This window comes from Pagrus pagrus (assembly GCF_965226575.1).
Source record: "Pagrus pagrus genome assembly, chromosome: 12".
Classification (NCBI taxonomy): Eukaryota; Metazoa; Chordata; class Actinopteri; order Spariformes; family Sparidae; genus Pagrus; species Pagrus pagrus.
The window spans coordinates 11,380,346-11,449,052 of NC_140196.1; the positions used below are offsets into that span (position 1 = coordinate 11,380,346).

At 40.5% G+C, this 68,707-nt stretch overlaps 8 protein-coding genes across 12 annotated transcripts; 3 read left to right on the forward strand and 5 right to left on the reverse strand.

Annotated features, from left to right (window-relative positions):
- Positions 1-2,014: 2,014 nt before the first annotated feature.
- On the forward strand, positions 2,015-10,246 carry wrnip1 (WRN helicase interacting protein 1). Its single transcript, XM_084368613.1, has 7 exons — positions 2,015-3,012; positions 4,127-4,321; positions 5,147-5,385; positions 6,656-6,876; positions 8,235-8,390; positions 9,284-9,363; positions 9,478-10,246. The coding sequence occupies exons 1-7, from the start codon at positions 2,365-2,367 to the stop codon at positions 9,757-9,759; spliced, it is 1,821 nt and encodes a 606-aa protein (XP_084224739.1). The 5' UTR covers positions 2,015-2,364; the 3' UTR covers positions 9,760-10,246.
- LOC311266316 (chymotrypsin-like elastase family member 3B) lies at positions 10,243-13,714 on the reverse strand. Its single transcript, XM_084368619.1, has 8 exons — positions 13,625-13,714; positions 12,313-12,463; positions 12,011-12,182; positions 11,663-11,788; positions 11,337-11,473; positions 10,635-10,777; positions 10,399-10,551; positions 10,243-10,317 (listed from the first exon to the last, which is right to left on the reverse strand). Exons 2-8 carry the CDS (start codon positions 12,350-12,352, stop codon positions 10,300-10,302), a joined length of 789 nt encoding a protein of 262 aa, XP_084224745.1. The 5' UTR covers positions 12,353-12,463; positions 13,625-13,714; the 3' UTR covers positions 10,243-10,299.
- dhx30 (DEAH (Asp-Glu-Ala-His) box helicase 30) lies at positions 13,286-22,011 on the forward strand. The gene is made up of 19 exons (XM_084368612.1): positions 13,286-13,463; positions 13,661-13,797; positions 13,882-13,992; positions 14,083-14,340; positions 14,430-14,579; positions 14,663-14,815; positions 15,151-15,618; positions 16,640-17,020; positions 17,116-17,194; positions 17,284-17,388; positions 17,484-17,659; positions 17,749-17,955; positions 18,060-18,141; positions 18,243-18,436; positions 18,541-18,700; positions 18,802-18,959; positions 20,089-20,192; positions 20,280-20,419; positions 21,575-22,011. Exons 1-19 carry the CDS (start codon positions 13,292-13,294, stop codon positions 21,832-21,834), a joined length of 3,495 nt encoding a protein of 1,164 aa, XP_084224738.1. The 5' UTR covers positions 13,286-13,291; the 3' UTR covers positions 21,835-22,011.
- An 887-nt stretch (positions 22,012-22,898) lies between these two features.
- On the reverse strand, positions 22,899-28,934 carry LOC311266314 (alanine aminotransferase 1; the record flags this gene model as incomplete). Of its 3 annotated transcripts, XM_084368616.1 has the most annotated exons (12): positions 28,848-28,931; positions 27,483-27,634; positions 27,293-27,382; positions 27,071-27,179; positions 26,331-26,464; positions 26,000-26,243; positions 25,827-25,906; positions 25,585-25,721; positions 23,850-24,024; positions 23,604-23,759; positions 23,398-23,510; positions 22,899-22,989 (listed from the first exon to the last, which is right to left on the reverse strand). In XM_084368616.1, the coding sequence occupies exons 2-12, from the start codon at positions 27,591-27,593 to the stop codon at positions 22,899-22,901; spliced, it is 1,440 nt and encodes a 479-aa protein (XP_084224742.1). In that variant the 5' UTR covers positions 27,594-27,634; positions 28,848-28,931. The 3 variants fall into 3 exon arrangements, with proteins under 3 accessions (XP_084224742.1, XP_084224741.1, XP_084224740.1); XM_084368615.1 differs by lacking the exon at positions 22,899-22,989 and having other exon boundaries at positions 23,018-23,510; positions 27,483-27,660; positions 28,848-28,934; XM_084368614.1 differs by lacking the exon at positions 22,899-22,989 and having other exon boundaries at positions 23,018-23,510.
- sharpin (SHANK-associated RH domain interacting protein) lies at positions 28,871-38,159 on the forward strand. 2 transcript variants are annotated; one of them, XM_084368618.1, is made up of 9 exons: positions 28,871-29,331; positions 33,434-33,608; positions 34,890-34,982; positions 35,093-35,234; positions 35,323-35,413; positions 35,495-35,780; positions 36,546-36,649; positions 37,156-37,254; positions 37,355-38,159. In XM_084368618.1, the coding sequence occupies exons 1-9, from the start codon at positions 29,068-29,070 to the stop codon at positions 37,406-37,408; spliced, it is 1,308 nt and encodes a 435-aa protein (XP_084224744.1). In that variant the 5' UTR covers positions 28,871-29,067; the 3' UTR covers positions 37,409-38,159. The 2 variants fall into 2 exon arrangements, with proteins under 2 accessions (XP_084224744.1, XP_084224743.1); XM_084368617.1 differs by having other exon boundaries at positions 28,872-29,331; positions 37,153-37,254.
- A 361-nt stretch (positions 38,160-38,520) lies between these two features.
- Positions 38,521-43,577, reverse strand: gpaa1 (glycosylphosphatidylinositol anchor attachment 1). Of its 2 annotated transcripts, XR_014623688.1 has the most exons (14): positions 43,487-43,577; positions 43,006-43,116; positions 42,697-42,876; positions 42,437-42,548; positions 42,189-42,336; positions 42,000-42,101; positions 41,689-41,885; positions 41,371-41,567; positions 41,090-41,243; positions 40,844-40,915; positions 40,546-40,742; positions 39,481-39,651; positions 39,088-39,395; positions 38,521-38,698 (listed from the first exon to the last, which is right to left on the reverse strand). XR_014623688.1 is itself a non-coding variant. In XM_084368550.1 (13 exons), exons 2-13 carry the CDS (start codon positions 43,077-43,079, stop codon positions 39,152-39,154), a joined length of 1,848 nt encoding a protein of 615 aa, XP_084224676.1. In that variant the 5' UTR covers positions 43,080-43,116; positions 43,487-43,577; the 3' UTR covers positions 38,521-39,151. The 2 variants fall into 2 exon arrangements, 1 of the variants encoding a protein (XP_084224676.1); XM_084368550.1 differs by having other exon boundaries at positions 38,521-39,395.
- Positions 43,578-43,971: 394 nt separating this feature from the next.
- exosc4 (exosome component 4) lies at positions 43,972-46,366 on the reverse strand. The gene is made up of 3 exons (XM_084368773.1): positions 46,139-46,366; positions 44,597-44,803; positions 43,972-44,508 (listed from the first exon to the last, which is right to left on the reverse strand). Exons 1-3 carry the CDS (start codon positions 46,307-46,309, stop codon positions 44,149-44,151), a joined length of 738 nt encoding a protein of 245 aa, XP_084224899.1. The 5' UTR covers positions 46,310-46,366; the 3' UTR covers positions 43,972-44,148.
- Positions 46,367-47,361: 995 nt separating this feature from the next.
- On the reverse strand, positions 47,362-59,054 carry prkacbb (protein kinase, cAMP-dependent, catalytic, beta b). The gene is made up of 10 exons (XM_084370067.1): positions 58,595-59,054; positions 54,766-54,827; positions 54,561-54,689; positions 53,713-53,811; positions 53,537-53,619; positions 53,322-53,448; positions 53,122-53,217; positions 52,028-52,150; positions 51,708-51,872; positions 47,362-48,869 (listed from the first exon to the last, which is right to left on the reverse strand). The coding sequence occupies exons 1-10, from the start codon at positions 58,638-58,640 to the stop codon at positions 48,744-48,746; spliced, it is 1,056 nt and encodes a 351-aa protein (XP_084226193.1). The 5' UTR covers positions 58,641-59,054; the 3' UTR covers positions 47,362-48,743.
- Between the last annotated feature and the right edge of the window lie 9,653 nt (positions 59,055-68,707).

Genomic DNA, 68,707 nt, shown 5'->3' on the forward strand with positions numbered 1-68,707 from the left:
ACTTCTGGATGGGAGCTGTGGTCTCACTGCTCAAATGAATGTCTTGGCTGCCGTGGAGAAAAAAAAAAGCAAAACTGGACTTTGATTACTCACAATGTCTCAGTTTGCTTTATAGTAGGCTACTTAAGTTACAACTGCAACATAATTGAATCCCAGACTACATGCTGTACACTATTTTTGGCACTACCACTTGGCTGGATACCATAAATATAAAGCTATAAATTGCATTTAACCTTTGACACTAATGTGATGTTCTGAGTGGACGATCAGGTTAATAACATGTTGTTTTGTTTTTGATAGTCAAGGTAAAATCTTGTTACACAATTGCTAAAATAAAACCTGTCTAAGCTGTCTCAAATTATCGTTTTTTACTAAAGAAAGCAGCAGCAGTGTAGTTTCTTCTGAAAGTTAATTGTTACAGCATTCCTGTTATTTAAAAATGTGACTTTTACCACCCTCTGCTGGTGCTCCCACAGACTCAAAAGGCTGATTTAAAAAAACAAAATATAGATTTCATGAGCTGCACACATAGATACCTCTGGTTCAAACTTCATCTCCCAGAAGCAGCGCATGGTTCTCACATTCTCCAAGAAGGGGAATAAGGCCAGCTTGGTCATGTTTCGGCTGTTGGCACACTGATGCACTGACTTCAGCTTGGCCATTCTCCCTGAGGGGGACACTTGGCTGCCAGCCCTTTCCTTCTGGGCGCTATCTCCGTCTTCCTGGCCTTGTTGACCTCTCTGGTGTGTTTCTGTTGACTGGGTCTTTTATCTGAGAGAAAGACAGAGAAAGGCTGTAGTAAAGTAACAAATGGCAGTATAAATTTAGTTTACTTTTGTGTTTAAAAACACTTGAAAGTGCTATAATATTGTATGTTTGTAGCCTCTGTATTATGGAGAACATTGAGGGTCTGGCATGGTCATTAAGTGACGCTAACAGACATTTAGTCATAGACCCTTGGCATTAAAATAAAGCAAGCAAGTCATGTAAATCCTGTTTTGTTCAATTACCTAGGACGAATTTAACCTTCTTGTCTACTACCCTCTTTCCTCTTATTGTCAGTGCAATGTGTACAGTATTTAATGCCATAATTTTACCTTCTTCCAGATTTTTTGTCTGGAAAAATTATTTAAAACATTTAATGTAGGAATTTGCAACATATAAACACATAACTGACACAATTAACGTCTCAAAACTAGATTTTGACACAGGGCCATCCTCAGGAGAGGACTTAAGTAGGTAATAAAGGAGCATCCATAATGAGGATCTTACCATTTCAATCAATAGGCCTATTGCAATACAGAATTAAAAATAGATTAATGTTGGCAAGAATCAGCCGACACAAAGTAAGCCACAAGCCTTGGGGGCTCCTAAAGTTTTGGGGCCCTGGCTGGGACAGTTACCAACTTTGCCCATCATAATCCATCCATGGTAATGAGATAAGATCAGATAAGATAAAATAAGACTTTATTAATGCCTCCCTGGGGAAATTCACTTGTTACAGTGGCTTACAGCAGTGTTTGATTGATAGATAAATAAAGAAATTGAAACAGGACAAAAGCCTTACAGAATAGAAATACATAATAAAATAATGGAGAGACAAAATAAAATACTATTGTTGATTAAAAATAAAATAAAATAAAGACTATACACTTACTATATAATTGACCAAGAGGGACAATTACAGTATGCTACTAAAAAAAGTACATAAGAATAAATATAATTGCCCAGAGACATTAGATTGCACAGGAAGCAAACAGGAATTGCACAGGATAGTTGCACAGTGTAAATATGGGGATGTACTGTATGCATACATATACTTTATGCATATATGTACAATAAAAAAAATATCCATTATCGGATTTTAATGTAGTCTCGTCGTTTCCTCCACACTGCAGAGTTACTGTTTACAGACTTGACGCATTCACGTACTATAAGACAAAACACATGCCCTTTGACTCCCCGTTCAAGTTTGGATAATACTTTTAGAGTCACACTTCATTTGTAAAGTAAGCAAAACTTACCATCCCAACAGTTTGCCCCAAAACAAACCAAATCGTATTTCAGAGTATCCATCCTTATGTAGTCTTGTGTTTGCCCTGAAAACCAGAGCTGGACCACAATGTCCTGATGTCGGACCGTCCCATCAGCACCTGAACGCACACAGACGGTGACATGACAGGAAGTCCACTAAAAAGCTTTAATTAATTTATATAATCTTCGACTAAACGTAATAATCAGCTAGTAAAACGGGAAAGAGGCACCTTGGCGTAACTTTAAGGCGAAAACGATTTTGGTAACGGTTCACCTTAAAGCAATGTTTGGTCACGTGACGAAAGGTCAAACCGTTTCGCGGGAATCAACATGGCGAACGAGATGACATCCACGGCACCGGACTCGGTGCAATGTCCGGTTTGTTTTAAAGACTTTAAGGCCGCCGCAATCAACGGACACCTCGACGTGTGTCTGCTGAAGAGCGTTACCGACAGCAGTCCGTCGGCAACAGACGTAAGCGAACCTCCTTTGAAGAAATCTCGCATTAGTGGGGAGGCTGTAACACCAACTGCCACTGTCAACAACCCCGTGGCCAGCTCCTCCTCCTCCTCCTCCATGGCTGGTACGCCGTCATCTTCGGTACTTTCGTTTTTTCAGCCCAACAAGAGTAAAGTTTCAGCTCAAAGCGAGTGGAGTGGGTCAAGTTCAGGTAAACAGACTGCTGCCGGTAAGGGATTAAAACGTAATGTGCCGAGCAACGCAGAACCGGGACCAGCAGGTTCAGAGAGCCAGCCCCCTGGATCACACCGACCGACTTTGAAGTCATCTAATGATTTATTATCTGCGCGGACACTGCTGACCATAAACAAGCCTCTGGCGGAGATGCTGAGACCAAACACACTGGAGGAGTACTTCGGTCAAAGTAAAGTCGTGGGTCAGCACACACTCCTGCGGTCACTTCTGGACTCCCAGGAAATACCGTCCCTGATCCTGTGGGGACCGCCGGGATGCGGGAAGGTGGGCCGGTGACGTCATCCATAATAATGCAGCATCCTCTTGTCCCTGATTTAACCTGTGTTCTGTTTCATATGTGATTCATGATGTTATGCAGCTTTCTCTCAAAGTTAAGGGGGAAAAAAACAGTTGCCCTTCCCATTTATTCCTTCTCCATCATTAAAAAACTAGACTCTTACATCAGAAGCAGCTTTATTGGCTTGTTTGCTCTCAGTATAGTACACATTAAATCTAAAACAACTAATAATACATTAAAAGGTCATCTAAAATGTATTGCTCAGTGTTTTTCTCTTTTGAATATGCAGTTTTCCACTTTAAAAGTTTAACTGCCACGCACAAGATGTCTCCTTATTCTTTAAGAAGTCAAGTCTCAGTATTTAAAGTTTTTGCAACTAAGAGTATTTTCACTATCAGTTGATCAATGGGTTATTTTTTGATTAACTGACCAACTGGTCTGTGACATTTAGGACTGAAACTTAATAATAATATAGTTATGTATTAGTAGACGAATCAAAAAAGTTTAAAAAACTGAAAAGCGATCTTTCCATAAACAATATCCCACATTAATTAACGTACCTTACTGTTTCCTTATTATTTTTTGTTTTATTCTTTAGAGTAAAAGAAACTGCAGCTTCACTTTGCATCCATTATGATTGCTCCTTTGCACTTGATAAACACTCAAGCTTGAGTTGAAGCTTTTACAGCATGTTGAAACAGTAAGTCATCACTTCTCCGGCTGCCAGGTCGGTGCTGCAACATTTGTTTGTCCAACCTGAATACCGCATGTTAATCACTTCCTAGGTATGGCATGCCATGAGGGCGGATTGTCAGACAGCAGCTCGCCATACTTAGACTTTGTCAACATGCTTTAGGAACACTTGTCCACTTTAACTGCCTCTGTCAGTTGTCTTGCAGCGTTCAGGTTTCTATTTGGAGCTTGTTATCAGGATTTACAATGACGATTAGATTTACGATGCTCTCAAGCAAAGATGCATTGTATGACAGAAAATTAAATGAATGGATCAAAAACTGGAGATTAAAGATGCCATATACCATGTATATACATATACCATATACATACTGTTAAGTAGAGAATGTTTTCCATGTTGTCTTTCAGACCACTCTAGCTCACATAATTGCCAGCGGCAGTAAAAAGAAGGGAACAGCTCGTTTTGTCACTCTGTCTGCCACCAGCGCGTCCGTCAGTGACGTCAGAGAGGTGATCAAGCAGGCGCAGAATGAGCTCCGACTGTGCAAGAGGAAGACCATCATGTTCATTGATGAAATTCATCGCTTCAACAAATCCCAACAGGTGGAGTATTAAGCCAGAAAGATGCTGTGATCAGTGTTTGTACTATAAGCTCTAACTCCAGTATCCAGCCAGGGTTTAATATAATTACTGAGGCCGACTGACGAAACTGCTATTTAATAATGCAGTTTATCAAGTTAGTGTTTGTATTTTTCCTTGGAATTGGTCGCACTTGCCATCCTGGGAAATATGCTCATTTGCTTTTCTGCTGTGATTTAGAGAAGACGATACACACCACACTCATGACTGTCAGTTATATGTGAAGCTACAGACCGGAGATCGTTAGCTTAGCATAAAGACTGTAAGCAAGGCAAAACAGCTAGCCTGACTGTGTCAAAAGTTAAAAAAAGAAAACATGTTTAGAGATTACATGCTGGGCTTTTTATATCATCCCATTTTATTACGCTGTTCCCCTTGACAAACCACAGTTACTATTTCTCTACAAGAACAAGCTTGTATCCCAGTCGGTCCAACAGCCTTTTACGAGACTTTACTCACTCGAAATAAACACTGAGTTTATCCCTTCTCAAAACCCACCAGCTCTTTTGTTTGGTTTTTATTGTTTGGGACTCAGTAGAAGAAGAAATAGACTTTAATTTGCTTTTCACACTGAATACATTGGTGCAGATAAGCCACTATCAAGTAATCAGTTACTTTCTCTTATGATCATAGTAGGCACATAAACCAATGAAGCATTACAGTAGTCAAACAAATACTTACTCTTGATATCTTGTCCTCTCAGAGATGGTCATTATCTCCTCTTCTTTTCCTCCCATGTTCGCTTTGCTCTCTCCTTTTCCTACTGCCAATATGTGTATATAACTGTAGGACACCTTCCTTCCTCACGTGGAGTGCGGGACGATAACTTTGATCGGAGCAACCACAGAAAATCCGTCCTTCCAGGTGAATGCTGCCCTGCTGAGCAGATGCAGGGTGCTGGTTCTGGAGAAGCTCTCGGTGGAGGCAATGGCTTCGATCCTGGACAGGGCTGTGGCCACACTGGGGATCAGAGTCCTGGAACGAGATGCAGCGAATTCCAAAGAGCAAGACCAGTCAGATGAACACGAGTAAGTGCTCCCAAGTGGTCACTCATCATGACCATGTGTCACCCTGTATCTCAGAATCTTCTGGTTTGAGTGGGAGGCCTGGTCTCTTCTTCTGTTCCTGGCTTAAGTGGGTTAGATAATATACAGGATGGGAGGTAGTAGTTCTCGGAGCCACGGCAATCCCCCTCAGCTCTGGCCTGGTCTGATATGTTGACAGAAAGAGTTGGCATATGAGTTGTAGACGGCGAGACAGCTGTTAACTGCTGGCTGCGGACGGTATGTGATGATGAACTCCAGAGATATAATCAAATATTTGTCAGATGTTTGTTTGGGATGCACTGAAACACGTAGCGAGATTAAAGGGTAAGCCGGCTAACTTGGGGTTTAAAACACAATGAAGCTGGCTCACTTTTATCTGGGCTGAATCACTATGGTAACTATGCCACAGAGCTAATTTACTCGGGAGCAGGTTCGTTTCAGAGGAACTGTTAAAGAGTGTGAGCAACTTGCCTTCTAACCAATAAACTCTCTGAGAGAATGAGTCATCATTCCTATATTATCCAGACTAAGGACAAGAGCTGCATTTTCTATAGAAACTTAAAGTAAGAAGTAGAATAATTTTGCTTTACATGATTATTGTACCAGAGTGATATAAGAGACTCTGGTGATGATATAAACTTTGGAGGAGAAATAATGAATACTTCAACAGCACAAACTACAGCCTCCCAGATGACCATAAGGTCTTGTAGGATTTGACTGCATTAGTTTTAACTATAAGTACCTAATACATTTGCAGGGGAAAACAGTTGTCTCCTTCTCCTTTCCTAAAACTAATATTGTGTTTTGTTTGTTTTTTTGCTGTACTTGTAGAAAAAGGTGTTGTTTGTCAGGTATCAGAGCAGTCTTAGCAGGCACCAGGGATATTGAAGATGCTTTTGGTACGCACTTGAAATAGCCGTCATTTTGTCACCATTTGAGCTGCTCGGGTTTTCTGAGGAGCCAAAAACAGTGGCACCCTACAGAGCGCTTGTCAGCAAGGACAGCTGAGAAGAGGTTGATAAAGAAGACTGGCAAGGATTTCAGATATTTTGGATTTCTAGTAATCCTAGTTATCTCAATTTACATCCTTACATTTCTCTTGTGCTGCTCTGAGTTCAAACACTGAACATTAACATTTGTGATGAACTACATGCTATCAATATTTCTTAGGTATTACCTTCTTTAAAAAAACACTGTTTAGTAGTTTTGACACTGATACAGTATATGTGATACATGTTAATGTCTTCCCTAGGCCAAAGATTTTCATTGAACAAAAAGCTCTGGACACCGTTGCCTTCCTGTGTGACGGTGACGCAAGAACAGGCCTCAACAGTCTGCAGCTGGCTGTTCAGGCTCAGGTGAGCTTGGCCCGGCCCAACCAGTTGGGACAAGATGGATCTCAGGAAATTCTGGTGAAGGAGGAGCACATCAAGGAAGGTCTTCAGAGGTCCCACATTCTCTATGATAAAGCTGGTAAGCACAGATGTACTTATTTCTTCAAATGCTGTGATTTTTAATGCTACAGTTAGCAGCAGTTAGTGGCCATGTTTGCAGTTGTTTAGCGAATTATTTTGGCAGGTATCTTACATATAGCACCTTTTAAGCTAGTTTATCTAGTGACTACATCATTGTACATAACATTTCTACCATGTCATGTTTTTGAATATGCTCTTGCCGTCATATAAAATTGCCTGTCAAGGATATCCTAGTGGTCGAGACTTTGAATTTTCACTTTCTGGTGTATCAACAGGATAAAATTCACATCAGGGAAGTCTGTGATGTTCTCAAAATACATTTTTACAATGACTTGCAGTGAGCATTTGAGTCTGTAATTTCGAAAATGTTCAATGTCCAATGTGCTCCATGCAACAGTATGCCTGGAACAAAGATCAACAAAAGAAAGAAGCATGTTTTAGAGTTATTAAAGGGCAATTGCAGACAGTTCACCACAGTAGTCCTGCACATTAACACATTGCTGCATATTCCACAAATCCACATCGTTAGATCCTCTCAGTAGACTCAGTAGAGCACCTGCCATCAATATCTTCTCTTTAAATGAGATCTGGATAACTCAGCAGCCATATCATATTACTTCCCAGAAACAGTGATCACTATCACACTATGTCACGAGGCTCTCATACAGTATGAAATGCATTGAATGATAAGAGGGGGAAAAAACTTGACAATGAATTCATATAACCTGGGGGTGTTTATAGCCGTGCTCACTGTTGCTTAGGAGTGCTATGTGTTTGTTTATGTGTGTGTGTGTGTGTGTGTAACACTGGGGGTATTACATTACACACATTTGAGTAGAGCCCCAGTGTCCTTACAAAATAATATATATAAAACGATGACTCTGCTAAAGATTGGTGTGCTGTACATCCATAAAACTAAAAAAGTACTACAACTTGATATTGTCTTAATGCTATAGCTAACTAATGTATACAAACATTTGTTTACTATTTCCCTAGTTACAGTATCTACATAATGTAGCTTCAGCTAGTGAGATTATTGACACTTTCTGCTCCCCGCTGCTCCCTAAGTATCCATGGATAACTCACTCTTTCATCCTAGACTTCATTAGTCCTCAACTCTGTCCTGTTACATAACCCATCAGCTGTCCCAAAAGATGGAGATTTACTGTTCCCTGCTTGACAGTGTGATGAAACTGTCCCTCAGCTTGACTAATGACCCTAATAGAGACAGTACTCATCTATCATTATGGTTCCTGATCATTTTTGTGTGTGTGTGAAAACGGTTGATGAAATGTCCCCTGAAGATGCCGTGTTCTTTTCTTCATGTGTTGATATATCTGTATGTGTAACTCAAAGGTGAAGAGCATTACAACTGTATCTCAGCCTTGCATAAGTCCATGAGAGGCTCGGATGAGAATGCGTCTCTGTACTGGCTCGGCCGCATGCTGGAGGGCGGCGAGGATCCTCTCTATGTAGCACGCAGAATGGTCCGCTTTGCCAGCGAGGATGTGGGTGAGTGAAATGATTACTAAATTACTACTAAATCCCAGCTCAAGACTAAAGGTGACCGCTGGCTTTTGAAGCTTATTTTAATGCCAAAGTATTTTGTGATTGGTTTCTTAACTCTCATAAACTGCATTTAATTAATTTGCTGTTTTAACATTTAGCTCTTTGGTTCTTTCTGTTGTTTCATCAATTCAATGTTAGTGTTAGACAGTAGTTTCATGTAGATTCATCAAGTGTAAAATAGTTTTGTTACAGGGACATTACATTTCACGGGAACAAATGTTGGGACCAAGAACAGCCTGAGCCTGTACTATTTTATTAAAGAAAATGAAAATATTAATTCAGCTGTAATGGATACATGGAAATGAAAAAGAGAAGATTTTGAGCAAGAAAAAGTTTATTTTACTGAATTAAATCAAATATGGACAGAGTTTCCAGGCCTGAAAAGTAAAGCCAATGCTGAAGTGCCTTGAACCTGCATTCTTTCTAATGGCCAGCAGGGGGCAACTCTACTGGCTGCCAGAAGGAGTCAGATTGAACGTAAGCTGAGGAAGAAACGAGCCTGCTTCTCACTTGATTTATTACCTCAGTAAAAAGTGTCCTGACGTGTTTATGGTCTCAGTTGCTAGTTTCAAATCTTCTTCAATACAGCATGATGTTCACTTTGTACATTATGGCCTCTTTTAGAGCAATATAGACAATAAGTCAGGGCAAGCTTTAGAATAAGGCCACCCATTGACTGACACATTGCTACCATAGCAACCATCAATCAGGATAGAGGTGTGGCTGTACTTCTTGCTCCAAAAAAACAAGACGGCGACAACCTTAATGGGTAAAGTCATGGTGGGTTTACTCTTGAGTTAGACCGGCCTCCATCTCTTGTCTCATGTGTGTCTCAGGTATGGCAGATCCCTCCGCTCTCCCTCAGGCTGTGTCTGCCTTCCAAGCCTGTCACTTTATCGGCATGCCTGAGTGTGAGGTAGGCTCACCCGACCAATCAGTGATGGTTTGGACAACCTAACTTTCAGTCAGTCTTACAAAAGCTGGATCCTCACCTCTGTTGCCCTCTTTTCTTTAACCCGCTGCCTGACAGGTTATCCTGGCTCAGTGTGCGGTCTATCTGGCACGAGCACCCAAGTCTGTGGACATCTACAAGGCCTATGCTAATGTGAAGGCCAGTTTGAGGACCCACAAAGGCCCCCTGCCCTCTGTCCCTCTGCACCTTCGCAACGCCCCCACCCGGCTGATGAAACAACTCGGCTACGCTAAGGGCTACAAGTACAACCCAGCCTTCAACGGCCCTGTTGAGCAGCAATACTTACCAGAGGAGCTGCAGGGAATCGACTTCTTCACCTGGACACCTTCAGACCCATGATGATCTGCGGTAATGACTGTCACTGCTCGCTGAAATTGGTTAAAAACCAAACCGGTTGAATGAAAACAATCATGGTAAATGATGAATTCCTGGGATAAAATGCAGCTACTGATCCAAATTCAAACTTAAACGTAGTCAGTCAGTTACCCATCATGTTATGTTCAAATGTATCTACATATACATATCATACATCTACATTGTTTTTGAGGATACACAAACCATATACGGTTAATTTGCCTTTAGATATGTTCATATTAAAGTCATTAATCCTTTCAAATGAATAACAATAACATACAGTAAAAATACACAGTGTGCCTTTGTATTTCCACAATCGATACTTTAATGTTTACCATGTTCAACACTTATGTTTATCTTTGTCCTGTCCTTGTTACATCTTAAAACGTTGTTTAAACTGATTAAAATGTTTGTTTCTTTATGTTATAATCTGTATATATTTTGATAAAATACAAGACAAATATGAAATGAATGTGTCATTATACAGTTTATTGTTCAGTCACTTCTTGAGTTGTTGAAACTTCTTCAGTTTTGGGCCATCGTCTGAAGGGAAATGACACAGAATTATGTTTGTACATTACACTTTTCCTGTAAAGGGATGGCAGTTCATGTGTCTCTCCTCACCTCACTGATCCAGGGGATGAAAGTGGCCACACGGGTAAAGACTGTTGGCTTCTGAGGGGTGTTACAGCCTCGTCCATCCACAAAACTAGTCACTCCCTGTACGTACCACTTACCATCTCTGCCCTTACAGTTCAGAGGGCCTCCGGAGTCGCCCTGGAAGATAATGGCAGATATTAGAGCAATATAAAATGGTATTTGCTTCGAGCAAAGAATGGCGCTGCGTGGTTGTTCCTCACATGGCATGCTGACTTGCTCTCTCCACCTGCACAGACCATAGTTGTCTTTGCTGAGCTGCCCCACCAGTCACTTTGACTGCAGACACTGTGATCCACCACAGGAAGTAGGGCCTGCTGTAGCATAGTTGCCCGAGGACCACCAGCTATAGAGAAAATTACATAATAACTGAAAAATACTGGATACATTTAAGTATTTTTATTTACACAGCTGTGCACTCAGTGGTGGGAATGGTTGGGTGACGCTGTACCACTAGCAAAAGTTGCGAGGGAACTGTACAAGTATGGGTTAATGATTTAAAGTAGCCTCCTGATTGTTTAGCTATATGTGTGGCTGTGTTCATCAATTCAGTTAAAATATCCAAATAGAGTTGAAAATTAAAAGTATCATTTTGTTACACTATCAGGAAAATATTTAAACTTAAAAAGAAAAAGCTAATATAAAATGTAAAATGATCATTTGAAAATGTAAAGTGATAAATGAAAAAAAGTGACATTTAAAATACAAAAGCTTAAATGGGGGGGGAAAAGTGTTACCTAAAGTGGGGAAAAGAAAAGCTTAAACAGAAAAAACATTTTGTTTTGCATTTGTATTTCAAGTCTGATTAATTAAATCAAGGGGAAATAATCAGTAAATCTTTGTAATTTTATGTAACCTTAGAGACCCCACATGAGACAGCTAGTAAACTAGGCGACAAGTCTTACAGTAGAGACGACCCCAGCCTGTGACGTAGCACGGCTGGTTGTGGGCGAGAGTAGCACCATGCTGTGGCAGGCAAGCCAGCTGGACTTTGTCATTGATAACGGCACTCTTCTCCAGCTTGAGCAGGGCAATGTCATTCCTACATATCAGGGTGAAAACAAATGTATTGATTACAGAAGATGTATGTATTTACACTCACACACCTTCTATTTAATCAGTTGCTGTTCTCTCAGGGTATAGTGACCGTTTTTGAGGACATAATTACTGCGCTTCTCAATAACGCACCACAGATCTGGAGTGGTTATGTTAAGAAGGGACGGTAACCTACCCACAAGACACACAGTTGTCGTTCCATTTGGGATGAATGAACATTTTTGAGACCATAATAAATTGTTCAGGTCCTTCCTCTTTGTTCATGTCATGCTCAGCAAGAACCACCCTGTACGTGTGGAATCTGGATTGGGGGGGAAAAAAGTCAACGTCTTGTTTACTTAAGGAAGGTTTGAGGCAGTGGTGTGGGAACCTGCACTCTGGATCACTCTTTCCTTGACCTCACATGTAAGGTAACCATTGCAAGAAAAAACAAATACATTAAGGAACCACACATGCCATTTATTTTAGTTTTAAAACATCTATTTCTCTAAGATGTAAACACAACCAATACATTTTCCCTCACGTGATGCAGTGTGCAGCAGTCAAGACCCAGTTTGGAGCAATCAATGTTCCTCCACAAGTGGGGAAGAATGACTCCAGAGAAATCTGCCACGGCCAGCTGTAAGGACGGGCTTCTTCACCGTTCACCACACGGCCGGTGTTGGGCTGGTAGCTGGGTACACCACACCCAGACACTTAAACACAGTGAGAGACATAACCAAGTGAATATACATGGCTTTCTCCCTGGTTGGATATCAGATTCATTCATATTCACTTAATGTATTTATTCCTAGCTATAAACAAGTGCATTTAATGGGAACTCACCAGTTGTAACAACCAGGAGGAGGACAAGTATCAGCTCCATCTCTTATTCATCCAGAGGAGCTGGCACATTGTGCAGAGCTATTTATGGGCAGTAGTCCAGCTGATACCAGACAGCGTGGGAGTTTTCCTCACATCTTCCAGGTGGACAAACCTGCTGCATGCCAATAAGAAATGGGATAAAATTAGGGTAAAAACAAAAACCCAAATTGATCATCAAGATATTCCAAATTAACACATGAGCAACAACTTTTTCAGTAAGAGCTTTATAAATGTAGGGCTTGGTCTTTGCCCTTGAGAACTTGATAAATATATGAATTAATGAGTCAATAAAACTACAAACTGATAGTTGAGGGATTTGACAAATATTTTGAATTTTGATGTCAATTAAGTGAAGTCAATACCCTTTAAAATAGAAAAAACAGTTTTAGAAATGATGATGTTTGAAGAGGTTTGGGTTTTGCCGGATCCTATTGTTTTTTATCGATCAATCAATTAATCAATCAAACTAGATATATTTAGCACTTTTCAAACAAATCAAAATGCAATTCAAAGTGCCTTACAAGTAATTGGAAAAAAAACGGGATATTAAGGAAACAAAAATTGGTTTAGACACTAATGCACTAAACCTAAAACTTCATGAATATATTGATACAGCTTAATGAAACTTTATATTTATAATAAAGGAAAGGGACAAATACTTCTTATTGTTGTCTTAATTAAGGGAAAAGTCTTGCACCCTACAAAAACTACTTAAACTGTCAATGAAGGGATTTTGTTTTTAAATGTTTGGGACATATTTTAGATTAAATATTTATTTATGTAATTACAAGGTGTTCATCTCAATCATATTTTAATCCACCCTGAGAAGACTTATAAAACAAGAATAATGACAATTCACACTCCTTGCCGAAGGGCGTCGCTGTGAGCACGCGGTGTTACGTCAGCGCACTTGCGCAGAAGAAGAAATTGTAGTTTAAAGATGGCGCTACCCGGTGTTTCACTCGTGCGTCTCAGAGCGCTGTGCAATACTGTCAAATGTCTTCATACAGCGGGCAAAACAGCGTCCAACTGGGGCAGAGAGATGCGGTGGTACAGGACAAAAGCCCGAAACTTCCAGGACTTCGGTTCATCACATTTACAGGATAAACGAGGTGAGTGGAAACGGCCGTTAGCCAGATTAGCTAACCGGTGACAGCTCTCTCAGTGAGGAAGCTCAAGGACATCCATCACGTAACCTAACAACAAACATCCCCGTCCCTGTCTTTCTTTTACAGTTTACATAAGGTTAGAGTGGAAATAAAACACGGTTTACCTTACTCTGTATCCGACATTTTGTTTTTCTGTTTAGCTAATGCGAACCCAGACCTCCTGAAGGAGTTTCCAGACCCTAAAAACCTCTTGAATAACACCCTCTCCCGTTCACTGGGAGTCAACGACCTGTCCCAGCTCATCCAGTACAACTGGACGGAACAGGCGGGTGTCAAGGTCAGAACAAAAGAGACGCATTGTCATTAAGAGGTCATGTCTATGTAGAGCTGAATTAACTTGTGTATTGTTGTCTTTCTGTAGAGAGCCACTGTCACGGTACTGTGGCCCTGCAAGATTCAAGAGGAGGGTTTTGCCTCCAAGAAGCTCGATGCAGAGCGATATGCTGCGGCTGCTGCTTGCCTCAAGCTCAGAGTAAGCTGCAGTGACTTATTTCCTTTTTGTCCTACCAACGTGTAGTGATTTCTGCTCATTTTCTCTCCCCGTCTCTCTTTTTGTGCACAGGAAATGGGTGTCATCGGTCCAGATAACCAGCTCCCCCGGAGCAGAGCTGGCAGAGGCAGAGGGGTGCACCATTCAGCTCTTTATGACACTGAGGATGATTCGGGGATGGGAAATGTGTTTCGAGCCAAATCAGATGCACAATGGCTGCCCCCTGAGGAAGATAACTCCGCGATCCGTGAAGCTCTTTCCCTGTTTCCACAACCTAAATCCCTCCTCACCAGGGTCATCACCGTGGCCACATCATCCAACAGAACAAGGGTTGGTTACTCTCAACATCTCTACAATAAAAAGACGTTCGCTCTTTAATTCGTCATGTATCCTAAACTTGTCCCTCTCTATCTTTAAAGGAGCTACTGCAGTTCAGAACAACAGGAGGAAAGCTAAAGAAGTGTGAGCTGACCATGCACTGGCCGGAGAAGATGACATTCTCCGCCACAGCGAGAAACCGAGTGACAGCGGAGAAGATGGCTGCAGCGCTTGCCTGCATGAAACTGAAGGTGAGGATGATTTTGGAAAACCACTAAATCTGCATCTAAATGTTAGAGCTGTGTTAACATGTGTATCCTCTTGCCTCGTCCAGGAGCTGGAGCTGCTGGATAAAAACAACAACCCACTGACTCACGCCAGGTACCACCCAGAGGAGGTGAGGGAGGCTGGAGCGCGAGAGAGGCGTCCCGTTCCCCTGGAAGTCCCACAGTGCCTGGAGGAACAGATGAGAGAGTACCTTGCACAGGTCGGTCTTCGTCTCACGTGAAAAAGAGGAACTTTAGATCGTTTCTTTCTATGTGTATATGTATGTGTACATTTGGTACTTTTGGTCTGGGACTGTTTTTGGCATCTGACTTTAGAGCAATCTCAGTGCTACAGCATACATAAACATTCCAAAATCATGTAGAAATTCTTCTGAGAAGTGTGGAGGCTGTTGTACCAACATATAACTCCCTGTGGGTTTTGCTTAAAATGTTCATTACTCAAATAAAGTTGTCATTTCTGAGTGTACGTAAACTTTTGGCCACATTGTGATGTATTAATGACAGGTCTGTACTAATGCCTCCATCTTTCAAACAGTACCCAGTGGCAACAGAAGTACAAAATCTTTGGGAGGAGGAGGAGGCGAGAGAACAGGGGACGGTTAAACAGGAGGAGGAAGACGAGGAGGACTTGGTGACGGACGCCATAACTGGTAGGCCATACCAGCCTCTGTCAGAACGGGAGGCCCAGCAGCTCAACGCCTACCTGCAGGAGGAATGGGAAAGAGCAAACCCCAGGCTGAGTGCGGAGCTCCCAGTCGACGCCCACCGTGAGCGCGTGGTGTCTGCGGTGCAGTCCTCCAGGGTGGTTGTAATCGACGGTGAGACTGGCTGTGGCAAAACAACACGGATCCCTCGATTCCTGCTGGAAGAGAGTGTGAGAAGCGGCGAAGGGGCCAAGTGCAACATCCTGGTGACCCAGCCCCGTCGGATCAGCGCCGTGTCCGTGGCCCATCGAGTAGCTCATGAGATGGGTCCAGTTCTAAAACGCTCTGTGGGATATCAGGTAGATACAGGTTTATGTAATACTATTTGTTTTTTACTGTATCAATAACTGTTTTTATTGCAATGGTGAGGTATAGCCTCTAGAGGGGGCACTCTGCGTTTCTTCTGTGGTGGCACAGAAGTAGAGATGGCTGAAGCTTTTCATGAGAAAAATGTTTTTATTGATAAAATTGAAACAAACCAACATTTTTTACGAATACCTTTTTAATTAGTTGTACTGTGTGCTGTTTTATTCAACCTACCAGTACATATTTTAACTGTTTCTTTTACTTTTGAAAAGAGATCATTTGTAATACAAACTTCATCTTTTTTATTGTATTTTTTTTAACGTTAACATAAAATTGATCATTTTCACCAAAGTAATCAGTTTCAAATCTACATGTATTTAGTATTCTGTGAGTAATCAGATTTTCTTCTTCAGCACTGGTATTGTAGTGATAAGAGAGGCACTCTCAAATTTTCTTACATTTTTTTTATTAAAAGAAAAAAAAATTAACCAAATTATTTAATAAAAAATAAAAAATTGTAAGGAGACAGGATTCTGAAGGATTACATTACATTACATCTTGTAATTAAGTAAAAGTAGCAATACCACAGTGTAGAAATACTTTATTACAAGTAAAAGTTGTGCAGTATCAGCATTAAGAAATTTACTTAAAGTAACAAAAGTGAAAGTACACAAGCAGAATGTTTTTTCAGAATAATGTACTGTATGTAATATGCATCAATATGCATTTGTTGACTATATTTTGTATTATTATTCTGAATCTGGCTAACTTAAGTTGTTAAATAAATTTAGTGGAGTAAAAATTATAATATTTGCCTCTGTATTGTAGGGGAGTATAGTAGAAACTAGCAGGAAACTGAATCATTAAAGTAAAGCACAGGTATCTCAAAATTCTACTCAAGTACAGGACTTGTGTAAATTAAGTTACTTTTAGCCTGAATACAACTTCTTAGATAAATCAATGAATATTTTAGCATTTTGTGCAAGCAGTACATCAATTCTTTTCTGTTCATAGGTGAGACTTGAGAGCCGACCCCCGGAGCACAGCGGAGGAGCCATGCTCTTCCTCACAGTCGGCGTCCTGCTGAGGAAGCTGCAGTCCAACCCATCCCTGAAGGGAATCAGCCATGTGGTGGTGGACGAGGTCCATGAGAGAGACATTAACACGGACCTGCTGCTGGCTCTGCTGCGCTCCAGCTTAAAGGAGAACCCTAACCTGCGAGTGGTGCTAATGAGCGCTACTGGGGACAAGGAGAGGCTGGCTCAATACTTTGGAGGCTGCCCAGTCGTGAAAGTGCCTGGGTTCATGCACCCAGTGAGGGACAGATTCCTAGAAGATGTGCTGACAGAGATGGGACGCCGAATTCCAGTCCAAGAGAGAGTGGAGACGCAGCAGGTGAGACTTGAGTCTGCCAGATTTGTTCATTTTTGTGCAAACGTTTCTTTTCTTTTGTTCTCTTTCTCATTAATTTTGATTTTATCCTGTTTAAGGGAAGAAGACAGGAGGTTGCACCAGATCTAGATTTAGTAGCTGATGTAATTGAACACATTGACAGACATGGAGATCCAGGTAACTAGCAGACTACCACTCATCTTTGCTTTTTTTAACAATAAGGCCTGAATGGTATTTGTTAAAAATTCTTTCCCGTCATGCTTCAGGTGCAGTGTTGTGTTTCCTACCTGGATGGCAGGACATCAAGGCTGTTCAGGAGAAACTGGAGTCGAGGTCCCACTTCTCCTCAGGCTCACAGATGATTGTACCATGTAAGAGAGCACACACAGATTTACACGCAGACTGGGTTAGAGATGTGATTTATCTCCATGGATCGAATGCGTTTATGATTTCTTTTTTCTTTCAGTGCACTCCAGTTTATCAGTAACAGACCAGCAGGTGGTGTTCCAGCGCCCCCAAGTGGGCAAGAGGAAGATTGTCCTCACCACTAACATTGCTGAGACCTCAATCACCATAGATGACATCGTCCACGTGGTGGATACAGGAACTCACAAAGAACAGAATTATGACCCTCTGACTAAGGTTAGTGTCAAACTGTTTCACATCTGCAAAAACTAAGCCTGGGATTTGTTGTGTTTTCTGATGGAATCACATTGGAATAAATCTTCCAGGTCTCCTGTCTGGACACAGTTTGGATATCCCGCTCTAATGTCACTCAAAGAAAAGGGAGAGCAGGGCGATGTCAGCCGGGACAGTCCTACCACCTGTTCCTGCGGAGACAGCTGGAATCCATGACTCCCTTCCCCGTCCCAGAGATTATGCGCACCCCGCTGGAGAGTTTAGTAGTGCAGGCCAAAATCCACAGCCCAAACTGCAAGGTATTTAAAGAGGAAAAATGGCTTTTGTCAATTTTTAAACCTGTTATTTTGTATATTTCGGACATATTGAATGATGACCTTTGTCAATTTGCGTGTGTGTGGAGGCTGTGGATTTCCTATCCAAAGTGTTGGACAGTCCAGAGCTGGAAGCTGTGAGAGATGCTGTCCAAAATCTTCAAGACATTGGTGAGTGACTCAGAACTACTACTGTGTGATTTGAGCCACCACATGCATCTAACTTATACATGCTCAGTGGTGGATTAAGATAGAAATGTTTACTTCTGTAGGAGTTCTGGACAAGACAGAAAGCCTGACGCCGTTAGGAGAGCGTGTCGCCTGCATGTCATGTGACCCCCGTCTGGGCAAAGTGCTGGTCCTGAGTGCCATGTTCAGATGTGTTCTGCCCATGCTGTCTGTAGCTGCATGTCTGACCAGAGACCCTTTTTACAACAGCCTGCAGAACAGAGCAAAAGTCATTAAGGCAAGATTTTACATCACACACCTTTTTTATCCATGTCGTTTAATATCTAATAACAGGAAGTGTAATTGTGTACTAATAGTCATATCTGTGTTCTCTTTCTCCAGGTGAAAGAGGCTCTGAGCGGCTCCTCTTGCAGTGACTATTTGGTGTTTATTAGAGCTGTGTTGGGCTGGAGGAAAGCTCAGCAGCAGGGGGACAGAGAGGAGAGAGATGAATATCTGGACACACACACCCTGTCAAGGTTCAGCCTTCGATTCATCAATGGTTAGTTTGAGACACACACACACACACTCATGTAGACATTGTCTCAGTACGTTTTAAACCACTTCTTCTTCTTCTTACCCTTTTTCACTTTTTTGCTGCAGGTCTGATCTCTCAGTTCAGCACCAACCTGCAGGAAGCAGAGCTGGTGTCTAATTCCAACGACTGCCAGCGACACTCTTCTCTCTACAACGAGCACAGCGACCAGGATGAGCTGTTAAAAGCTGTACTGCTGGCTGGACTCTATCCCAACCTCATTCAGGTACACGTCGACAACAGAGTCTATTATAATACTGACTTGACTATTTCTTGCTGTTCTCCATCAAAAGTTGATGCCAGAATTGTGAGATTTGTTGTTGTGACCGATGTGATTTTGTTATAAAAACGGTAGATCAAATTTTTGATATGATTGTCTTTCTAAAACCTATTTGGGTAACACTTTATATTAGGAAACGCATAATAACCATTAAGTCATTGCTTATTAGCACCCATATTGATGGCATATTGGCTCTGTATTAGTCATAAAGCCTTTATTAAATGAGACCTATTATGCTTTTTCATTTTTTTTCCTTTCCTTTAGTGTTTATGTAGGCACTTGTACATGTAAAAGATCTTGACATTTAAAAATGTCATGATCGGCACCAACAGAAGCTCCTCTGTCCCACAGAAAACACTGCTCCGGAAAAGCCTCATCAGTAGTCCTGCATCTAATTCTGTGACTTTTTGATATCTCACTGAATCACTGAGTCACACATTTGCATAATTTATGCCTAGCAGCTAGTTTGGCATGTAATAATTGATTTAGCACAGCTGCTCTGTTGTTGTTAGCGGTGATGGTTCAGGCGTGTGCGACCTGAATCAGAGGAGAGTGGGTATTCAGGAGGGGGGACCTTAAAGAGACGGGAGCTAGAAGGTCTCGTTCACAACTAATTCACGAGTAGTTTGACACTTATCAACACAGACGGGTTCTACTAGTGAATTATTTTTGAGCAAGACCTCGAATGTGGAACATATTTTGAGTTAGATTTAATTTAGAGATTTGAACTTTGTTGACTCTTGTAATTTTCTGTTTTGTTCTAAGAGGGAAAATAATTATTATTGTAGTATCACTACCTTATAATGCACATACCGAGCAAAGCATATTAAGATTGTAATTCATATGCAACAACTGCCCTATTTACTATCAATAAGTATTAATTTGGGGATTATTGAGAGAAAACTCAGTAAGTGACTTAAAAGTCAGTATGATACTAAAATAAGTTAATGTTTAAAACATGTTCTCTGATCTAAAGTGTTATCCCAACTTGCACCTGTTTGAGTCAAACCTTTCAGTAAGCATTTAAGCATAACATGGATGAAACAAACAACACACTTATATTTTTCTTTTTCAGGTGAAGAAAGGTGTTGTGACCAAAACAGGGCGCTTTCGCCCCAACAGTGTGTGCTTCCGCACGTTCAGTGGGCCGGTACTGCTTCACCGCTCCTCAGTGAACAGGTTTGAACGTGCTCCAAAATTCATTCACAGCTGGTATTTACTATCATAGTACATGTGTAAACTTATTGTCTTCCATTTGTGTTGTAGAGGAAAAGAAGATCTCCCGAGTCGCTGGTTGACGTTCTTCAGCGCTGTCAAGTCCAGCGGGAATGTTTTCATTAGAGACTCTTCTGCAGTCCATCCACTTGCCCTGCTGCTGCTCACAGACTGTGACATCAATGAGACGGGTAGGACATGTACTGCTCTCCGTTTAAAACAAAAAGGAGTTAAAGATAACATAGGCGCTGGTCTTCTGACATTGCGTTCATGTTAGTCGTTATGTGTGTGGGAGGAGTTGTTATTTGACCTTAAAGCAGCTTTTATCAATAATTGAAAGGGGCTTTCTCATAGTGATGAACCTACAGAGGAAAAATCACCTGAATTTGCAGCTCCTCTCGGCTATATGGCGCTTAGCTGTTCGGCTGCAACTTTACCGTTGTTGTTTTACTCACTCACTCTCACAGCATCTTTTTGGTTTCACCATTTTTTTGGCTCTGGCACGAAGATGACCATCCACTCTTAACCGGAATTTAAAAACTTTTAGCCCCAGGAGCTACTTTTCGAGGAACTTGTAAGCTCCCTTCAGCCAGTTGTTGTCTGCGACGGTCTAGAGACCCGTGAAGATTGGGCAAATTAGTCAGCTGACATATGAAAAAGTCACTTCTGTTTTTACACGTCATTTTGTGCGGAACTAGTTTAAATTTGTGGTTGGTCTTTCTGTAGTATGCTTTCCTGTGTGACTCCATGTCGTCAAGATACAATGAACAAAACATTTTCAGAAGGGTACTTGATCTACTAGAATGTTTAATTGCTGTAAGCCCCATCCCCAAAGTTCCTGTACTATTGGAAAGTACTACCCTCTGAGTAGGGACTATTTGGGAGATAAAATAATTCCCCTTGAATTAAATTTAGACTCTTGTGTCCCTGTGGTGGAAATCCACAGAGTTCCTCCAAAGGTCCCTAGTCCCTGGGGAAAATTCCTGTGGTGGAAACATGGCTTAGTATTTCAGGTGTTGGCAGCAATTTAGAGGACTGGAGCGAGGCTACCCAGCCGTCTGTGCTGACTGGACATTCAGCTATTACTGTTTTGTTAGTGTAAAATGCTGGCTAATACTTTTGCACTCCCTTTATGAATTGTTCAGAGGCTTATTTTCCATCTTAATAGCACAAAACTAAATTTCTCTCTGGACTTTGCATTAAAAACATTTGGCATAACGATAAAGTGTACAAAATATCATAGAGGTGTTCCTCCTAAGCACTCAGATATTATCACCCTCTTAGATTTCCGACATGGTAAATCCTCCTCTTCATAATGACTCTTTGTCCTTTCTCTTATGTCGCAGTGAAAGGAAACAGAGTGGAGGTGTCACTTCCTGGACACTCACTTGTGCGCTGTGAGCTGTCAGCTGAGACCTGGGAGCTGCTGTGGGAGCTACGTACTTCCATCCAGACCATGCTATACCGCAACCTTAACAATCCCAGCAACGCAGTCACAAACTCTGCTCAAGACGGAAAGCTCATCTCATTACTTGTGGACCTGCTCAACAATACAGACTCGAACCCTTTTGTTCAGAACCAAAACAGCGACAGTGAGGTGGACTGATGACATGGAGCACTTTCTACATGTGTATGTTGGATCTGTTGGCTGGTACAGAGGAACCAAAAAAGATGGTATCTCATGTGTATAGTTAGATTTTGTTTGCTTTTTGAAAGGTTCGATAAGTTATGATATGTATATAAGAATATCAGCTTAAGACATTAAAAAGAACTACTAAACTAATCAACTGAATGCAGAAATACAGTTTTGAAGTCATGTGAAAGACATCTGTGTATTGTGCAGCAGAGTCATCTACTGAAGTAAGCAGGCAACCCAGCAAGAAGCTGACAGCACAGGCCTCCCCTGTAGCTCCCCTTGGCAGATGTTTGTAAGAGGCTATTTTGTTAAGTTTCACAAGCTCTCAGCTATTTCTCACAAAACGTCAAGAAAGGAAATATTCTTTCACATGTTTTCCTTATTTAACAAAAGAAACAAATGTACAAGTTTATTTATGTTGGACCATTCAGACACAAGGCACCTCAAAGTTCTTTACAGATGCATGGAAATGCATTAAAAGTATGAAAATGCTGCAGTTGTATTTAACCAAGACGAGCTTAATTCCCTTGCTAACCCGTCTTAAAACACACTCTGGTTTTACGCTGCCCCCTATTTGTATGGGGTATGAATTCAACAGGTAGCCAATCCTTACACATTGCACCTTTTGTTTGTTTTTCCGATAATTTTTGAGTACTTGAGTCTGGAGTGAACTTGCTGAATCAATCATGACTCATGAAGAGCAAAAACGCCCACTACACTGTTGTCTGTTCCTGTTATTTTTTAGGTTAATGATGAACTCCCATGTGTTGAGAGGAAATCCATTCGTTTGGATTTTGGACTGTGGTTTATTATCTATGTTTATTTGCTTTGTGAAAAGCAGAAGTTGAATTTTACTCAAATGAGTAAAGACAGAGGATCATTGGCCAAAGGTCATTATAAAAAAAAAACAAATTGCAAACTGTAAGATGTTCTATTTATTGTAATGAATTCACATGTAACGAGAATGATTTGATCACGGTGAGTAGATGGAAGTGACAGAACAAAACAACTTTTTTTGCTTCAGTGCCTTTAGTTTAAGAAAAGTCCTTCATAAACTGTGTGTGAAAGCAGGTCAGGCGTTTCAGTACTTCTTCCAGTGTTTCCGCAGAGGTCATGATGCAAAACCTGTCGAAAGAAAGGAGGGTTTAATTCATAATTTTTCCACACATCCATTTACAATGTTGAGTTACATTTAAAGTTTCATGCAAAGCTCTAGCTATTAAATAGAAAACAGTCTTTGTGTGTCATAAAGCCTGGTGTAACTGGTGGTTAGACTCATGATGCGCGATTTATAGGTACAAAGTTAATATATTTATCATTCTATAACACAGGGTTGTAGAATAAAATCAATGATGTGTTCATTAAAGTCCTGTATCTCACAAAGCAGATTATATAAATCATGAATAAGTCATAATGGTAGAGCCTGGGGAAAAGAAGCTGCTCTGTAGTCTAGTGGTACGGCAGCGGGTACTTCTGTATCGCTTGCCAGACGGCAGCAGGGTGAGCAGACTAAAGTAGCGTGATGTGTTATACCTGATGTGGTAGGTGCCCTCCTTTTGTCCGTACTCAAAACCAGGGCTGATGAGCAAACCAGCCTCCTCGAGTAGTCTAGAACAGTAGAACGTATCTGGTTCCAGTCCCACTTCCTAAAATAAACAAAAACATGACCAGGTTGAAAATACTTTATTGAGTGATGCATTATTTTTTATGATTATATCTCTGGTTATATCTACTTGAACCTTGGCTTTCTGAATGAATGAAGGTGGGAGGTGCACTCTGGGGAACGCAAATGCGCCTCCTTCCAGTGGTTGGCAGCACAAACCCGGCAGACTGTTTACAACCTCAACAGCTCTCTTTGCGTTATCAGCCAGCGTGTTGCTGATGTTTTGCTTCTCCTGCAGAAGACGGAGTTAAAGGCAAGAGCAAAAGAAAATGTCTCCAGTAGGTCTCTAAGAAAACCACGCTGTGTATCTCTGTGGTCTCACCATATGAAAAAGTGGGTATGAGGGATCTCCTGGTTGTGGAGGGTTCACCATGAGATCCAGGGCAATCTGACCCAACACGGGTGTACAGGTGTCTATCGAGAACCGTGTCAAGATGTACTTCATAACAGCGGGGTCCACATTTACCAGCTCCACGTATCCACAGCGCAGACCACACCTGGTGGGAGAGAGGAGTCCAATCAGTAGCTGTTCTCAAGCTTTCGGTCAAATAGAGATGTTCAAATTTCAGTTTTTCTGAGCCTTTTCTGGGACTTGGCATAAAAGTTGAGATTTGAGAGTTCATTGTTGACCCTGGAAATGAGTCAGCTACTGTTTCCATGGTCAATAATGAACTTTACAGTATATCTTAAGTCTGTTTTTAGTTCTCTAAATTATTTCTTAAGTCTGCAACTTCTGCACGATGCACTTTAGATGAGAGCTGCACTGATTAATCGATAAGTTGAAAATTGTTTGCCTACTATTTTGATGCTTTTGATTAGCTGATTTCCGGCTTCTTAAATTGAAGGATTTGTTCACTATGCCTCTTCTCCGTCCGAATGTACATCCATCTGTCCTTCCGTCCCATTCCTGTGAACGCGATATCTCAATCTTTTTTTTTTTTTTGACTCCAGAGTCGGCAAAAGGACAAATGTCAAGGACACTGTGACCTCATGACACCCTGTTTTCTTGAATGCGATATTTCAAAAATGCCTTGAGGGGATTTTCTCAAATTTGGCACAAATGTCCACATGAACTGATGGTGGCGAAAGGTCAGATGTCAAGGTCACTGTGATTTCACAAGACACATTTTTGGTCATAACTCAAGAATTCAGGACAAAATGTCACAATAAAGTTATGACATTATGTGACATTAAAGGATAAGTACTGTTTTTTACAACCTGGACCTTATTTCTGGCAAAATATATGGTCATTTACTCACCCAGATAACTTTGGTGTCATTCGGCGTCGTTCGGACGAAATTAGATCCAGTGTAGCGGCGATATATCCATATAATGGGAGAGACAGGGCAGCGACACACAGCCTCTATATAACGCATTATCTGCCACGAAACTAGTTAATTTCATCAATATTTTGTTATGAAATGCTAGCGCTATTAGCCTCTGAGTCCGGGCTCGTCTATTGTCAACATCCGGGGTCTGTAGGCTGATCTACTACCTCTGACCTGGAAGATGTCGTCTCTGAGCTGCGCGCGCACCCGCGACAGCGCGCCTTGTTTACCTGTAGCTGCTGTTGCTCGTTTGACCCCGGATGTTGATAACGGACGAGCCCGGACTCGGAGGCTAATAGCGCTAGCATTTCATAACAAAATATTGATGAAATTAACTAGTTTCGTGGCAGATAATGCGTGATATAGAGGCTGTGTGTCGCTGCCCCGTCTCTCCCATTATATGGATATATCGCCGCTACACTGGATCTAATTTCGTCCGAACGACGCCGAATGACACCAAAGTTATCTGGGTGAGTAAATGACCATATATTTTGCCAGAAATAAGGTCCAGGTTGTAAAAAACGGTACTTATCCTTTAAGAGCTGCTGGGTTTTGGACTGTTGTTTGGGAACAGAAGCAATTTGAAGAGCTCGGTTTGAGATCTTGGAAAATGTTTTTGACATTTTAAAGATTATATGATGAATCGAGAAAAAAGACAGCAGCTTAATCGATAATGAAAACAATGGTTAATTGCTTATCGTTAGATACTCATCAGTTCTTAAAACTCACTCTCCGGTTAAGCCTTTGGAGGCTGAGTGGAAGGACGCCAGCTCAACTGAGTCTGAAAAAGGAGGGCCCATCTCAGACAGAACCCTCTTATAAGACACAAACTCACTCTTTTCCCCAAAAACATAGTCCTGATAGACCTGTGGAGGAGAAAACACACAAAATAAATCAAAACATTTTTTTTTTTTACATTTGTCAATTAAATTCATGGTGTCAAGATGACAACAATGCTTTGAGACATCCACCTCATCAGCCAGGAGGAAGAGCCTCTTCTCTGAGACGAACCGGATCACCTCTTGCATTGATTTCCTGCTTTGAACATGACCTATAAGGCAAACATTACACGAAAACATCCATTTGATACTCTTTACTACAAAAATAAACTTGGATGAGCTCCATTCTGGTGAGATTTTAGTACCGGTGGGATTTCCAGGGTTGATGATGTACAGAGCTACAGGCTTACACGCTCCCTTTACAGAGTCCAGCGCTCGATGCAGCTCCCTCACCTGCAGCTCCCAGCCCTGCTCCTCGCTGAGGTAGTAGGGTATGACAACTGCTCCCAGCCCAGTCACGGACATGGGGGTAGTGTTGTGACACGGCACTGGAGACAGCACGCCACTTCTGGGTGAACTCTCTGTGTTCACCAAGATGTGGAGGATGTTCTGTAGGCACAGGAAGAGATCAGGTTAACTTAAAGGTGAGGACGGATTATACATCTACAGCGTGTGTGTGAGTGATGTTGATGTTACCGAGAGTGACCACTGTGACCCGGGGCTGACGCAGATGTTTTCAGGGTTAGATGGAACTCCACCATCTCGTCTCGTTATGAATTCAGAGACTTTGTGGACGATTTCTGGTATACCCATTGTAGCAGTATAAGAACCTGAAGAAGTAACACAGATTCAGAATAATTCTCACAGAGCACACAGACTGATGAGAAAAGCTGAGATGACGCCATAGAACAGGCTGATAATATTATTATTGCTGTTTTTTTATTTAATCTCTTCATTACATCCTCAATCATCGTATGCTTTTCTATTTCTATTGCACAAATTCCTGTGAATTGTTAACAGCACATAAATAATATAACTGTATACTTCTATACTATATATTTTAATGTATTTTGTATTCATTATTCAAACTTATATTATGCAGTAAACAGTGCTGAAGTTACATAGTGCAGAAACAAGGGATAGGGGGACAGAGACATCATTCACCCTATTATAAGACACTGTGCCATCAACATGATTCTGAAGCTGTTATTTTAACGTAATAAAGTTGCACAATGTGTCCTTAATCCAGGCTTTGAGATATCTGTCCCGAAGATTTTCTTGCCACCACCTTGGATATGAATGGTATTTCACTTGTGGTGCTCAAAAATTGAAATATTACACTCACAAAATTAAATGAAAGGCAGAGAGTGTCTTGGTTAGTCTGGATAATCCAAATAAGCACAGTTATTTTCTAATACTGCATGCACAGCCCTTACCTACACTCCCTCCATCACATCCTCCAAGAAGCCTCTGAGCCGTCTGTCTGACGTCCACCGGCAGTTTGCTGCTGTTCACAAGCTGAGGGTAAAGACAGGCTGCGAGTACCTGCAAAATATGAATACACACAGTCCTGTCAGGCAGATTTTTCATCAAAAGAAGATGCATTAACTTGTACATTCAGTTTTAATGCAGCTTGAGTTATCCCTGAGGGTCCTGACCTGTCGAACATATGACAGAGGCTTCACACCTCCCTTGTGCGGGTCGCCCGAGTACACGTCTAACACTTCTTGGTATGGCTTTTTGACTCCCTACAGACAGGTGGATTTAAAGCAGAGGTTACAGATATCACAACACAAACCATAGTGCAGACATGACAATTCATTTTTCTGTTTTTTTATTTTTTTTCACCTGTCTGAGCTCTTCGTTGATCCGACTTGCTTGTCTGGCCAGGATTGAATACTCCAAAGGCTTCATGTTCCTCACATTTGGATTGATCTCCTGCAGGACAGACATCTTCATAATTTCTCTTCACTACGTTCAGAGCGGCGGCTGGTGTTGAGCTGACCAGAGACGAGACAAGCTGTGTCTTACAAATAAAATGATTTTTGCTTGTTAAACATACACACAGAAGATGTGTTGTGAGTAATATTTAACAGAAAGAAGTTCAATGACAGGCTGCTGTTGGCAGGATGTCCTTTTATTTATTAACTAGAACACAAACATTTCAATAACATATTTACTACACTGTGCAATGATCTAAATCTTGATCCAAGACTTAAGGTTTAAGAGATGTGCTGCATTTGCACTCAGGTGTCCTCATGAAGGCTAAAAATCATTTACAGCTCATATGATGTTTTAACTGGCACAAGGAAAAGGACAGACACTGGCATCCAGTTAGTCTTAAGATCCACTTCTATGTAATTGATGTGCTGTCAAAAATATCTTTAGCAAGTACTGTATGTTAAACATTAAAAAAAGTTTAACATTAAAGTAACATAATTTAACAAAATTCTCATTTTAACTCTTGAAATCCTGTAACTCATCTCTGTGAACATAATTTTCTTGTTAAGTAATGTCATTATGCCGTTACATCCGTAAGAAGTGTTTGTTTCATGTATTTATTTGTATTTGTTATTGACTGTTTCACTTTTGTGCTGATTTATTGCGTCTTGTCTTCAATTTGTGAGACTGCAGAAACAGTTGGTGCTTAATTTGATTACTTTGCTGTTTTTCTTGCCAATAAAATATAAAGGTGCATATGTTAATGATTCATAAGTAGAAAGTGCTCTGTAGAAATAGCATTATATCTGTTTTAGGGTAGTCTTTATAGTTAAAGAGCATTAGTGGTGGGGCATTACTGTATTATTTTATTAACTTATTAAGAGGAATTATAATTGTTCTGTATTCTATATATGTATATATCTTTTTTAAATCAAGTATTACTTCTAACATAATGTTAATTTGCCCCAGAAGTTTATGTTAAATTTTGTAGCTTAGTTACTTATAATTGCTTGTTTTTATGTTATTTTGTTGCTCTTGTCATTTCCTGTTTTATTGTTTTTTAGTTTTAATGTGATGGACAGCAAACAGTTTTAATCCACAGCCTGTTTTTTTCGGTTGCTCTGCTGTTATAAAGCGAAATAAAAACAAAAAATAAACATTTATATTAATATTGTGTTTAATATAATTTTGAGTGCTGCTTTAGTGTGACTTATATGTGAGGTCGGATGCCTCACGCTCAAGTTTCTACGCGGACATAAATAAGAGACGTACCCCAGTACTTCCTGTTTTGTTTTTCTTTCGCTCCGTGCCTGCTCGGGTCGAGTCGATATGGAAGAAATTGCGAGGCGAGGAGACAACCACAGCCTGTCCGTGAAGAAACGCGGTCTCTCTGAACACTGTCGGACCTTATAAAGCAAACAGGAGCGGCGGGCAGCAGCAACACCTGCCGCGGGGCTTCCGACACCCTCTCCCCGCCTCTGGTGTCCGCGACATGGCTCTCAGCTCGGGCGGCTGGGCTCCTCCAGCCCCGGTCCCTGCCTCGTCTCAACAGGCTGCGTGTGGCGGGCCTGCGCCGACGGCTTGCTGCAGTACTGTTTTAATGTCAGTCCGGGTGTCGGTGTGCCATTCCGGGATCCGGCCCCTGTGCCTCCCCGGAGCGGGCAGCGAGGCTCTGCGCCTCCAGCTCAGCATGGACCCGAGCCGGGCCGGAGAGTTCCGACTGGCGCTACGAGATACGAGCGGAAACCGCAGTGTGGTGAGCTTTCACACGTACACCTGAGTGTTTAGACGTCGTGTTGTCGTTGCCCGTTTTAAAGATGTTTGTCATGAGCCCCCCCTTTTTTAAATCACATTTATATTTTATAGCAGAATAGGCCCGTACACGCCATTTTATGGAGCCCAATACATGCAGCTCCACAGATTCAGATCTGTGGGTAAAATCACATCAGATTTCATTAAGTGCATGTGGATGTACTGCAACATGGCCCGAGGCTCTCCTATAAGTGTCATGAGGATCTACTTTTACATATATCCACCAAACAGACTGTAGATCAGCAGCCTTTTAGCTTTCCTTCATCATTTGCTTCTCACTCACCTGACAATAACTACCAGTCAGTGATAATACATTATAGCTTATGCCACATGAAAAGCATCAAATTGTAATAATAGAATATGTTTTCTCAGTTGCACTTTCATTTTCATACTTCCCATAACCATCACACCTTTAGTTTTAATAGAATCATAACATCATCGGGGGAAATCCTTCATCTGAACGTACTGATGAACCACTGCAGTGAGACTCTTCCAACTAACTCCAACTCTTTCTCCTTAATTGTGAACCCAGGACACTACCAGCTGTCAACCTTGTATTTGTCATATGTGACCTGACAAGATTTATGAGACATGTGTCATCACAGTTGACACCTTGCGTCTTGTTGAACGTCTTATTCATCCATTCAAACTTAACTTTTGATTACTCAAGCATGGGCTGAGACTTATTCTTGTCCCCGAAACTCTTAACGATTCTTCTCGCCAGATAGCAGTGAGACAATCTTGAGATGTTAAACCTTGAAAATTGATTTTTGTGAGTATCTTTTTTAGCTGTGGCTTCTTTATTTACACCTCGGGTGGCGAAAAGAGACTTTCTTTGAGATAAAAAGTGTTGTTGACAAGTGTATTTGTTATCGTAGACAATAAAACCGTTATAAATACCATTGTGGAACATTAGTGAGCAGGAACAGGAAGTTTCGGCGCCCCACAGACCCACTTTCAAAACAGATCAAAAGTGTATTTACCTACATGCTTTGCCACCGCTTCAACCTACACCAATAACAATCAATGCAGGATTTACGGTAAGTTGTCTGTATCCAACCTGAGCAGGAGAAACTGCTTTACCGCCAAACAGGACAACCAGTGACTTGTTAAAGGGACAGTCCAACAATGATGTAACATTGCACTTCCATGAAGTCGGGGGGGCCCCTGGAAACAGATTTTTAATAAAGAAGTCTAAAATTGAAGCAGCGGAGGCACAGGTGTCCTGACTTTTAGTTCCTACCTCCTAGTCAGCGTAAAAGCTCCAAAAACTCTGGGTGCTACAATTCCCACAATGACAATAAATGCAGTAATGTCAATGATTAGACCCTCCCTGCCGGCTAATCTGTCTCCTCTTTCAAACTCCACACTCCAAAATGTTAGTGTCAGGCCCGATTCAAGACAATGTCATAATATGGAGAGTTGTCAAAAATGTCACTACGTATCGATCCTGAATGTTTTTGAAACGGTTTCAACACTCATATTCTGCGGTATCGATGCTCCAGTGTCAACTGCTTTTTTTTCGCTCTCTTCTCCGACAGCCAGTTGTCTCACACGGCATCGCTGCACACTGCAGTGTCCACATAGCCCGACCTCCTCCAGAAGTAAATTCACTTAAATGCTGTTGTTCTGAACCCACTTTACACAGACTATATGTTTATTTATTTTTACCGAACATGGTTTCAAATATCAATATCTTTTAAGGTATTGTATCGTAGTTAGAAATCCCAGTAACGTGATAACACTGGTAACAAGTAAATTGATCCTCATCTGTAAAATTGGTGGAGTGTCCCTTTTTAAATAGTTAAACCTAAATGATCAGTTGACGGTCACAGTTGTCCTCATAAGCTTTCCTCCTTGATATGACATGATAGAGGGGACACACACGGAGCCGCAATTTGGGATTATTGTCATTGTTCGATTATTTTCTCGACTAATCGATTAGTTGTTTCGTCTGTAAAATGTCGGAAAATGGTGAAGAATCGATCTGTTTTGTCCTCAAATGTTTTGTTTTGTCCACATCTCAAAGATATTCAGTTCACTGAGTGAAGAAACCAGAAAATTCAGAAAATTTAACCTAAAAGAACAACAACACTCAAACTGATTAATCGATTCATCAAAAAAGTTGATGATTAATTGAATATTTGACAAGTAGTAATTTAATTGTTGCCACTCTGGACACAGGATCTTCTTTTGGTCACAGCTGGATGTTTTTGGGTTGATGGAAGCCTTTCATTATTTTCATAATTTCATCCTAATTTTTCACCAACCAGCAAACCTTTTGCTGTCTGTCCTCTTTGCAAATAGGTGTCACTGTATCACGGTCTTGGCCTTTACAGCCTTATTGCTGTTTCTTTATAATTTGTCCCTCTCTGAACTCACACTGTGCTTGTTGAACAGCATCTTTAGAGGATGCATTTACGCTCAGTTGTAGTGTGGAGCTAACGTGATGAGTTGTTTGACAGAAAATCAGTCTGCACATATTTTAATAATCTGCTTGTCTTTTCTTAATACTAAAATTGCAAACATTCATTGGTTTTCCTTGTCAAAACTAATTGTAAACTTAATATTAGGCAGTTTTAGGCAGTTGGTTGAATAAAAATATCGTTTTGGACTGTTGGTCGGACAAAAGAAGACATTTGAAAACGTCACTTTGAGCTCCGGGAAGTTGTGATGAGCAGTTTTCACAATTTCTGACATTTTACAGACGAAGCGATTAAATTGATCAATCGTAAAAATAATCAGCAGATTATTCAATAATGAAAACTTTTGTTAGTTGCAACCCTAGTTTCCGATTGAAGAGAAAGTATTCTTCACACAATATTAGATAATTAGATTTTTTAGATGATATATGAAGGTAACTACAGGGCTGAACTGCTGACACACTGTGGGACTCATTTCAGTACAGGCTCAGGTTCTTTCAGTATTATGGGTGATTACTGTCAATGACTCCCAACTGTCGACGCACATGCTTGATCAAGCCTGAAGTTGACCTCACGTCAAACTCATCCTGTCTCACTTCATCCCAACTTGACTCACAAATCCGTCCTTTGTTTGTCAAGTTCACTATGTGCCGTGTTCCTTAAATATGACGGGCTCGCTGTCGGCTTTTCATCTGTAGAATCTCGAGTCAGACACATTTCCCCCCCGACACTTGAGATGCTTCTTGATTTGCATGGCGCTCCTTTGATCCCAGCTTCTTTTAGCTCGTCGGTTGGAGCTGGCAAACTTTTCGCACACACTCATATCAGAGTGTGTGTGCACACTCTCTCTGGCAGCAGGCAAATCCCTCTCGGCTGCTTTTGTCTACCCACAACAAACATCAGTGCCCTAATGACTCCCTCTATACCCACAGTGAATGTTAGAGGGCAGATTATGTGTAAAATGTCTGTGCGCTGCAAAACTCAGAACTCCACTAGCTTTCTGACATATTTAAGGGGATTATTTCCTTTTTTTAATACTATAATACTCCTGAGGTGCAGTTTGCACTTTATTTTGTATTGAATTTTTTGTTAGAAAGGTGGATATAAACAACTAAGAAAAGGTCATCAGCAATGTTCTACCATATATGAGTTGTTAAAAATGCCAAAAGCTGCCTTCATTAGTCGACGAATTCAACGTAATTTTGCTTCTTTCCAAAAGAAAACGCAAAATGCTCTAATAGTCATCAGAAACATTCAATAGTTGTAGCTTTTCAAACGTGACGATTTGAAATTTAATTGAACGCCTTTGATTTTGGACTGCTGATCGGACAAACAACCAATTTGAAGGTGTCACTTTGAGACATGATAGAGGACATTTCTCCCTATTTTTCACATTTTATAGACTAAATGATAATCGATGAATCAAGAAAAAATGATTAATCATTAAAGTTGCAGTCCTATCTTTTGAATTTGACAGTTTTGGGATTACTTGATAAAACCTTTTCATTCTTTTATTTTTGCAAAAAGAAGTAGAATAAATGCATTTCTCTTCCTACAAAGTGGCCTCACAGAATAACAATATGCTAATTGACACCATGTTTTTTTTTTGTTTTTCACCCTCAGTTCATTGCAGAGTTTGACCTGCGCTCGGTGCAGTATGAGGTCAAGTCCCCTCGCTGCCACGAGATGCGTCTCGCTGCTCCGCCCCACGACTGCATCCGCTTCAACTTCCGCTGCGACCGCGAAGCCGAGGAGTGGGCCACGGTGGTGATGTCATCGCTCAGAGAGGCACACAGAGGTCAGTTGACGACTGCTCTCTTTATTCCTCACCATGCTTTGTTTACAATGAACTGTGATTTCTGTTCAGATGGATCAGACATTTGTTGATATTTTAATAATAGCTAAATGAATAACAATTTATCAGTCAAACATACATTTAATTTAAACTTAAGAATATACATGTATAAATAATATCAGTTTTTAATAAACAGCACAACACTTATAACTATGCTGAATATCATTTTTGAGAAAAACAGACAAATTTAACTACACTTTAACTACATTCTTTATTTACATTATATGTTCTTCCCGTGTAACAGTGTTTATGTGTATTGTGCTGGTTAAATAAATTAGTGGCTGTCCTAGGATGGGAATATGCCAAAAGAAAGATTGGCATCAATAGACAAACTGGATTTGGCAAGAAAAACTATAGTCAAGAAACACAGCATGTCATCTGTGGCCTCGGGCGAATAAAAGGGACAAATAAAGAAATCTGTGAAAAGTTTAAAAACAGATTTTGCCTGCAAGCAAAGTAAACAGGAAGGACACATGGAAGGACAGAGAGACCAGATGTATTGTACCTTAAGGTCTTCAGGCTTTTTATCACTGTTTGTTCAATATTTTAGAAACACGCAGGCGAGGCTGGTTTTTAAAGTAACACATGTATCGTTTGTGCTCTGAAACCTTGAACAAAAAAGACTGGAGAGTTTTTAGGTGGCTGTAAAGTTTGTTTAGTTCAGGTACAAATGCAACTCAAACAATTAATCAGTTACTTTTAAAGTCCAGTGTGTAGGGTTTAGTGGCATCTGGTGATGAGTTTGCAGATTGCAGCCAACTGAACAACCCTCTTCTCGCTCTCCCTGCGCTAGCTGCTAAAAACATGAAAAACACGAGAGGTCCTCTCTAGAGCCAGTGTTTGGTTTGTCCATGCTGGGTTACTGTAGAAACACGACGGACTCCGTGGAAGAGGAACCGCTCCCTCTGTAGATATAAAGGGCTATTTATATAGTAATGGAAAAACCGCTGTCCTTGCTATTAGATTATTATACACTAATGAATATAATATTAATTTCTGTCCCTAAATCCTGCACACTGGACATTTAAAGTGTAGTGGGTGTAAATTAAATACACATAAGGAAATATGTGTGTGTCTGTGACCTTGGTTTTGCTGATATGTAAGTTTCTTTTATCAGCCAAGTACAGCTAGAATAAATACTGATATCAGTTGGTATAGTGTTGTGTTGACAGCCACGTGTTTTCAGCACTTCTGTAACACAGTTTCTTGTTTCTCCTCTGACAGTTGCAAATATTAACACGTGTGAATCAGATGGCAGACACAACCACACAGGAGCAGCTGTGGAGCAGTGGAGCTCGGCATCGCTGCCGCTCACCGGTGGGTTTATCCGCTTACCTTCATGTATTTTCCTCTTTTCTCTCGGCTCATAACATGCTCTAAAAATGTCACTTTTGATTGCTACCTTCTTTTGTTTTTTTTTTTTATAGAGGAGCTTTGTTTGGAGCTCACCAGGGCGATTGAAGCCGGTGACACGCAAGCAGCTTCACAACACGCATCCGCTCTGGCTCGGCAGAGAGCAGCGCTGACGATTCAACTGTCTGAAAAGAACTACGCAGACGGAGAAATCGGGTGAGAGATGAGTAGATTTGTTCAAGGTCGTTATGACTGATGCTTCTTCTAGGTAGTTGCAGCTCATATTTCCATGTCTGTGTTGCAGTCTATCCGTGGTAGTGGAGGATGTTTCGTCATCCTGTTGTGTCACAGTGAAAGTCTTTCCTTACATGACTGTGGCTGCACTCAAGCAACAGGTCAGAAATCTACCAATCAACCAATAATTATCAAATGAGTGTAATAGATTTTCATTCGCTCACTCACACCCTCTTCTTCAGGTGTTTCTCGAGTACGGCTTCCATCCTCGCGTGCAGCGCTGGGTGATCGGTCAGTGCTTGTGCACCGAGCCGAGGTCGCTGGCCTCCTACGGGGTGCAGAAGGACGGCGATACAGCATACCTGTACCTGATCTCCGCCCGACAAGCCCGTATCACCCGCCAGCTGTTCCAGCAGGACCTGGAGAGCGCCCTCCTCGCCCCACCTCTCCCGCCAGGCAACGGCCCCACATCCCAAGACTGGAGGGGTTACAGCACCCTGCCCTCGAGGCTACCCCACAACAACCAGGGTGAGTTCAACAAATGTTTCCGCCCTGTCACAGAACGTCTTTAGGATTTAAAACTCTAAATATGAGGTTAAAGTGCTGTCATCCAGCCTTAACATGTTCAAGGGTGTTCATATTCACATTGGGTGAACAGGGCACGGTTTTATTCCTAGTCTCCATGACGATGAAGCAGGACAGTGGACCAAAACATGCAGGCGGAGCAGGAATCTTTGAGTCAAACTGCAGTTTTCTGCACTGACCCAGTTAGTCACTTGACCTCAATCCTTTAGCTCGTGTGTTTGACTTCCTAAAGACCAGACTGAAGGCAAACACTCCTTAAAGCCCAGCTGAACATCTTCAGAGTAAATATTAAGTATCCAGTGATGTCTGTGGACTTTCGAGTCTCTAGCCATACAGTGTACTTCAGTACAGGTTTGGTCAGTTATTCATTAATTTCATCATCCACACAAAGATGTGAAAATCTTAGAAAATCATTCACATAAGTTGTCAGTATTTTTGCTCTTCTTGTAGTGTTTGAAAATCTCTAACAGTTAATTTCATTCAGTCTTTCCTTCTTAAATTGTAAATCTGATGTGGATGTAAGCCTGGTCACTTGGTCAACGTGGTCAACCCTGCAGTGATTGTTTGATTTCAAAGCCAGTGTGCTGAAGTACAACAGAAACACCAGACAAAATATGTCCAACTATTTTCTGAATCTCATTCTGAATGCTTTATTCAAACTAGAGAAAGCACACCGCTCTATAAACTTGTTGTTTTTGTCAACTTCAGGCAGCACAGGTGGAGGAAGCGACAGACCAGGTGACATCAAAGATGTCCTTGACATCGAGCATCTGCAGCTGAATGATCAGACCAACAAAGCCAATAAAACACAGGTATGTTTGCAGTCTATACTGACGATGAGGCAGTAGACATGATGAGAGAAAGTTATAGTTTGATTTTTAACTTTTGCTCCACCTGGTACTCTTCATCGGTGCATTTGTATGGTGCGTAGTATTTTAGATTTCCCAATCTCAGTATTGACATTTTAGATTTCCCAATCTCAGTATTGACATGGTGATCCTCAAGGACAAAATAGTCTTGATCTAGTGCTAGTTACAATAGTCACACAGTCTAGTCCAGTGTAATAGTGCTATTTCCAAGTTTTTCACCTTATTCATTTATAAGAAATGTAAAGAGACATGATCCTAGAATAAAACCCTGTGAGTAGTTTTTAGAAACTCCAACAATGGTTGTGTTCGGATTTTGTAAATACTTTTCTACCTTAACACTGGAGAAGCTGCTACTTTATCATGTAGAGAGGCTAGGCTAATACATATAGACGTGGTTTGGTAGAAATGATTCCTCTTTAAATCTGTGTGAACTCACATCCTCTCAGCAGACGGAGTGGGCTTGCCCCTCATGCACTTTCATCAACAAGCCGTCCCGCCCGGGCTGCGAAATCTGCGCTACAGCCAGACCTGACACACACATCCAGCAGGTACAGGTGCATAAACATCTGACAATCAATACTTTTGTACTGCTCTAACATTTTCCCTCAGTGACGCTCTCCTTTTTTTGTCTTATATTCTCTCTCACAGGAGAGAGGAAGGAGAGAGGATCGAGGAGAGTCTGGTTTAAGCAGCAGCAGCTGACTGCACATCACCGCTGTGTGGTCGCCATCTCTCATCCACTTACCCACACATACACACACACATGGAGCGAGGATGCTAAATGTGCCATGTACATGTTGACAAAAATACTCACATAAAGACTGTCAAGTGCACTGAGAGTCCTCTGACAGCTGGGCCGGCTGCTGAAGACGTTTGAAGCACTGTAGCATGACGCAGAGCGGCACTGGCCGAGGCTCAGACGATGAACTGCAGACAGAGCGCGCCAGCTTTAACCATTGGACATGACCATGACATACATTTGAGCTTGGCCTGATCTCTTTATTTATTTTACAGGGTATGTGTGGTGCAGACAACACAGACAGCCTAATATTTATTTTAGGTGAGAGAGACGTCACGCGCGTTCTTTTGCATTTGATTGCAGCCGAAGACGAGGGGACATTCAGTTTCTGCCGACTGTGAAGTGAGAGGAGAGGTGAAGCCTTGTGCAATACCCTGTTCTGTCTGTTAGTGCGTCACCTGCTGGTGCCATAAATAATGTTGGAAGCCATGGCTGTGAAGAGAGGGTTCGTTTACAGGGTTGTCAAGTGCTTTTATTTTTTATAACATCGTATCGAGTGTATTATTTTTAACAAGCTGCATTGAGTAATTGATGTACATTTTAGCGGTTGATCTAATTTTACTCAATTCTGAGCTGTGACAGCAATGGAATGATTTGTTTTCAGTACATAATACTGTAAAAACTTGCATTAGCTGAATAAACATAAAGGAACTAAACAAATCCAGTTTGTCTATTGATTTATTGTCCTTGATAGAATAATTGTATTTATACACCCGATTTTACAGATGAAGCTCAGTTTATCCGAGTACTTCTCGGCCTGGGATACACTAGTGTAATCTCAACAGTGTCTCACGAGGGAATTTTCCAAAGTCTTAAGAAAATGAAAGCCTCTTTGATTTTGCTTTAGGATTGAATTTTTTAGCAGAAGAGCTTGTTTTTCATTTCAACATGGAGTTTGAAAGATGTTCGCGTCAGATCAGAGACTCCAGCTGTAAACACTCGCAAGACATTAACATGGGCGTCTCATCCTTCTCATCTATGTACGTTCCACAGTATTGAACCCACAACATGATAATTAAACTTTTTCAGTCTTTTAATTTGGCATTTATAAATATGAAATAAACATGTTTCAAAGAATGTTATCAAAACAAGTATAAAAATATCGGACGTAGTGATGGCTTCTTCAACAGATGCAGATGTACAGACATGTTATTGTTTCTTCCATTTCAACATCCGTTTCATCCATCGCCATCCTGCCAGACAGAACAAAAGAGCTAAAAAGCAGTGCAGTCATATTCTTTATGTACCACAAACAAAGGCAATCGCAACACAAAATCCTTACAAAACCTTCAATGAAATTATTTTACAGAAAGCAACTCAACCGTGAAAAAAGATCTCCCCATCTTCAACTTATAATTTGTGAGATTTATAGTACAAAACATTCCATTCTGCTTAGTTTATCAAGCAAACCCTTTTTTCTTGAACGTTTTAAGAATGAAATACTTGGAGTCGATCTTGAAATACCAGCAAAATGTCCAAAAACAGGCAATCACTGCATTCTTTCCAACTCAACAACAGATAATCATTCTTTTCTCTCCAGTGGATTTAACTGTCATTCACATTCCCCAGAGTGAAGACAAACCTGAGAACACCTCAGAGAGATTTTCTCCCCATGAAAGCCTTCAGTAGTCCTGTGCGACTGGCCTTTACTTCCAGAAGAGGATGTTCCAGAAAAGCAGCCAGCAAGGATACACCAGCAGGGCTATGAGCGGGTAAACCAGAGAGCCGTACAGTAAGTGGTCCAGAATGCCCTGTGAGATCACTGACAGGTAGAGCAGCCAACCGTCCAGGAAGCTGATGGGCACTTCCTGCAGCTCTTGGAAGAAAAAGACTGAAAAGAGTAGTGTGCAGGCTGGGCTGAGGACGACCAGGATGAAGGCCGATAGAACCCTAAAGGAAGAAGAAGAGGAGGGTGAGGTTTAACTAACAGACGGTGGTACAGAGAAAGCAACAATGGCCACAGAGTGCAATTTACTTTGGTACGTGGGGTGTGACGAAGGCAGCCACGGGCACCAGGGTGAGAGCCAGGATGAAGCCCAGGGAGAAGTTAATGAGGGCGGTGCAGCCCAGCAGCACGGCCAGGTACAGCACAGCAACCAGCTTCAGCACCCTCCAGCCCTGCTCCGTCCCCTCGCCTGACAGGAGCCTTTAACAAGCACACGACAAACAGCTCACTCTCCCGCATCACAGCTGAACAAGTTTCCCAGGGTCATTTAGGTTCTGAGCTGGTGACATGATATTCAGAAATTATTTTAAGGCCTGCGGTTGTCATTTTTATTCTGTTTGGGCTTTTAAATCGATTATAATCAGAATATTAGGCTTTATGTAAGCTGGTGATACTCGAGGCAAAAAAATCATACTTAAACATGTGAGTGCATTCCTGCTTTTAATCTGTTGTCACATGTTCACAAAAGCAGGTATTTTTTGTAAGCTCAATGTTAATGTAATTGCTGCTAATGCGGGGCGATATGGCCTAAAAATAATATTGCAATATTTTAAGGCTATATCATGATACACAATATATATCGCCATATTTTGAAATCTCCTCAAAAGCACTTCATAAATCTTTGGACTGGGTGACAAACCCCCCCCCCAACAATAATGTAGGGATGACTTTTTGTACTCTCACAAATTATTTACACAATGAGATTTTAGATAATTAATTATCAGTAATGTGGATAAAGTGGGTAAAGGCAAGTATTAGAAGTAGAAAAGTCTGTTAAGTTCAGAAAATTACATCACTTTACTGTAATGCAGCCTTTAAAACCAGGAAAAGACAACACTTATATATAAGAATATAATTGGTACAACACCAGAAGATTTAATGCAAAAGTTTGGGTGATATGATTGCTGAGAAAAATCCATCAGCAATGTGGACGACATGTGAAACAAATTAGAGGATTCTACTCAGCAGCACATGGTGAGTGATTCGGCTTTCTGAGCTGACTCTAATTTGATTCTGACTGTCTTTAAGACTAACAAACAATAAAAAGGTAAAAAAAAAAATAGATACAGTCTAAAATCAGTGTGGTGTAGCTACCTGTTTGTGTTATGAGGCAAAGCCAGGCCGGCTGTGTAAACAGCAATGGCTGTCAGGACCACAGCCTCGGTCTCGGACACCGGGAAGTGTTCCACAGCCAACCCCTGAAACTGGATCGGCAAGTAGTAGAGAGCTACTCCGGTCAGATGGCTGATCACCAGAGGAGTCAACACCGACAGTACTCCTGGACTGGACATCTGAGAGGAGGCAGATTTGATTAAAGTGGTGATTTAATGAACTCTAGACAAGTAAATTGTCTGATTTCTGTCTTGTTTGTTAAAATATGCGTGCGTCTAACCTGCTCAGTGTCAACCACTCCATCTTCTGTTCTTGGCGGAGGAGCCGCAAGTTGAACCCACAGGTCTAAGGCCTGTATCATAGTCAAGGGCAATTGAGTAATTATGAGTGTGTTAAAATAGCACTGTTAACATCTAATCAATAACACGAGAAGCTCGGGGTGGGTCTTCATGCATACACATTTGGTTTTCTCCATCGAATTTTCAGATTTCATCAAACTAAAAGTGAAATAATTGCGAAAGGATACACGGAGCAGCAGGATGATGGCGAGGAGGCCGAAGGCTGGCATGTAGTAACCAATGGACACGAAGTGAGAGAGGGAAGGCATGAGGTAGAAGAAGTAGGACTGGTGCAGGCGCTCTAAGAGGTTATTCAGTTTACGATACATTCCCTCCAGGAGCCTAGAAGATATTTATGATGAAAAATGAAGAAATCACAAAATCAGAAGAGTGTCACCTTATGAAGAGGACGGTTACAAAAAAACAGCACATGAAAAAACTAAATTCAGTATACTCTTCTAGCTCTGACCTGCCGACGGTGGTGGCGTCAGTCTTGTATTGACGGAAACTGTTGATGCCCTTGATGGTGGCGGCCTCGATGTGATACCGCAGGAAAAGGCCATGATCCCCCCAAGGGCGCCCGCTGGCCTGCTTCAGTGCCATCAGCATCATGGTCTGAACTGAGTGGCTGTAGCCTGACACACTGTCCCAGTCATTCCTCTGCAGCTGTAGGAACATCCGGAGAGAACAGGGGGATTAAAAACTTCCCCACGTCATGACAGCCTGCTCACTGAACACATAGTGGAGGAGAAAATGTGTTTCTACTACGTCTCATCACGAGCCTCACCTTGCCCTGGATGGTGCAGAGGACTCCGATCTTCTGACAGAAAGCGTAGAAGAGGTTTGCTAAATCCAGGTTGGGGAGCTGGCCGTTTAGACCTTCCAGGACCAGGTCCATACTAGTGATGACATCACTGCTGAGCTCCAGGGACAGAGCTGCCTGGATTGAACCGCCGCGACCATGAAGTGGGGACCAGTCCATACCTGTATGCACCATTAGAGTAGAAAAACCGACTGAGGAACACAGTCTTTGTCTTTTTAATGAGTTCTATATTAACAGTGTTGACTACCAAGAAATGCATTTCTGCTGGTGATTACCTGTAGTGTTGGTGTGGTGGTAGCCCTCCAGCCAGGCCTGCATACCAATCAGATCATGCTCATTGATGAGAAAGATGATGTCTTTGGCCCAGTAAACCTGATCTATTGAGGAACACAGTTGTCATTAAACAAGAAATGCCCCTGCAATGTCACTTAAATAGCAGAGAGGGACGTGGGTTCTGTACTCACTCCTGAAGTACTGTGCCAAGCCGAGTAGCAGCCCCACTGCCTGGTTGTTGTTGTCGCCCGGGGTGCAAGGGGCACTCAGCACCAGGGCTTCAGTGCGTGGAGCTCTGGGGGCCCGAAGGATCCCGTATACATTCGTGCCTTTCACCATCTGAGAGGAGAGAGGGTGGAGTAGGATGAAAAAGAGTCATGGAATATGCATAGAAACACCTTATACAAGCATTTTATAAGTATTTCAATCATACACTTACATATCTCTCTTTGTTTTCATCAGGGAAGGGCAGCGTGCGAGAGAACCTCTGAGTAAACACCTCCAACCCTCGAGCCTGCATGGTCTTCACCAGCCAATCCACTGGCATCCCACTGCAGAGAAATAATTAGATTAGACTGGCGGACTGGGAGAAAATTGAGAAGACTCAGATCAGACACTCCAATTTCTTGACAACCAGTCATCATGATCAAATCAGCATTATGAGTTGATATGTCATTGATGTTTGGTCTTGACCCTTACCCAGCTTTCTTCTTATGAGCTGAAAACTCTCTGCCCGTGGCCAGCGCCCTCTCCCCCGCTGGAAAGCGCTCCTCCACCATGGTAGAGCCCATGGCATTCTCTGACATGTACGTCCGCAGAGTGAACGGCTCAAATGCTAACCCCATGAACCAGGCCACACCCGCCATGTAGCACACCACACTAAGATGGAGGGATGGAGTAAATATGACAGAAATCATTCAAGTTAAAAACGCATATTGGGTATGATATTTTAAATTGTGCATTTCAGATTTCACTTAGGCTCATTTATCTTCAGTGGCTCAAACTCACCAGATTGGAGCATTGAGGCGGGTTAGCAGGCTGATCAAAGCCCGTCTTCTGTTCGGGTCAGACAGCAGTCCCATGTTGTTGTAATGTAGTAAAGCCCGGATACAGTGGACCCTGAAGGCAGCACAGACACTGTCACTGTACCTATCGACTATATTCTTTAAATACGTGATTATAGATCGATTATTACTGAGGTAGACAATCGCGAAACAGCATATCATGAGTTGTATCTATCTACGACGGTTGCAATATCCACATGCACGTTATTATACCGGTTTCCTTGTAGTCCGAGCTGAAAAATCGCTCTCTGTCACCCATTGTCATGGTATTGACAGCTTCGGTTAGCTTGCTGCTAGCTATCTAGCCGGCTAGCTTCGCGGGACGGTAAAATGTTTTTAAACCCTTGTTCTCAATGAATGTGAATGTTATTAACGGTGACGTGGTTAAATTCTTCATATTTCACATAATATGTAAGAAGACATACCTTTTTTCAGGGTGCAGCGGGTCACATCCACCTGCAGAGGTGGGGCTTGATCACAGCAGCCGTTGCTAAATGTTTCTCAATTTCCTTGTTCCTGTGGGAACGTTAATGCGGCGGACCGATTTCCGGTCACGCAATAAAACAAAATAAAACACATCAATATAAAAAAGAAACAATGTGATCGAACAGAAACAAAAGTGAGGAAGAAAATACCTTCTCACAACCGGAAAAATAAATTGGTAGCTTTATTATTTATTTATTTTACCAACACAATTTCAGTTACAGAGAAGAACTGTTTCAAAATTTATTTTTAAGGTTACATAACCCCCATATCCTCCTTTTATTGCTGTTTACAGACAATGCTGATGTACACAAATATTTAACAGCATATAAAATATATTTTCTTGTGATGCATTTGGTAGTTAGTGGTTGTTTTTGAACACACTACCCTTTTACCACTCGCAAATGAACAAGCAGAGCACAAATGATTCAGGGTTGACGTATTTATTGTTCGATTCTCTACACATATACTGTACAAAAGTATAATCGCCATGAATTCATAAAAAAAAGTATTCACTCCATCATTCCTCTCCATAAAGTCCAATAACACTTTCTGGTTGGAACCAAAACCACAGTCCAGATGTTCACCTCTCCTCCTGTCTTCTTCACTCTCCGGTGAGCACAGAAACTTCTTGGAGATGTTGTCGCACCACCTCATCCAGCACCTTGCTCACACCTTTACAAGCTGTCATGGCGGCTTCGATTAGAGCATCCAGGTGGTCCTGATGTAGTCTGGCGTCCATCTGCAGCAGGGCGATCTGTCCACCCCGGGGCAGCAGCGCTAAGGCCAGAGAGCTCACTCCTCCACTTTCCTCTGCGTAGCAAAGGTCAGCGAGGGGCGTCTCGTCCACGAACCCGACCGTGCAGGCACACACGTAGTCCCGCATGGGGATGCCGGCGTCAATCACAGCCAGAGTGGCAGCGTTCACACACACGCTGTAGTTCCCTCCGTCTGACTGCAGAATCTGTTGGCGAAGACAAGATTTCATGAGTTTCAGCTCAATAAAAATCTTCATGTTACATCAAATCCACCTCTCATTGTCCCACATTTACCTTGACGTAGATGTCTATTTGAGAGCGTGGGTACAGCTGGGTCATCACAGCAGCTTCAAACGTCTGCTTCAGGTGGAGGCTCATCTCGGTAGACTTGCGGTCACCATGCGGCCTCCTCTTCCTCTCTGCTGTGCTGAAGGTGGCCATGCTGTACTGACAGTTGATGACAGCTCGATCGTGACGAGTCCGGCTGCGCGAACCTCGCATCTAGGAGTGACAAGCATGACATGTCTCAAGGCAAATATGAGCAAGTTATTATTTTAAGATAACGCAGTCCAGAACAATACACCACTACAATCTCAGGAATAAAAATGTGGTTTAATTAGGTCGTTTAATGATTGTGTATTTAGCCGTTAGTTTGACAAACAAGCCCTCAAACTAATTTAGGCACTAATTTGGTCTAAAGTGACTTATAACTAGGCACATGTTTTTTTTCCAGGACCGATACAGATACCAATTATTAGTAATCCAGGAGTCGGATATACATTTACAAGAAACATAATCTCAGGCTCAAGTTGACATTAACGAGTGATGGTCTACAATTTACTCAAGTACTGTACCTGTGTACAATTTTGAGGTACTTTGCTTCAGTATTTCCATTTTCTGCTACTTTCAGTTTCACATTTATTATTATTTACTTTGCAAATTGATCAGCTATCACGCGTGACACCAGACAGTGTTGTGGACACAGAGTGATGACCACTAACAGAGAAAGGTGCTGCATCAGAGCCAAATGTACTGCATTTTTTAAATATACTTATTTTATCGTCAATCAGACATAAAAAAAAAAAAAAACCCACCAATACTGATGATCAGGAAAATGCTGAATATCAGCCCTGCTAATCGGCCAGACCAGTAATCACTGCACCTCTACTTGTAATGGGCATTGTTTGACATTTTTATTGTAAATAAATACTTGATTGATCTGTTTTTTAGTATTTCTGAAGAATTTTGAAACCTTAACGAGACCTTTCACAAAAATGATCGCTATATGGACATGGCCTGAGATGGGACCCAAGGAAAAGTGGCGAAAACTGAATTGTCTGCTGAGAAATGAAGGACTTTACCTCTGTGCCATATATTTAATATATAATTAACTGCAATTTCTGTTAACAGAGCCTGAGAGTCAAATGTATCTATTGTTTTTGTTTTATTTATTTAAGATAATTCAGTCTTTTTTGTTTACATTCCATCATTTTCTGCATACTGATGTCTGAATATTCTTAAAAATCAAAAGTAAATTCCTCTTTGAAAGGCTGTATGTGCATGATACTATATCATCATTATACATGTGACATAAAATGATCTTTTTATGATCACAGTTGTTATAAAAGGCTTAGCTTTAATTCAGTTATTTAAGTATTACTGACCAGAACACTTAAAAACAGTATGCTGGACAACACATACTGGACTGTCCAAGACAACATGAATACGGTTACATTCATTTACAGTTACATTAATGGCATTTCCTCTGCAGTTAACAGCAGTTTTAGGTTGTTGCTGTTGGCTAACCCGCAGCCCTCAGTCCGTGATGCTCCTTACTTCATGAGGACCGTACACCACAGCCAGAGCCTTCGTGTTTCCCTGCTCTAGATACGCAGAACCGTCGGCCTGAGCGAACACTCCCATACGGGCCTGGACCTTCCGCAGCTCGGTGGCTTTTCTTCCATCCAGACGGTACCCCTGGTCAGACAGCAGCTCCAGACCCGCCATGTTTCCGCAAACTTCGAATGAACAGCGACGCAACGCCCCACGTGTCCGTCGCTGTACTACATTACCCATACACCCACTAGCTGGAAGGACTACGGCAAGCCACGCGGCCCAGAATTAACAAGCTGGGATGAATAGCTACAAATGGGAAGAGCGTTTTATAATTAGTGTGCCTGAATTAAGCGGTCGTTTTGTATTGCGCTATAGTTATCATTCAGTATAATAAAGATATTTATAGAAGAGAAAACTTGTTTCTATAAAGAGTAAAATAAAACTGGGAGAAAGTGTATAACCTATCCTTTCTTATTAGATCAAGTAAATTCCTAACTATATTTTAAAATAAAAATCAACACCAAAAAATGTATATGGTTTTGGACTCATATAACCCTTTGAATATAATTTAAATATAATTTGTACTTCTAGGTTGGAATTTTTTAACCTATTCACTCTTTTCACATTTAGATTTTTTTTTTTAAATTATTTTGAGTTTCATATTACTTGTATGTGTGTGCATGTCTTGTTCCTTTTCTGCAATAAATAAAATCTGCAACTAAATGAAAAAAATACTGCATTTAACTACTTTTTGGTAACTGCTGTAGCTTGCTTTGTTAGAAAATATGAATTTAAGAGTAATTTTATGAGCATTTCATGTTGAAAATCCCTGGATATTTCCAAATGGGGCAAAAAACACCAATAATAATAAAGATAACTCTTTACACTACAGGAGTGTTCCTCCTTATTTGTTGGCACTAAACTAAAGAACTATGCACTGTGATAAACTATGTGTGCATTTGCTCTCATTTGCAAAATCCTAAGGACTCAAAGTAAGTTCCTATTTTTCTTGGGACCCCTGGAAATCAGTCATCACCCCTTAGGATCCCTGAGGCACACATCAGGCTCCACTACCCTGCAACAAAGACACAAAAACCTGTATTTATGTCCTCAAAAAACTCTGCAGTCCTCTGTGGATAAATCTGGCGATACATTTTCTATGCGAGTAAACAGAATTGCACAACAGTCGGTCTCACAATGCACAGAGAATTACACAACTTAAACACTTTTAAAAATAAAATTTATTAGCATCTCTAATGTGTATAAATAAAAACATATATGAAACAATGTATATACGTATGATGTAATGAGTTTAACAATAACAGGGTTACATGTGATACAAAGGAGCAGTCTTTATTTTAGCCAGTGTATTGTGAGGAAAACTGTACCTTGAAATCAAGCTTTCAAATATGCATACCTATAAGTTGCAAATCTACATTCTCTGATAAGAATGAAATACAGAAATCAGTTCTGGGGAGAATATGGTAAATACGCAGTTTTGCTTTCCCGTTTCATAAGATTTCAAAACATCTTTGATTTAATACATTACAAATTCTGTACTTTTTTCTGCAAGGTTTCTCTAACAATGTTGAGGCAGAAAGCCGCAACACTATTCACAACCACCTTCTCAACTTCACATCACACTCAATAAGAATCCTAAAAAGGATTTAACCTCATTCTTTTCCTTTTACTGAAGTCACATTGTTCCACAGACTCATACGAAAGGGTCTTTATAAGCAGACCGGAAATCTAGGGACAATATGACTAGAATGTTAGACACAGCGACAAAGAAATAGTAAAATACCAGATGACAAATTTTACATGTAACTAACAGATCCCAAAGGATCAACACAAATGACTCGATTTGCATTTTACTAATGTAACAAGGTTTGTCATCTTCTGCTATGGCTTGCTGTGCCAGGGTCAGAATACCAGTGACTGGATGCTTCTGTGGGGTTCTGAGGGCTCGGCTCTCTAGGCAAAAAGCAAAGATTGGAAAGGACCTCTCTTCCTGTGTCACCCAATGTCTTCTATTTGGTCATGCTTTCAACACTCAACGTGTTCAAATATCTTATAAAACTGACAGATATGCACATAGGACAAACGCTACTTCTGGAAGCTGGCCAGAATTTCACAATTGCCAATGTGATGTGGACTTGTAACAGGCCGTTACAAATACGCCGCTGACAACTACAGGGAATATTCTACGACCCACATACCTGTGTGTCAAACTGCCACAGACGAGTCAGTTACAATGTGTGGACTTCTATTGGCCATTGTCTCAGTTTTTCCTCATAAATTGAAAAAATATTACATTTTAAAAAGGGGATAACAACATCCAAGACTAACTGCTTCAAAGTAAAAAAAAATGGTGGGTAGGTACAAAAAAAAGAAAAAGAAAGAAGTGGTGTGTCTGCTTTAATACGCAGGTGTACGTGACAGTGAGAGGTTATCGGCACCCAAGGATCATGGCGACCTCATTCAGCCTGATGGAATGAAGGGACTATGTAGTAGATCTGAAAAACGATGGTCTCTGCTCCATCCCAAGTCTTTAGAAGAGTGCAAAGATCCCCTTATTTCCCTGATATATCCATGTTCTCGCATCCTAAAACTCTGCAAACTCCTTTGCGCACTTTTCCGTTAAAGAAACGCGGATCTCCTCCTCCTCGTAGTCGTCAAAGTTGCTGGTGTCCCCCGGGCCTCTGCACTTTGGTATGAACGGGGCTTCCACCTGCAAGAACAGGAGCAATACATATTTTAACAGATGGGATTTAGGTTTATGTCTGCACTGCCAATCACAAGAACACCCATGACAGAGAAAGGAAAGGCAATTATTTCTCTGAGGAAGGACAGAGAGAGTTTGACTTTCAGACAGCAACGTATCTTAAACTGTCAAAAGGTGTCTAGAAACTGGACGGAACGATTGATGCTAAAATACACTGAATTCTGACAGCTTAAGGGGGTCTATATGCTTAAAAGTGAGTGATTGTCAGGTGGTCAGTGAAACCTTCTTCCTCTACACCTTTATGACAGCAGGAATGGGGAGCTGGGTCCAACAATTTTTGTAAAAACCGACAATAAGGCCCACTTCAGGCGGCCATTTGCCAGGTAACATAGTATGCAGGATTTGAACCTCTCTCTGAAGCTTCTCTCTTCACTCTTACAACATTCATCTCCTTTTTTCACATAAATGAACATGAGCAACACCATGAATTTATTTGAGGAGGACCTGCTCGAAAGTGTGTGACTTAAATGGCCATTTTAACAATTATCGGTCTCCCTCCTTTGTTTGACAGCAGGCCTTTCATCACACCTTAAAGCGCTGTCATTTTGGAACGGCTATAAACACCTGTGCCTTTAGGCGTAGTCTGACGAAATTCTGTGCAAACTAGTTCATCTCAAGCACAGCCCATTTTTCTTTTTTCACATGCCTGTTTGCTGTGGTTTTTTAACTTGTAATATTTGAGGTTAACCATCTCAAATTGATTAACCACACTGTAAAGATGCACTCTTTGCAGATAATTCCAAATGACATATTTCTTCATTCACTTACTCCTATTTCTTGTCAACATGTTGTGATTGTGCTGCAACTAACAGTTATTTTCATTGTCGATTAATCTGTTGATTATTTTCTTATTGTTTAGTTGTCTCAAAGACCAAGATAATGTCCTCAAACATCTTGTTTTGTCAACAACCCAAAGATATTAAGTTTACTGTCATAGAGGAGTAGAGAAACCAGAAAATAATCACATTTCAGAAGCTGGAAAAAGAGATTTCTGACTTTGTTTTCTTAAATATTACTCCAATATTAAACCAATTAATTGATCATCAAAATAGTAGCCAATTAATTTAATAGCTGACAACTAACTGCTTAATTGTTGTAGCTCTATGCGCTTGCTCGATGTTCAACTAATTAAAAATCTATGACTGATACAAAACAGCTAATGAGCCTCACTGAAAGTCACTGAAATGCTCCTACAAACCATTTACTGAGCAGTTATGCTTCGGAGCCTTTTTTCTCAAGTTGAACTCAGTCTACTTTCCCTAAATGTTTTTCATATGCGCCTCACAGTTGTGTTTTCAAGGCAGCACCCACTGCAGAGTAACGTTCATATTCTTTGAGGCTGAAGCTTGACATTACAGAAACGCAAGTCTTCGCTGCACTATTTCTTCAAAGTTGTCAGTCCACCTCCCGCAGCTGCGTATTTACTAAACACGTAGTGTGTTTGGCTGTCTGAGAAAAGACTGTGAAGGTGGAAAGGTACAGAAAGATTTGGCTTCAGCTGGGATTCGAAATCATGCAGGGATGTGTTTGTGTGCAGACTGAGCCACCTGAACACCCCTGAAGCCCTCTGAAAGGTTCAGGAAATTAAATTGTTTTCAAATCCAGGAGTAACTCAAAATGTGCCATCAATAACCCTGAACATGTAATTTAATGTGGAAAGGGCAATTATGATTATTATTTCTTGCCAAATTTGCAGTTGACTAAATACAATGAAATCAATATGATCACTTAATCAGTGCAGATGTGAAGGTTTAATCTCTTCTCATCTTTCTTTCATTAAGAAAACTGTAGAGCCAAGTCTCAAATATGTCTATTCAATACCTTCAACTTTTGGACTGCTGGTGGGTCCTATATTTTACATTATCATCCAACATCTTATAGACTAATCAACTATCAATAATGACAATAACCGTAAAGACAAGAAAATGGGTATTAAAAAAAAGCCTACTGCAGTTTGACCACGGACTGACAAAACCAACGGCCCCAGACCAGTTAAAGTTTATGCAGGGCAAGCTGATTGATGCACCAATGTTCTTTGTCATTATAGTGTAATGTAGTAGTTTTTTAAAATTATACTCAAGGAGCCGTATCAACATTTTTCAGCTAACAGAAGCTGTAAATAGACAAGAAAACCAAGACAGGGTACCTGGTTTTCTGCTTCAAATCTTTTCAAATAGTTTTACTTTATACTGTTACTGCATCACAAATCCCACTGCATTGTGTCATGTGGAGGCAGTTATTTTGCAACACTTAACTTCTCTTAAGAACGGGGAAAGAACATAAATTGTAAATGAAAATTATGCTGCAATAAAACGAATTACATCCTGTAACAAACCACAGCAGCATCTGATAAGAAAGTGAGTGAGTTGTAAAAGACCACAGTATGACTGTGTAATGAAAAGGTTAAACAGCATCAACAGATCGATGAGATACAAGCCCGAGCTAAATATCTACTTTGATTAATCGAAGAACTCCATTATCATTGTCATCCTGCAAAATGGCATGTGGCACTGTTAGCTCACAGCCAGCAGTGGAGCTGGGTGATTTCCAAGTGGAAAAAAAGAATAATGACACAGGACCATAAAACAGAATTGATGAGCCGTCCTCAGATAACTTTCCCCAAAACAAAATAGTATAAAATAATACTGTTGGAGTATCATAACTGGGAATTTTACAACTAGCAAAAAATAAATCAATATCAACAAATCAATATCTAATTAACTTGGTTTTTATAGGGGTAACAGTGTTAGTGGTGTCACTACAAAATGTGCAATGGTGTCTTGCCTTTCTCTCATAGATTGCGATCCAGTCTGTTGTGGCAAACCATTTGTGGCCCTTGATGTCGTTGACTCCGTTCTTCAGGTTGCCATAACGTTTTGTCAGATCCACCTGCAGCAAGTTTCTCAACAGATCCTTCAAGTCGGAGCTGAAATGGGAGGGGAATCGCACCTATAGAGAAGAAGAAATAAATTTTTACCGGTTGAAATATGGGTTTTAGTACATGCAACACATAAACCTGACTTATTTTCTATCTACAGAGTGGAAGCACATTCTGAGTTAAAGGACTTAAATTAATAAAAATCCACAAACAAACCCCTGCTTACCTTTCCAGACACGATCTTCTCATAGATCTGAATGGGTTGATCTGCAAAAAATGGAGGGTAGCCAGCTGCCATTTCATAGATGAGTACACCGAGGGCCCACCAGTCCACAGCTTTGTTATAGCCCTGAAAAGATTCAAGACAGACACTGCTATAATTGGGTGGACTCTGACAGGCATTATTTATAATTAAAAAAAAGTGTGTGGGATTTAGTAGCATCTGGCAGTGAGATTGTAGATCACAACCAAATGAACACCCCAGAATATTAAAATGCATTCATGTGGTGTGACAATAATCTGAAAAATTATGTTCCAACCAAGAAAATTCAACTCAGAAACATTTATGCCAATAGATCCCTTTAAATCCTACACACTGGCCCTTAAAAAGACTTCCTCCTGCTTCTGATGTATCACTGGACCAACTGGTCCAGACGCTATTATTGAGAAATTAATCTATTTTTTGTTTCAGCAAAAATACTTTTTTCTTTTATTAAAATGGTCATCACCAGTTAATTTCACTGTGATGTACAGTATGAAAAAACACAAACCTGCAGGAATTTATAATAAGTTGGTCTGTTGTTATGTTATTTGTAATTTCTTTAACCTGATTCATCCATTTTGACCAATGATTTTATATACTTGCAGAGAGCTGTTGCCATAATGTACAGTGAGTTTTATAGCTGATAAAAAAGTGAGATTGCAGTGTGTCTTTTTGCTGCCTTATATTTAGGGTCTACTGAGGACACTGACAGTCAAAATAAATTGTATCTCTTCCTCCTGTAGAGTGGATTCTGTTCTGTATGTTTGTAAGTATGAAGTTTTGGGATCTGTCCAGTAAATGGCCTCAGCTGGAAGGGTTGCAATGGCTGCAACGTAATCCTTAGCAACTCTGAATGTCAAAGTTATGTTCACTACAGTTGTCGTTTTCTCACTCATAGGCTGAGGTTGTTATACTGACGACATTATGCCATTGCAGCCATGTTGCGGCTGCCAGCTGAGGCAATCTTCTGAAACCAATTCCAAAACATATGCTACGTATGAATTATTTACACACCAAAACATGTAAATAAAAATTTTACAAAAACGGAGGCTCCATACTTTGCTGAGAATGATTTCTGGCGCCAGATACTCTGGTGTCCCACACAACGTCCAGGTCCTGCCTTTTACCCGCTTGGCAAATCCAAAGTCTGTCACCTAGAGGTCAGAAGCATATATACACACCTTACATGAGCAAAGCAGTGACTTTGACAAAAAGAAACAGAGCAGCATTACATATTCATTTGCTGGTTGTGGCTCACCTGAATGTAGCCATGGTGGTCAATGAGAAGGTTCTCAGGTTTCAGATCTCTGTATATGAGATCTAGTGAATGGAGGTACTCGAATGTCAGCACTATCTGGGCGGCGTAAAACCGTGCATGTGGTTCACTGTGGAGGAGGAGGAGCAAAGAAATGTGGTGAAACTAAAGCATTATAACACACAGCAGAAATAACCTGATGACAGTATAAAACTCACCTGAACCTTCCGATTCGTCTTAGGTGTGAGAACATCTCTCCACCTGGAACGTACTCCATCACCATGTACAAATTGGAGTTGTCCTATAAAAAGTAAAGCAACACTTACACCAAGCTCAAAAAATACAGGAATTTCAAAGAGTGAATTTATTTTTATTTTTTAAAAGCACACTTTACCTTAAACGCATACTCAAGTTTGACGAGGAAGGGGAAGCTCACAGCCTGTAATATCCTCTTCTCATTTAGCGTGTGTTCTATTTGCTTGAGTTTCACCACCTAACAGATAAACAGAGATAAGGTGACCTTGTCTGGGAAATCTTACTTTCTCTTGAAACAGAGATAGCACACACAGGAAAGGCAGCTTTCAGTTATTTATTTATTTTACTTGTGTCCCCTAGTAACAAAAACAAAAAGGTACTCACAGTATTATTCAGGCCTAAAACTAAACTTAAATTTAAAAACTTAAATTCTACCTTCCAGGGGTAGATTTTATGTAGGGCTATGGTTATTACAGTGAGTTAGGTTAATCTACATTTTGCCAACAAGTAAGAGCAAGTATGAAGAAAAAAGATTTCAGTAAAAAGTTTGGGTTCAGGGGCAGGTTTAAAGATTTGTAACATCAGAAATGTGGACTTTCAGGCAGAAGAGCTTGACTCACTTTAACATACAGTCATGAAAAGGTTGATCAATAAATAATAATTCCATTTGTTGCTACTTTATACTTACTTCACTATATTTTGGAGGCAGAACAGTTTCCACTAATCAGAAAAATGCTGAATTTTGGATCTGATAATAGGTCAGGCTGGCAATCAGTTGACAAATAATATACAACATACATGTTTATTTATGTATACTTTACTTTTACCTTACCATGTATTACCAGAACATTACTTTAGATACCAATCTTTCTTACCTAGTAACATTTTGGCACAATATCTTTACATTTACTCAACTATGACTTTTTGGTACAACACTATTCTTTATTTGAAAATGTTCCATGAGGCTTGATGCAGGCTTCCACTGACCTTCTGCTTGTCCAGTATTTTCATGGCAAAGTATTGCTCTGTTCCTTTGTGTTTCACCAGCATGACTCTTCCAAATGAGCCGGTACCCAGGGTCTTTAATCTCTCAAAGTCATCTAGGCACGTTGTGCTCTGTGAAAATAACAACCTGTTAGCCTTATTCTGTGGATGCAATGACCAAAAATATCGACTTTTTACTCATTCCTACCTGTGGTGGGCATTCCCATTTCCGTAAGAAATCTTCTTTGGCTTTGGCTAGAAACTCTTTCACTAAAAAAAGAGCAAAGACAGAACTAGTTAGCATTCAGCTCCTGTCTCCATTATTGGCATAAAAACACATTATGGTTTTAGATTAAACTGGCAAAAAGACCAAGTGCCATCATACCAGGAGGGAAAAGGAAGAAATGTGGGGAAATTAAACTGTAAATCAACGGAGAAGAATACGGGCAAAGTCAACTCTCATCTGGATATAAATTAAATGGGATACTAAAAATATCACATACTTTGTTCAAAAGAACAAAGCACACAAACACGAGAGAACAACATCCAAGACAGGCGGACTAGTGATGCATGCCAAGACACTCAGTATATTTATTTCTGTTATTTAGTAGGATTACTCAAACAGGAGGGGGAACACAACACTTATTAGAGGAGAGGTTTCTCTGAGCATCTTGTGCATCACTTAATACAGTTTAGGGAAAGGCTATCAAACAAATCATAAAAATGGTAAGCAAAGACAAACCAATGTATGGGAAATCCAGATTGAGAGAATGTGGATAACAAAAACACAGACTTATTATCAAAGCACACACAAAAGAAAAGCAAGCACATCTAGCAAGTCGTCACAATGAGACCAATGCCGTTATGCCATTCTGGTCGTCTTTTGGAGAAATGATCATACCAAAAGTCTCTATTGATCACCAAGGTTTTGCAGGAACAATCACCCACACGGATGGTGATGATACGGAAGAGAAGACAGAGAGAAATATAGAGTTCATGTACACAACCACAAATATAACGCATCAACAGACATGAAGCATGTGTAGTGTGAGAAAGCAACAGGAATGAAAACAGAGTTGACATTCACCTGAGGAATTTAAACACAGACTAAGTGTCTACTGAGGTGCAGAAGAACAGGTGTACCAAATAGCAGAAGTTCAGTCGTGCATATTGGGTCAGATAGACAAGATAACAGTGAAGAACAAAACATTCTGGATGCTATTAAGATTTAGACTCCTTTGACACTTGCAATGACTGTTTTTTTCCTGCATCTTAGTCTGACAACTTCTCATCCTATAATAGCGTTAAAATTACGATGACTGCTACAAAAAAACAGCTGAAACAATAATTAAAAATCTTAAACTATTTTGAAACCGATTGATTGTAAGCAGGTATTTTTTTAAGCAAAACTGACAAACTGACTTTATAGTTTGCATAACTGCAACTAACAATTAGCTTCATGAGGCAAGCTTCATCAGTTGCACTTCACAATAAATAACTGCTTAATAAATGATTTATAACAGCTAATTTACTATTAACTAAAATGTAATTAACAGTGTATTCACCATTTATTAATGATTTATTGATGACTGTTACAGACTGTTTTTCCAAAAATGTCGCCTACATGACCCAAAATGCAACTTAGCAGTGATCGGCTTCACTCAAGGCTCACTCAATTTATCAGATTACAAGGCTTTATACTACTTTTTTTTTCTTATGCAGCGGTACTCCTCAAGACCTGTAAACACACTTTAATGTGTAAAATTGTTGGAGTTTCCCTTTAAGACCAACAAATTGTTAGTTGCAGGCAGCCCTAGAACAACATAACATCCACAATGACTAAATATTCCCCAGTCTATTACAGAAAGTCTAAACTGTTAAATAATAGGAGGTATTTTTGTTCGCACAAACGTCTCTACAACATTTTTCACCTAGAGGGACAAATCAAATGGTCCAGAGCCGTCACAGTTGGCCAACCCTTCCTGACAGCAGTGCCAAAATCCAGACAAGCATAACATGGTTTGGTTATGTCGGCCTGTCCTGTTACACTACAGAGTGAAACACAATACATGGGCACAGTGAAATAAAATAGGTGTCATGATGGCAGCTGTTTAATCTCCCTGTGCAAGTGTGACCGCCTTGGTGTGGTTCCAGCTAATGGCAGCTATATACAGTCAACACAGGTACGCAAGTTTATATACAGCACTGTACAGTAGGTAACCAGGTCATCTTGTCAGAGCAGCTACACACCTGGCAAATCTGCAGCTCAGGGCACAGTGTCAGCTTAGACAGGTTTAACAGTTAGCCATGCCACAGGATCTAAGGATCATTGTTACACTCAAAAGAAATACTTGGCAGTATGGGAACTATTGCTGATCTGATCATCTCTGTCTGTCTCGGTGTCTGTGGCTGGCGCTGCCCGCTGTGCCTGCCTGGTCTCTCTCAACAGGTCAATAAATCTCAGAGCAGCGTATCCAGTGAATCACAAAGTGACGCTACTTTAAACAAACTAAGTGAAGACAGATGCGTGTTTTTGAAGATTATAAAAAAACGCACGAATGTAGAGAAGATTTCAGTGCAGGTGGGGCTGATTTTAAGCTGTCAAACGCAATTAATTCTGCATGAATCAATAACCACCTACAGCTTTTATATGTTTACAACCAGGCATAGGGAAACATTTCTGATTTATCACACAGGGATGCTCGATGATGACAAGCTGGACGCATCAAAGTATATGAGCGCAAAGTAACACCGGCCTAGGCCCAGTTACGTCAAACCTTTCAAAGCTTGTAATACCCCTTATCCTCTGACGAAGGTCTGATGACAAGCTGCTCCAGTCAATGACGAGCTGAGTGTGAGAAGTGAGCCGTGATGGACCTTTACCACGGCAAGATTAGAAAAGGGGCTCTAAATAAAACAGATGGGGACACAATTCAAGTGTGTTTGTGTGAGTGTGTGTGTGCCAGGAAGACAGTAGTAAGGTCCCAGTTTTATGAATGGAAAGAGAGCATTTGTCATTTCTTCACCATATTTGGTCACGGTGCTGTACAGAGGGAAAGCTTTGTTTATGCAGCCCAGAATAAAAATGTGGCAGTGAAGCCCAAGGCAGAAACAGTCCCACACTGCCTTCAAGTTGAAATTTATTGCCTATTTATAACAATTACTCACGGGTTTGTGGTTTATTGCTGCATATTCAAGATCACCATTGCACAAGTTTGTGTCTGATGCTGCTAGCTGTGCTTGACTGAACCTGCAGCTGAACATAGTGTAAAAAAAACAAACAAAAAACAACGCATCCTGATTGTTTTAGGGGTGACACCACAGAGGAGAGGATGGAGATTTTAACCCATTATCTTTAAAGCTTTTAGATGGGAAGCGACTGCAATGCACGGCGAGGCTAACTGTGAGTGTGTGTGCAGGCCTGAACAGCTACCACCATCAAGAGGCAATGAAATGACAGGGGCCTTGTAAGGGCTAATCCCCCCTCCTCATAGCTAAAGTTAGCAGGCTAGCTGGTCATCAAGCCTGATCCTTCTTGTGCTCCACTTGGCATGCAAACAGCCTCAAAACGTGTGAAACCATCGATATGTGGGGATTTATCGATAAGCACTGCTTTCATGTTGCTCTAATGGGCTTTTATTGGCTGTTAACACTCCTGTCAGTGCACCCCCACCCCTCCCTTCTCCACCCCCTTTCAGCCAGGAAAACCACAACATCCACGGGGTCTTGTTGCTGCTAGCTAACTTAGCAAGGCCTTTTTCCGTAAATGTACGTGCAAAATAATAATAAAAAAAAAAAAAAAAACACCAGCATGGTCATGTATCTTCAACTAAAGGGCGAGTGTTTGCAGTAGCTGGTGGGGATAACTGTGCGGGGGGATGACGGACGGGGACGGGGGACGGCCCTCCTCTGCCTTTACTGTAGCTGGACAGTTTATAACAAGCTAGCTATCCACGTTTAAAGAGGCTTGGTGAGAGTGAAACACCTAAATACAACGTTAAAAAAAAAAAAAAGGGCAAACAACAGCCCGGACTCACCGCTCTCTAGCTCGTTGCCCTTCTTGGCGGTGGCAGCGTTCCCCATGGTGTGGAAAACACGGCGGTTGCTCCGACTGAGAAGAGATGGCGGTGGCTAGCTAACCTTCCTACAGCGGATACTCCCGAGCTCCTTAAAATAGGTGAACCACAAACTAATATGAGTGTTTAGTCGGGTTCAAACGTACAGAAATAAAAGTCCAGTATCCCTCCCAGCGGGACCCCTCGCTCTCCCTCTCCGTCTTCACCGTGAACGGTTTTTCCGCTCCTGCTAGTTGAGTAATGTCTGTACGGCTGACATGAAGCTAGCGGTCACTTGTGTTTCGGACCAGGCTGCTGCTGCTGCTGCTGCTGCTGCTGCTTCCCCCTCCAACCCTCCACACTCAGCTGCATTCACGGCATGGTTAGGACTCGGATTGGCCAGAGATGTCTGAGTGAAGATACCAAAGTTGACCTGCTTCCGCGTTTTTCAGGCATCACGAGTGCATTCAGAGATAATGGGATGACATTTGAATACTCGTTTGATGACTTTAACCAGAGGCTAATTATAACGTCGTCTTTGTTTCACTTGAACTTTGTGGTTGTTAAAAAGTACAAGTGAGCTTTCAGGTGTGTTTATTTGGCTCTGAGACTGACAGTCGTGATGCCTTCATGATCTAACATTTTAGTAGTCAGCAGGCATCGAGTTTTTAATTGGTCCTGTATATATATAGAGAGAAAAACTAAGTTTGATGAAATAATATTGCCTTGGTAAGTTATAATTATCGGATAAAAAGTCAAAATTATGAGCTAGAAAGTGGATATTATGAGATGAAAGTCTAAATGATGAGATAACTAGTCATACTTTTAACAAAAAGGTTCAAATGTTAGATATAAAGTCATAATTATGATATAAAAGGTCGCAATTATGATGTAAAAAAATATCGAAATAATAAAATAAAATAATTATTATGCAATAAAAAGTCATAGGTATAAACAGGTTAAACAAAGAAATCGAAAATATAAGATTAACAGTCATAGTCGTGAGATAAAAAAAGTCAAAATAATGAGATTTAAAAGTCAAAATGATGAGATAACAAGTCATACTGTTTTGATAAAGTCAATTTCTACGTAAATATAAACAGAGATAAACAGTCTGTTCTGAGATAAAAGAAATCTAAATTATGACATATACAGTGAAAATATGAGATAAACAGTCATAGTAATAAAGATATAATTTGGATTTTGAGTCTCATAATTGAGATTTTTTAAAATTAAGAGATAAAAAGTCATGATTTTGAAATACAAGGTTACAAGTATGACGCAAAAAGTAATAACTATGAGGCGAAAGTCATAATTATTAAGTAAAAAGACTACATGTATCTCATAACTTTAGTTAATCATTTTTTCATATATTAGACAACATATAGGCTTAGCCGATACCAGTTTATCTGTGATAGGGCAATATTGGCTGATAATATCGGTCAACCAATATATATTAGTTGGGCTCTGTTAAATATGACAAGCAAGAAGGATTTGACACTAAAATATATTTAAATAGAACTAAAAAAATCCCCAGACAATATGAAATATTGAGCCAGAAACAGTGGTTGAAGTAGTCAAATCAGTTTTATTTAAATATCCTGACATTGCTAATCACAAATTCTCAGATTACTTCAGTAAAAGAAAAAATACTCCACTACAAATAAAAGCCCTGGATTAAAAAAGTGTTACTCAAGCCTCTCAAGTGTAGTAGAAGTTGACGTATAAATTGGGATATAATTTAAATTGAAGTAAAGAAAATTAACTTGAAATTGCACTAAAGGAAAGCACCTGAGCAAATCAAGTGTCTTTCTACAACGACTTATCCAGCTGTGAATGGCCTAAGAGTTTAGTATTTAGCAAAATCACTTTTATTTAGCTGCATATGTATGTGATCAAGTCAACTTATTCATAGCATTTCAAGGGTATGTATTTATATGTGTCAAGCATGAAAGACTTAACATAGAACCAGACGATATCTAGATAGAGTTTCATAAAAAAGGTTAGTCAAAACAATATAATATATCTTATAATAACAATGTAAAAACAGTGCTAATGAAAGACCTGTCAGCGTTGATCCGATATATTAATGTGTAAAATGTCTTTTTAAAAAAGTAAACAAATCATCAGATTTGAGACAAAATTGTTACATTTAATGATTTTATAATACATAAAATAAAATATGTAATTTCTATGTTAATTTTTGATAGTTTTACCACACATTTAAAATTTGTAAGGGAATAATGAATTGGGTTGAAAGATTGCCTCACTCCTGTCCGTTTATAGACACAGTCTCAGCGTCCTCCTCCTCCTGCCACCATTCACTTTCTCACAATGTGACCACATTTACTGCATGCAGTCAAATTACATAATTGCATATATTTGCAACCTGATGTAACAAAAGATCCCTGCAGTGTTCAGAATCACTATAAGAGCCACAATGAGTCCTACAGGTGCAGCTGTACAGCTTTGTGTTTTGTTTATGCTCCATGTCAACTGTTACAGTCGTGATTAGGTGCCAGTGCTATACCTGAATATTTTTATTGTATGCTACTACTCCTGCCCTTACTATGAATTTAGGATCACAGCTTTACTGTGAGCTGAATACAGCACCAGTGAAGGATGAGTGCAGCAGTTGGCCTGTGAAGTTTTTACTGAAAGCCATTGGATAAAATATAAAAAAACAGAAAAAGAGGAGATACAATAAACACGAGTTAGACTGTGATATCGTCAAAACAAAAATAATGCAAGTGCAGTTACAAGAAAACTGAATTCACAAAAATATAGCACAACAGTTATTTAAAGCTGGAGTGAGGGACTTTTGAGGACAAGCAAAAAGTTGGTTTGTCAGAGATGAAGGTGGGAAGTAAGCGCCAGCATCTGGGAGTATGGCAGAAATATAAAAGGCGTCCACCAAAGTTTCTGCTGCTCCAGATCAAAAAGAAGCTTAGCGTTCAGAGGAAGATCTGGGGAGATTTGGGCAAGCAAACCTGTAGGTGTTAGAGCATGGTTCAAACAGAAATTTTGATACGATGTTCAGGTTTGTGTCAGGTTTGCTCACATCAGTTGACATATGATATGTGTACTTTTGTTTTATAAATATGTGCGTGGAATAATACCCTTTCTGTACATGGGAAAGTTGTGTAATGTAAAAAAAAAAAACCCTGTTTGGAACGTTCCACAGGTAAACAGGTCAATTAGTAACAGGTGAGAGTATCATGATTGGGTATTGTCGTTCACAAGCAAGGATGGGATGGGATCACCACTTTGTGAAACACATGATTTACTGTACTGACCCCTGTACTGCATACACCACTCAGCCACAACATTGCTTAAATGATGTGGCATATCAACCTGGGCCTACAATAATGTGCAGCTGAATGACCAATATGTTTCAACAACATGTAGCCTAGTTAGTTCTCACCCCAGGTCATTAAATACCGACGCTGCTCTGTCACGCCTTGTGAGTCTCATACAGATTCACAACTCTTTAGCATCTGTGTGCAACATGCAAAGCCTTCCTGCTAGAAAGCCTCATGGTACAAGACCAAAGGTCTGTATTAGATGTTCTGGGAATGAGACCAGTCTGAGTTAGCTAACTAGCTAGTGAGTCGCTTACTTTTACTTTTGATGTACAGTTTGATGATAATATTCACTTTATATAAAGTTGCTGAAGTGCATTTTTTAAAGCAGGGCTGGGTATTTCTACATTGTGCCACTGTATTTTACTTTTGCTGAAATGATCAATCTGAATACTTGTATTACATAACCACTGACTATTTAAAGCCCGGAGGGTCAGTAGCCCATGTTGTGGAGTCTAACGGCAGCAAGTTTAGTTTAGAAATGATTGGATGAACAGGGATAAGCCTCCGCATTACAGGTAATGTAGAGTGTAGGTTCTATAGTGTTTGTGGTTGGGAGGGCAGAAGTGCTCATCCCTGTGCAGATACCATGGGTCTAATTATCATCGACATGTGGGCTGGGAGGTTCCCTCCTTCACTGACACCCTCAGCCAGCTGTCATATTTTGATAAGGTGTCTGAAGATCCTGTTTCCTTTTTGAATGTAGGCTTACTGCCCAGCCTGATCTCAGTCATGACACTGTTCCTCAGATAGGCTTATTTATGGACTCTCCCCATGAAATATGTTACAATGGGTTAAATACACTTTGTATTTTTAATTCTGCAACAGTTACTTTAAAGTCATTGTCATTATTATCATTATTGGGTTACATCTTTAGATGTCTTTTTTTGTCTGACCTAAAGGGAAAACCTAAAGATATTTGGTTTACAATGATATAAAACAGAGAAAAGCATAAAATGAAAAGAGAATCATTTGTATTTTTTAAAATGACTTAAATGATTTTAAGTGCATATTTATTTTATGTTGATCAACTAATCTACCAATTGACTAAGTGTTACACTTTCTTTTATGTTTAATATGTGAAAATATTGACCCACAAAACACATTGACCTTGATATGTTTTCTTTAACCGCACTTTCTCAAAGAAATATATATTTTTAATGCAAAACTCTCCCACTATTTCTCAGTTTGTCATCAACACTGTACAGAACATTTAAGCAAACGTCAAGCTAATTAATATTGTGTGTTTTTCACCTATTTACATTCAGAATAGCAGATTTGAGCCGGTTTTCATTTAAACTGTGAGACAATGAAACTCTTGAATGTCGCTTTTCTTGGTCAGACAATAAAGTACAGTGTGATGGATTAACAGTGGTGAAATGTAACTAAGTATTATAGATAATACAAATTTGAGGTACTTGAGTATTTCCATTTTATACAACTTTATAATCCTATATACTTTTTCATTGTACTTTTGATTCTACTACATTTATTTGACAGGTTTTGTTACAAGTTACTTTTCAGATTAAGATTTTATACACAAAACATATAATCTCATAATATATTATGCATTGCTCCAGATTATACTGGTATAATAACAAAATAATAATAAGATCATTCAGGTTATTTCCATCTCAACCAGCTTCAACAATAAAATGCTATTTACACATTAATGATACAGTAATATAATAATTATCATATAACATGACCTATCATATCTAATACTAAAACACTGGAGGTAATTTTTTGCATTTGGGTTCCTATACCTTTGATACTTTAAGTGCATTTTGCTGACAGTACTTGTGAGACATTTTGAATGCAGGATTTTTACAGTGTAGTGTCTTTACTTTTACTTGAGTAAATGATCTGAATACTTCCTCCACCACCGGATATAAACTGCGTGGAACAATCGACACACTGAAAGTAAACTTCAGTATATTGTATCACTGAACAATTTTAAAGCTGCGGTGAAATCCATTGAGTCCAGGTTGTCTGTGTGCAAACGTTGTATCTGCTTTATAAATAAAACAAATAAAAGTCACATTTATAGTGAAACATTTCTAGTTGCACATCATCAAGATGTGTTGAAATGATCCTTTATGACACAAGAGGGCAGCAGATCTCTGTTACATAATCTGTGATGAAAGCCTGCGTCAGTTCTAAGTGCAGTGCTGTTTTTTGCCTCGACCACAGTCACAGGGACTTGATTTAATTTGTTGATTTAAGTTCATTGTGGTTACTTATCCCTAATTACATTGCATTTGACTGATGCAAGTCTGCTGGTCGTCTGCTGTGTGAATTTTAGATTTACAAACACAGCTTTCTCTTGTAAGCACGTTGCACTTTTTTGCGACAAACATGTGACAGCGCTGCGTGTCCCGTTAGAGCTGTGGTATGTCTGATGGTTAGAGCAAAGCAGTACTTTGTGCATCCGTAGCTGTCCAAGAGTTTTTCACTCATCAAATAAAGTACAGCCCTTCATGTTGTTGTTCACCGAAAATGCGTGCTCGCCTGTGAGGAGATATTTTGGATATTGAATGTGACGCTCATCTGTTTTCACTCTTTTATCTCCTCATTTCTCCTTTCTTTTCTATTTTCTTCCCAAGCAAACAGCATGTCATGTTCATCCCAGCTGACCAGCTGCTCTCCATATTGCCTTTCTTGTGTTCCTTGCAAACAGGCTCGGCTGTGCTTCAAAGGGAATGATTTATGCCCTTAAATGAATGAATGAAAAGCCATATCTTTCCTGTGTTCGGATTCGGTTTGTTTGGATCTGTAACTATAGACTGTGCTGCGTTATTTCAGCCTGACACATTCTAACAACACACATGATAATTATTATGATGATCTTCAGCCATACATCTAGCTTCACTTGTTTACAAAGATGCCCTGTAATGTAACTCTCACACTATTTTAAGCCTTTATTTGTCCAGGCAATTGAAATATTGGGTAGAGTGGCTGCATTTCAGACACACCCTGCTACACATTCACACAGGAGCTGCCTAGTACAACCACAGATTTCCTCTGTTGGCTACCGACCAACTCCACTCCAGTGGTTGGGGCTTGAGTGCCTTCCTCCACAGCACATCAACTGAATTTATAGGGAGTGGGGTGTGTGATATTTGCAGCTCTCTAGCTTCTGCTTGTCACTGGATCCTTAAATTTCCTTCCTCTTGCTGGGATTCAAACCAGCAGCGTTGCAATGGCAAGCTCACGTCTATCATTTTAAGATTACTGAGACCTGGAGAGCACAATTATTTGACTCATTCTGCTTAAAAATCAGTCATTTTATGTTATTCTCTCTGGGTGTGGTGGGTTGGCACTGCTTGCATGAGGAATTTTACAGCTAAACCTGATTTATTACAGCTTTACAGAATAAAAAATCAGAGCAAATTTTGTCTTAATGTGTTAAAAATCCAGTTTATTTCAAGGTTGTGAGGGTGTTAAAGAATGAACTCGGGAAAGGAAAGGTTGCAGGTTGCACAGAGACAGAGATGATCTGGTTATCTCCTTCTTATCAGTCACCAGCTCCTATTAGGATGTTCCATGTGGTTCCAGGACATTACCCATTTCCTCCCCTGTATATCAAAGCCTCGAGGTCCCCCTCCCTTGCTGCACCTAATTCACTCCAGATGAGCACAATGGGACATTTGATTTAGTGTGCAAAGACACATGTATACAGCTGTGTCAGCCTGCCTCAAACAGCTGGCGTAGAGCTTCAGTACAACTTTTAATCATGCATTTGTTTATGTAATTAAGAAAAAAAAAAACGCCACTGGGAGGACTGTGTTGTATTGTCCTCAGCTGCAGACCGATCAGATATTTCAGCATGATGTAGGGCCTGTCTTTGTTGTAGCTCACACACTGCTAGCAAACGCTCAGGATTTAATGATATGCAGGTGATACAAATCATGTGCAAACTGCAGAAGGTCTTCCAAGTGTGTGTCAACACGCATGACAGCTCTCCCAGTGAATATATTCCTGTTGAATATGTACTTTGGATCACGGACAAGAGGCTCAAATGACCTGTTGCAAAGGCCTGAAGTCTGATTTTGTAACTTACATGAAGTTAAATCTTTTTATCGGCTTTAATAAGACGTTCCAAACTTGACACGGGAGGAGAAACAAGGAGGGAAACATGAGCTGTAAGTATGCAGAACACGCCTTATGTTCACTTCCCATTTTTCTGTTTTGCAGCTGGGAAGTATTGATGCTTGTGTTTGCAGCTTGGTGCCCTCTTCCTGTGAGCTCTGGGCATCTAGAGGTATCATATATATATACTGTCTGGGGATGTTGATCTGAAAGCCTTACAGATTTGTCTCTATTCAGTCTTTTCTCAGGTCTCTTTTACAGCTTCACGCAGGGAATATCCAAGTATTTTGTCCTTTGGCAGGCTCAGTGGCTGCACTACAACATAAATGCCTGTAATTTCACAACCACAAGATAATGTATTCTTACCAACAGAGGATGGTCTCAAAGTGCTCAGACAGTTGCACAGGCAGCTAATTTGGGAGGGATGCACAATATCCCTTTGAAGTTGTGCTTTAGTGCCTCTCTGTACTGCACTGTTTTAGTTGCTGAGGGGAAGGTAATGTTGCATTTGATTAAGTGCAGGGTTGACTCATTAACAAAACAGGGCATGCATGAGGAAGTCTTAGTGCAAAGAACTGCAAGAAAGGTCCAGGTCACCTTGCCTGAGTCATACTTGTTTATTCCTTTTCAAAGAATTGTATTATTGCCTTCTTCCTCGACAGACTGAACCAAGAGGGAGGTTTTTTTTTTATGTATTCAGTGTTCCTTCAGAAGATTTTTCTCCAGTTTTTATTCATAGATGAGGCGATTCATGCTTACTGTGAGGGATGAAAATATTGGCCAAAGCAGCGCAGAGACAGTGAAACCCAGCCAGTGTCTTTTCCGCTGCAGCGTTACAGAGATGGCAGAGATTATGGGAGGATAACACTGCACAACATGGCCGCCCCAAACCAGATCAAAGCAAAGACAATCAAAGCCAGAGTGAAAGCTACAGCAGTAAGCTCTTTTAAATGTCTGCCTCCCCCGCCCCAACTGAGCAACTGAGTGTTACCCTCAACTCAACTGTTTCCATCCCCACTCTTTCCACTTCTGGGGCCGACATAAGCCCCTTTTGCTTGAACACTGGACAGTGAGTAGGCCGGACATAAATCCTTCAAAGCAATGTAAACAGAGCAGTAAATGACCTATGATAATATTAAACCTGAGCAGTCGTGCCGTAAAGCCTATGTAATGCCAGAACTGATAAGACATGACACTGGTCGTAATCATTTATGGCGCTGGATTTAGACTATATAAGATCATCATGACAAACGACTTGTCATGACTCACTATGGTTTTACATGAAAGGGCGTAACCACACTGCACGGTCGTACCGGAGTCGAAGTTTTTGACCCACTTTCTCACACAGGTTGTACAAATTTAGTGACAGCTCACCATAAGTCTCAGAAGTCAACCCTCCTTGACTTTTCAGCCTTTGACCTTTGACCCCTCTTTGGCTTGCTCCCATATGCTTTCAGATTGATGAATGCATTTTTTCTACCTCCCAGACAGCTACTGGTTTCAGCTCATTTCAGTATGGTATGAAAATCAACATCAGAGACTTGCTTGAAAAGGGTAATCCATCATAATGGACGTTTAGTCATCATTATTCTTAGTCAAGGATATGTTAATGGTTGCACGGTAATGCACTTGAAAGGCTCGGATTGTTTTTAAAATGTTTTCAAGTGCTGATGGGAAGCTCCAACAATCAGACTTCAGCTGCTTAGCTGCAAATGTCTTAATGCATGGAGCTTCAAAATTCATATTTTCATCAAGTGAAGTGACTTAAAATGACGTTTAACCTGCCAGTTTTACACTGAATTAATAGGAATAAGATCCATCCAGCCTCTAGTTCATAGGTTGTAGATGTTTTTAGCTCATTGTTTTGGTTTTGGAGAGGAAATTTGAGCTCAGAGAAAGCTAAACATCAATATAATTTTTACAGAATTTTGTGGACAAAGGCAGAGAATAAATGTGACTGAATACTGAAGTAAAATTGAATAAATCTATGAAACAGCATTGTTGCTGTGTGTGTTCTCGATTTGTAATTTTGCTAACGTGATAAGCAGATATTATCCCAGGCCTGTACTCACATTGGAGTCCTTCTGCCCCCCGGTGGTCATAAATTACTTCATGCAGCTTTAATTCTTTAAACCAAAGGCTTTTTTGCTTAGTTTTCACTCCCTTTACAGACTTTTAACAGTCACTATAGCAAAGCATGCCACATGTGGTTACTTACATGAATTCTTCAGAAATGCCTCATTTTGTCACATTTGTGTCATGAAGGTTTAGGCCATTTTTTGTTTTGTTTTTTGTTGTTGCAATAAACGTTTAATGCTTTTGAGTCGTTCGATTGTATGTCCAGTTTTTGGACACATGGCAAATATCTGTTTATGAATTTGGCAGTTTGTCAGCGTTCCAGTGATACAAGAGCTGTACACATGTGATTAAATAACCAAATAGATGTAATCGTAATCTGTTGCAGTTACTATGGAAAAAAATATGTCATTATATCTTACATGTAAGCTTTTTACAGCAGATAATATATCCCGATGTAACCCCTTAATTACCTAAATGTTTGTAATCATCCACATTTTGATTAGAAACTGTAAATAAACATAAATTTTTGTGCTTTGCGTCTTTTAGCCATGCAGGAATGGCT

Bases quoted from the DNA above. Each gene is read 5' to 3' on its own strand.
- gpaa1 (XM_084368550.1), bottom strand. From the start codon at position 43,079: ATGGGACTGCTGTCTGACCCGAACAGAAGACGGGCTTTGATCAGCCTG. The intron at 42,549-42,696 runs GTAAGGGTCAAG...ATTTCTCTGCAG, and splicing joins GCTCATAAGAAGAAAGCTGG to TGGGATGCCAGTGGATTGGC. The intron at 42,102-42,188 runs GTGAGTACAGAA...GTTCCTCAATAG, and splicing joins CTTGGCACAGTACTTCAGGA to ATCAGGTTTACTGGGCCAAA.
- sharpin (XM_084368617.1), top strand. From the start codon at position 29,068: ATGGCTCTCAGCTCGGGCGGCTGGGCTCCTCCAGCCCCGGTCCCTGCC. The intron at 35,781-36,545 runs GTGAGTTCAACA...TGTCAACTTCAG, and splicing joins GCTACCCCACAACAACCAGG to GCAGCACAGGTGGAGGAAGC. The intron at 37,255-37,354 runs GTACAGGTGCAT...TCTCTCTCACAG, and splicing joins CTGACACACACATCCAGCAG to GAGAGAGGAAGGAGAGAGGA.
- exosc4 (XM_084368773.1), bottom strand. From the start codon at position 46,309: ATGGCGGGTCTGGAGCTGCTGTCTGACCAGGGGTACCGTCTGGATGGA. The intron at 44,804-46,138 runs GTAAGGAGCATC...TGTCACTCCTAG, and splicing joins TGGTGTACGGTCCTCATGAA to ATGCGAGGTTCGCGCAGCCG. The intron at 44,509-44,596 runs GTAAATGTGGGA...CTTCGCCAACAG, and splicing joins AAATAGACATCTACGTCAAG to ATTCTGCAGTCAGACGGAGG.
- prkacbb (XM_084370067.1), bottom strand. From the start codon at position 58,640: ATGGGGAACGCTGCCACCGCCAAGAAGGGCAACGAGCTAGAGAGCG. The intron at 53,449-53,536 runs GTGAGTTTTATA...CCTCCTCCACAG, and splicing joins AGACGAATCGGAAGGTTCAG to TGAACCACATGCACGGTTTT. The intron at 52,151-53,121 runs GTATGGAGCCTC...GAATCTTTTCAG, and splicing joins CAGAAATCATTCTCAGCAAA to GGCTATAACAAAGCTGTGGA.
- wrnip1 (XM_084368613.1), top strand. From the start codon at position 2,365: ATGGCGAACGAGATGACATCCACGGCACCGGACTCGGTGCAATGTCCG. The intron at 3,013-4,126 runs GTGGGCCGGTGA...GTTGTCTTTCAG, and splicing joins GACCGCCGGGATGCGGGAAG to ACCACTCTAGCTCACATAAT. The intron at 8,391-9,283 runs GTGAGTGAAATG...TGTGTGTCTCAG, and splicing joins CTTTGCCAGCGAGGATGTGG to GTATGGCAGATCCCTCCGCT.
- LOC311266316 (XM_084368619.1), bottom strand. From the start codon at position 12,352: ATGGAGCTGATACTTGTCCTCCTCCTGGTTGTTACAACTG. The intron at 11,789-12,010 runs GTGAGGGAAAAT...CCCCCAATCCAG, and splicing joins ACTGCTGCACACTGCATCAC to ATTCCACACGTACAGGGTGG. The intron at 10,778-11,336 runs GTAAGACTTGTC...TTTTCTCTATAG, and splicing joins AGGCTGGGGTCGTCTCTACT to CTGGTGGTCCTCGGGCAACT.
- dhx30 (XM_084368612.1), top strand. From the start codon at position 13,292: ATGGCGCTACCCGGTGTTTCACTCGTGCGTCTCAGAGCGCTGTGCAAT. The intron at 17,195-17,283 runs GTAACTAGCAGA...GTCATGCTTCAG, and splicing joins TGACAGACATGGAGATCCAG to GTGCAGTGTTGTGTTTCCTA. The intron at 17,956-18,059 runs GTATTTAAAGAG...GTGTGTGTGGAG, and splicing joins TCCACAGCCCAAACTGCAAG to GCTGTGGATTTCCTATCCAA.